Raw genomic sequence first — 71,824 nt, forward strand, 5'->3', positions numbered from 1 at the left:
AAAATTCGAAAATTGAAAGTTGAAAAATATAGGATTGAAAATATCAAAAATCCGAGAATTCAAAAAATTGAAACATTGGAATGTCGATAAATCGAGAAATCAAAATATTGAAAAAATGAAAAATCGGGAAACTGAAAAATCAAAAAATTCGATAAGACTTAAAATCGAAAAATCGACACATTTTTAATCGAAAAACCTAAAATTAAAAAAATCGAAGTATTGAGAAATACAAAAATTGATAAATCGAAAAAATGAAAAATTGAAATATTCCAAAACTGAAACATTGAAAAATTGAGAAATCGAGAAGTCGAGAAATCAAACATCGAAAGACGAAAAATTGAGAAATAACAAAATCGATTAATACAGAAATCGAGAAAATCGAAAAATTGAAGAATCAAAAAATCGAAAAATGGTAAAACTGAAAAATTGGAAAATTGAGAAATCGAAAATCTGAAAAACGAGAATTTAAAAAATTGAAAATTCGAAAATTGAAGAATCGATTAACTGAAAAGTTCCAAAATTGAAAGTTGAAAAATATAGGAATGAAAATATCAAAAATCCGAGAATTCAAAAACTTGAAACATTGGAATATCGACAAATCGAGAAATCAACTAAACTGAAAAATCGGAAAACTGAAAAATCAAAAAATTCGATAAGACTTAAAATTGAAAAATCGACACATTTAATTGAAAAACCTAAAATTAAAAAAATCGAAGTATTGAGAAATACAAAAATTGATAAATCGAAAAAATGAAAAATTGAAATATTCCAAAACTGAAACATTGAAAAATTGAGAAATCGAGAAGTCGAGAAATCAAACATCGAAAGACGAAAAATTGAGAAATAACAAAATCGATTAATACAGAAATCGAGAAAATCGAAAAATTGAAGAATCAAAAAATCGAAAAATGGTAAAACTGAAAAATTGGAAAATTGAGAAATCGAAAATCTGAAAAACGAGAATTTAAAAAATTGAAAATTCGAAAATTGAAGAATCGATTAACTGAAAAGTTCCAAAATTGAAAGTTGAAAAATATAGGAATGAAAATATCAAAAATCCGAGAATTCAAAAACTTGAAACATTGGAATATCGACAAATCGAGAAATCAACTAAACTGAAAAATCGGAAAACTGAAAAATCAAAAAATTCGATAAGACTTAAAATTGAAAAATCGACACATTTAATTGAAAAACCTAAAATTAAAAAAATCGAAGTATCGAAAAATTCAAAAATTGATAAATCGAAAAAATGAAAAATTGAAATATTCCAAAACTGAAACCTTGAAAAATTGAGAAATCGAGAAGTCGAGAAATCAAACATCGAAAGACGAAAAATTGAGAAATAACAAAATCGATTAATACAGAAATCGAGAAAATCGAAAAATTGAAGAATCAAAAAATCGAAAAATGGTAAAACTGGAAAATTGGAAAATTGAGAAATCTAAAAAATGAAAATCGAGAATTTAAAAAATTGAAAATTCGAAAATTGAAGAATCGATTAACTGAAAATTTCCAAAATTGAAAGTTGAAAAATATAGGATTGAAAATATCAAAAATCCGAGAATTCAAAAAACTGAAACACTGGAATGTCGATAAATCGAGAAATCAAATTATTGATAAACTGAAAAATCGGAAAACTAAAAAATCAAAAATTCTATAAGACTTAAAATCGAAAAATCGACACATTTTTAATCGAAAAACTTAAAATTAAAAAAATTGAAGTATTGAAAAATTCAAAAACTGATAAATCGAAAAAATGAAATATAGAAATATTCCAAAACTGAAACCTTGAAAAATTGAGAAATCGAGAAATCAAACATCGAAAGACGAACAATTAAGAAATAACAAAATCGATTAATACAGAAATCGAGAAAATCGAAAAATTGAAGAATCAAAAAATCGAAAAATGGTAAAACTGAAAAATTGGAAAATTGAGAAATCGAAAATCTGAAAATCGAGAATTAAAAAAATTGAAAATTCGAAAAATTGAAGAATCGATTAACTGAAAAGTTCCAAAATTGAAAGTTGAAAAATATAGGAATGAAAATATCAAAAATCCGAGAATTCAAAAAATTGAAAAACTGAAAAACCGAAAAACTGGAAAATCGAGAAATTGAAAACTTATGATAACCCTTACATATAAATTAAAATAAATATATGAATGTAATGTTAAAATAAATGTGAAAAGTTCTAAAAACTGTTCATTACGAAAACCTATTGAACCTGCAAAAACAAAACCACCCTTGCTAGGCAACCTTCAAAATTTAAAAACACTGTAGAATTTTCGTCCGAGAACTGTCTCATTCTATGACTGTCTCTTGAGTGAATCTTCGCAAATTTTCAGTCCAAAATTTTGAATATGTCAGACCTTCGCCGTAAATCCTCTTTCACCTTCTCCAAAGACGCCAAATTTAATTTCGTCCGGAAAATTTCGTCTGAACTTCTAGCACCTGCACCGAGGAAATCCCCAGCGGCCTTCTACTTTCACTCCATTAGTCCACGCACATCCAAGCGCTTCCAAATTCACGTAGACGAGACAAAATCTGGTGGAATTCTTATAGAGGAAGCTTCCCTCTCCGAGAAATCTGTACCAGATAAAGCCCACCTATCTCCCGTCCGCTCAATAGCCAAAGACTTACCATAGTGAGTAAACTACAACTAGAGCCTTCAAAATCTACTGACTCCTAGTTCCGAAATTTGTAGGTTAAGAGCACTAAAAGTTAAGAAACGAATGAAGCGGCCCGTCAAGGACGAACTGGATGCAATGCAGAATAGTTACCACAAGGCCCTGCACCAGGTCCGCCTGAATCGTATCTTTGCGAACCCAGTTCTGAGCAAGGCCAAATTCAAACCAGTGACGTTGACTCATGATGAAGAATTGCGCCTCAGCGTCTTATTGTTGAGTTAAATTCAGCCTAAATCTGAGTCCAGTGCTGCGTTTCGTCCGGCCATTAATCGAAGATTCACTCATTTCGGATCCGCAGCCAAAATTCATCTGTCATCGCATTCTCACATACATTTTCACTGTCAAATCGTAAAACGTCAAATCAGGTTTTGTGTCCAAATTCTGGACGTCAAACTCACAAATAAACATTACTACATCTGGCATTGCGAATTTAAATTTTGGACCAAACACTAGTAACTTTTTCTTTTTTTTCTTTGGTAAAAAATTTGGTCTGAAGTATTTACGGGAGCGGTGATGCTTGTCAGGTCATGGACGGTCACATTTCTTTGGTGATAATATTTATCACCTTTTGGAAAATCAAAAAACTGAAAATTCTAACACTTTAGAAATCGAAAAATTGAAACATTTCCAAAATTGAAATTTAAGATTTAAAAACTCGAAAAACTGAATTCTCAAAAAAATCGGTTAATCGAAAAATTGAAAACCGAAACGTCGAAAAATTGGAAAATCAAAAACCGAAAAATATGAAAATCCGAGAAACCGAAAAATTATAAAATCGAAACATCGTAAAATTTCGAAAAATTAGCAAATCAAAAAATCAATTATATTTTAAAAATTAAAAAATTGTGAAACCTAAAAGTCAAACCATCAAAAAATGGAAAAACCTAAAGTTTTAGAAAACGAAAAATTAAAATTAAAATGTTTAACAAATGAAAATTGGAAAATTTGTTAACTCGAGAAATCAGAGTCGAAAAATCGAAAAATTGAAATATTAAAAATTTTGAAAATCGGGAAATAGAAACACAAAAAAGTCGTAAAATCGAAAAATGTAAAATTTAATAATCAAAACACTGAAAAATCAATAAAAAAGGAATCGGAAAATTAAAAAGTCCCCAAACTGGATTCTCGAAAAATCGCTTAATCGGAAAATTTAAGAATCGAAACGTCAAAAAATTGGAAAATTGAAAACCGAAAAGTTGAAAATCCAAGAAACCTATAAATTGAAAATCGAGAGATCGAAAGATGAAAAAATCGAGAAATCGAGAAATCAAATATTTTAAAAATCAAAAAATTAAAAAACCGAAAAGTCAAAAATTTTTTCCAAAATTGTAATATTGAACAAATGAAAATTCGAAAATTTGTCAACTTGAGAATTTAAAAAGTCGAAAAATCATAAAATTTAAGAAATCGAAAACATGAGAAACCGAAAACTGATAACCAAAAATTTGAAAAATCGTACAATCAAAAATTTCAATTTGGAAACTTTCCGGTTTCCAAATTGAAATTGAAATACTGAACAACTGAAAATTCGAAAACTTGTTAACTCGAGAAACCAACAATTCAAAAAATCTTAAACTTGAAATACTAAAAATCTTGACAATCGGGAAGGATTTTTTTGCCGTAAATAAACCTATTATTATTAAGACGAAACACCAAAAAATCGTAAAACCATCGAAAATTAGAAAATTCGAAAATGAAAAACCGAACACTGAAACAATAATTGAAAAATTGAAAAACCAAAAAACTGAAAAATCAAAAAATAAAAAAGAAGAAATTGGAAATTGAAAAATCCCCAAACTGAATTCTTGAAAAATCGGTTAATCAGAAAGTTGAAAATCCCAAAAACTGAAAACTTGAAAATCGAGAAATCAAAAATTCAAGAGAAGTCTTAAAATCGAGAAATTGGAAAACCTCTGAACTGAATTCTCGAAAAATTGGGAAAAAATAAATTCGACACAGAAAAATTGGAAAATCGAAAATTATTATACAATCGAAACATCGAAAAATTGAAAAATCGAAAAATCAAACATTTGAAAAGTCAAAAAATTGAAGAAGCGAAAAGTGAAGACATCAAAAAATAGAAAAATCTAAAATTTTAGTACAAGGAAAATTAAAATATTGAAAAATTGAAAAATTCGAAAACTTGTTGACTCGAGAAATCAAAAAGTCGAAAAATCGGGAAATCGAAACACCAAAAAATCGTAAAACCATTGAAAAATTGGAAATTTCGAAAAACCGACATCGAAAAATTCAAACATCGAGAAATCGAAACATGAAAAGGATCGAAAATTCGAAAAATCGAGGACTTACAAAAATTCTAAAATTGGGAAGTCGAAACACCAAAAAATCGTAAAACTGAAAAATTGAAAAAAATTAAATTTAAGAAACCGTAAAAATTGAAATACCAAAAATCGAAAAATCGTAATCAAAAATTTGAAAAATTGTAAAATCTAAAAATGTAAAATAAAAAAAAAAGAAATCGGGAAATTGAAAAATCCCCAAACTGAATTCTCGAAAAATTGAAAACTCGAAACGTCGAAAAATTGGAAAATTGAAAACCGAAAAGTTGAAAATCCGAGAAACCGAAAAACTGAAAATCGAGAAATCGAAAATTGAAAAGACTGAGGAATCGAGAAACCAAAAAGTCTTAAAATAGAGAAATTGAAATACCTCAAAATTGAAAAATAAAAAAAAATGAGAAATTAAATAAAACGATAAATCGAGAAATTGAAAAATCCCTAAACTAAATTCTCTAAAAATGGGCAAGTCGAAAAATTGTAAAATCGAAACATCTAAAAATTTCGAAAAATTGGGAAATTGAAAAATCATAAAATTGAAATATCAAAAAATTGGAAAATCGAAGAGTCAAAACATCAAAAAATCGAAAATTCTAAAATTTAAATCAAAAATAAAAGAAAACGAGAAATCTGGACATTGAAAATTTCTCAAACTAAATTCTCGAAAAATCGGTTATTCGAAAAATTAAAAAATCCTAGAAACCGAAAAATTTTAAATCGAGAAAAAAAATGAATTATTTTAAATTTCAAACAATTGTAAAACCTAAAAGTCAAAACAGCAAAACATCGAAAAATCTAAAATTTAAGAAAACGAAAAATTAAAATATCGAAAAATTGAAAAATTCTCAAACTGAAAAATTTCCAAAATTGAAATGTTGAACAACTGAAAATTGGAAAACTTGTCAACTCTAGTCGTAAAATCGAAAAACTGAAAAATCAAAAATATAAAATATAAGAAATCAAAAAAATGCAAAACTTAAAACTGAAAAATGATAATAAAAAATTGGAAAAATCAAAAAATCAAAAAATGTAAGATCTAAAAACTCGTAAAATTGAAAAACTAACAAACTGGAAAATCAGAAACCGAAAAATTTAAAATCGAGAAATCAAAAATTCGAGAAGTCCTAAAAGCGAAAAATAGAAATAGCTCAAAATCGAAAACTTGAAAAAAATGGGAAATTAAAACAACGAGAAATCGAGAAACTCAAAAATCCCAAAAATTAATTATCGAAAAATTATAAAACCGAAACATCTAAAATTTTCCAAAAATTATAAAATCAAAATATCAAAAAATTGGAAAATCGAAAGATCTAATATTTTAAAAATCAAAAAATTGAAAAATCGGAAAATCGAAAAATATAAAATTTAAGAAAACGAAAAATTAAAAACCGAAAACATAAAAATCATAATAAAAAATTTGAAAAATCGTAAAATGTAAAATTTCAAAACTAAAAATTGAAAAACCAAAAAACAGAAAAATAAGAAAAAAAAGTGTAACCGGAAAATTGAAAAATTATAATCAAAATTTTGAAAAATCGAAAAATGCAAAATTTAAGAAATCGAAAAATTGAAAACCCGAAGATTGAAAAATCATAATCAAAATTTTGAAAAATCCAAGAATATAAAATTAAAAAACTAAACATTGAAGAATAAAAAAAAACTAGAAATCGGGAAATTGAAAAATCATGATCAAAATTTTGAAAAATCGTAAAATGCAAAATTTAAGAAATTGAAAAATTGAAAACCCAAAAACCGAAAAATCATAATCAAAATTTTGAAAAATCGAAAAATGTAAAATTTAAAAACTAAAAATTGAAAAATAAAAAAAAACGAGAAATCGAAAAATTAAAAAAATCCCCAAACTAATTCTCGAAAAATCGGTTAATCGAAACATCGAAAAATTGGAAAATTGAAAACCGAAAAATTGGAAAATCCGAGAAATCGAAAAATCCGAAAGATGAAAAGATCGAGGAATCGAGAAATCAAAAATTCGAGAAGGCTTAAAATAGAGAAGCTGAAATAGCTTAAAATCGAAAAAATAAAAAAAATGGGAAGTTAAAAAAACGAGAAACTGAGAAATTGAAAAATCACATACATATTTTAAAAATCAAAAAATTGAAAAACCGAAAAGTCAGAACATCAAAAAATCCAAAAATCTTAAATTTTAGAAAACGAAAAACCGAAAACAGAAAAATCATAATCAAAAATTTGCAAAATTGTAAAATCAAAAAATCAAAAACCGTAAAATCAAAAACACGAAAAATGTAAAATTTAAAAATTCAAACAACTGAGAAATCGAAAAAAACGAGGAAATATCGGAAAATTGAAAAATCTCCAAACTGAATTCTATAACGATCAGTTAATCGAAAAATTGTAAAATCAAATATTTTAAAAATCAAAAAATTGAAAAATTTATAATTTAAATATTGGAAATATTGACAGATACATCTAAGAACTAAAAGTCGAGAAATCGAAAACTGAAATATCGAAAAACTGAAAAATTACAAAACTGAAACACTGAAAAATCTGATAAAGTCTAAAAGAAATAGTAATATCCGTTAATTCAAAAATCAAGAAAATGGAAAAATGTAAAATCGAAAATCTGAAGAAGCGAAAGTTTGAAAAATCAAAAAATCGAAAAATAGCAAAACTGAAATATTGGAAAATTGAGAAAAGAAAATTTGAAAATAGAGAAATTTAAAAATTGAGAAACTGAAAAATGGAAAATTGAATGAATGAATTGAAAAATCCCAAAAATAAAATATCGAAAAATTGAGAAATCCAAAGTTGAGAAACCGAATTTCGAAGATTCAAAAAGCTGTAATATCGAAATATCAATAAATCGAGAAATCAAAATATTCAAAAACTGAAAAGTTGAAAAACCGTAAAATCGAAAAATCAAAATCCGAAAAGTCGAAAAATCAAAACACCAAATTTTTAAAAATGGAAAAATTAAAATACTTAATACTTACCGAAAACTTGCAACAACAAAAAAATGTCCAAAATGTTGAACAATTAAGAAATCGAAAACTTGTAAAATCGAGAATTCGAAAAGACGAAATTTTTTTCAAAAATCGAGAACCTGAAATATTAAAAAAATGTTAAATCGGGAGATTGAAACATCAAAATATCGTAAAATCGAAGAATTAAAATATCGAAAAATCTAAAATTTAAAAAATCGAAGAATTTAAAACTGTAAACGCTAAAATTAAAAAAAAAAACTCGAAATATTGTAGAATCTTCAAACTGAAATATCAGAAACTTGAGAATTCGAAATATTTGGTAAACAATTTTGATTTTTTTTCTAAAAATCTCGATGTCTAGAACACGGATTCATAAAACACAAGTTCAGCACTACGTTATTTTTTAAAATTTAAGCAACATTTATTCGCCAACATAGTAAAACTGTAGACTTTCTTTCATAACATGAAACTTAAAACATGTTTAAAACAGAAAACTTGTATAAGCCTCATTTTAACCATGTTTTAAGTTTCCTGTTGTGAAAAGATGGCTATGTATATAAAAAAAGGCAAAATATAAGCCCCACCCACCCACCCTATCCCAATTCTGGTGATTTTTTTCATTCGTCGTAAGCCGAGGGGCGGAGCTTAATTATAAAATCCTTATTTTTCTACGAGAAATTACCATGTGAAATATATTCTTAAGTAATCGTGTTATACAAAGAAAAATATTAACTAAAAAAAAAATCAAAAGAGAAGCTCCACCCATCCGTCTCGATCTCAATAGTGATGAATTTTTCATTTGTTGACAGACCGAGGGGCGGAGCGTAATTGCAAAATCGATATTTCCGTACACAAATTTACCATTTTAAAAATGTTTTAAGTTTCTTGTTCTGAAAAGACGACTGTATCTTAAGAAAAAGGGGCAAAATATAAGCCCCGCCCACCCGCCCAATCTCAATTGTGACGATTTTTTTTTAAATCGTCGATAGACAAAGGAGCGGAATGTAATGCAAAATCCTTATTTCCTTACAAAAATTGACCATTTTAAACGTGTTTTAGGTTTGTAAGAATACAAAAAATCATCACAATTGAGATGGGGTGGGAGGGCGGGGTTTATATTTTGGATTTTTTTTCTTAATATACTTAGTATTTTTTGAACAACCCGATACTCAAAAACATGTTTTTAAGTTCTTGTAAAGAAATCAGTATTTTGCAGTTAAGCTCCGCCCCCTTAGTTAGAGGCGAATAAAAAAAATCATCACAATTGAGATAGGGCGGGTGGGCGGGTTTATATTTTGCCTGTTTGTTTTAATATGTGTAGACTTTTTCACAATATGAAACTTAAAACGTGTCTGTGAAAAGATGGCAATCTATATTAAGAAATAAAAAGGCAAAAATAAGCCCCGCCCACCCGTCCTATCTCAATTCTAATTAATTTTTTTATTCGTTGTAAGCTGAGGGGCGGAGCTTAGTTGTAAATTCCTAATTGTTCTACTAGAAATTACCATGTGAAATTTGTTCTTAAGTAATCGTGTTAAACAAAGGAAACTAAATGGATTAATTAAAAAAGAAAACCAAAAGAGAAGCCCCACCCACCCGTCTCGATCTCAATCGTGATGAATTTTTCATTTGTTGACAGACCGAGGGGCGGAGTGTAATTGCAAAATCGATATTTCCGTATACAAATTTACCATTTTAAAAATGTTTTAAGTTTCTTGTTCTGAAAAGGCGACTGTATATTAAGAAAAAGGGGCAAAATATAAGCCCCGCGCACCCGCCCACTCAATTGTGACGATTTTTTTTAATCGTCGAGAGACAAAGGAGCGGAATGTAATGCAAAATCCTTATTTCCTAACAAAAATTTACAATTGTAAATGTGTTTTAGGTTTCCGAGAAAAAAAAAATCATCACAATTGAGACGGGGTGGGTGGGCGGGGTTTATATTTTGCCATTTTGTCTTAATATACTTTGTACTCTTTGAATAACACGATACTCAAAAATATGTTTTTAATTTTTTGTAAAGAAATAAGTATTTTGCAGTTAAGCTCCGCCCCTTTGGTTCACAGCGAATAAAAAAAAAATCATCACAATTGAGATGGGGGGGGTGGGCGGGCTTATATTTTGCCTGTGTTATTTTATATGTGTAGACTTTTTTCACAACATGAAACTTAAAACGTGTTTGTGGAAAGATGGCAATGTATATTAAGAAATAAAAAGGCAAAAATAAGCCCCGCCCACCCGCCCTATCTCAATTCTAATGAATTTCTTTATTCGTTGTCAGACCGAGAGGCGGAGCAAAATCGATATTTTCCTATCCAATTTACCATTTAAACATGTTTTAAGTTTCTTGTTGTGAAAAAATGACGACTACACATATTAAGAAAAAAAGGTTAGAGTCATTTCTAAAAAAATTCGAGCAAATGACATTGACATGAAAGTCATATTCCCACTGCTTTTCATTGATCTTTGAGAACCTGATTTGCTCATCTAGCTCAAAATTTTTTGGAAACGACTGTACTCTATGGGTAATAACAAGTCGAGAAAATATGAAGCCATAGCTTAAGTCCGGGAAATAAAATCCTTAAGTTGTTCAATAGTTAAATTATTCTATAACTGCCCCTTGAGCTCGATTCCCCGACTCCCCTCGATCCGACCCGTCAAAATTTCGCTTCCGCACGTCATCGCACGTCCATCTCGCATCCAAATTCACGTAAAAGTCAAAGTCGACGTAAACAAACCCACTGACAGTTCCCGAAAATCGTTTCGTGATGTTCGCCAACGCGTACCAGAGCGGCTTCATGTCGATCTTCTACAGCGTCGGCAGCAACCCTTTGCAGCTGTGGGACAAGCAAGTGAGTTTCGCCGGGTCTTGTCACTCGCCGGACGTTTATCATCCCAGTCGTGCCCATTACCATATTAATGCAGTCGGAGAGTTCTCAGGCGACGCACGTCCGCGACGCTCGGATCTCTCCCGAGATCCACCTGTGATGGATTCGCACTTTCTGTTCCAGGTGAAGAACGGCCACATCAGACGCGTCGTCGACGACGAGGTGCGCTCTCTGGTGCTGGAGATCTCCGGGACCAACGTAGCCACGACCTACATCACGTGCCCCATCAAGCCCAGGCTCTCGCTGGGGATCAAGCTGCCCTTTTTGGTCATGATCATCAAGAACATGAAGAAGTATTTCACGTTCGAGATACAGATTCTGGGTGAGTGGAGGGATAATTGTGGCGCTGGACTGGGACTAATGGTTTCGTTTTTTTTTGTTTAAGATGATAAAGATATGCATCGACGGTTCAGAGTTTCTAATTTTCAGTCAACGACCAAGGTGCGACCGTTTTGTACCACGATGCCCATCGGGCTGAGCACTGGGTGGAATCAGGTCCAGTTTAATTTGGCCGACTTCACTAAACGAGCTTACGGTAAACATGTTATTTTGACGCTAGAATAAGGTTTTTTTCGACGTTTTAAAGAGGTAATTGCGAAATCCGGGTTAAGGTAGTCCGTGAGGTCTACAAAAGATTTAACCGAGGTAGAATTCATGACTACAGAGTGGATTATATGCAATTTATTGTAATTGATTTTGTCACTCCTTATTTTGGTACTGACAAGTGAATTTCCAGTCCAAAATGCCAAAAATTTCTGCAAGTGTCCACGACTGGATAAAAAAGTTTCTCGATTTGCAATTTTTCGAGCTTTCAAATTTTAATTTTCGAATTTTTCATTTCTTCAAATTTTCGATTTGCAATTTTTCGTTTCGGATTTTTATTTTCTTTATTCTTACATTTTTGCAATTTGGAAATCTGAAGCCGCTGTCACGACATCTCGAATAAACACGAAAATGGATTCAAAATTTTCAAAAATTTTCCAAAAAAATAGTTAAAATGGGTTCAGTCGATCGAAAACTAGTGTCAAATTGTAGATAAATTTCCGCCAGTAACAAACCTGAAATTGCCGTTACAGTTTCTGTTCCAACAAACACGAAAAGTGAATTAAAAATGTTCAAAAATTTTGCAAAAATATGGTTAAAATTTGCTCAATCGACCGAAAATTGGTGTCAAATTGTGGATAATCTTCAACCAGTTACAAATCTGAAACAGTCGTCAGGATACCTGTTCCGAAAACACGAAAAGTGGATTAAACGGCTAAAATGGGTTCAATCTGCCGAAAATTGGTGTCAAATTGTAGAAACTCTTCCGTCAATTACAAATTCGAAATCGTCTTCACGACATTTAATCAAATAAAAGTAAAATTTGATTCCAACATTTTCAAAAATTTTTCAAAAAAATGGTTAAAAGTGGTTGAATCCAATTGGGGATAATTTTCTGCCAGTAACAAATCTGAAATCACCGTCACGATATCTGTTCCAATAAGCACGAAAACTGAATTCAAAATTTTCAAAATTTTTCCAAAAAAAGAAATGGTTACAATTTCATTAATCAACCGAAAATTGATGTCAAATTGTAGATAATCTTCCGCCAATTACAAATCCTAAATCGCTGTCACGATATCTGTTCCAATAAATACAAAAAATGAATTAACAATTTTCAAAAAATTTCCAAAAAATGGCTAAAATGGGTCCAATCGACCGAAAATTACTGTTAAATTATTGATAATTTTCTGCTGGTTACAAATATAAAATTACCTTCAGTATATCTATTGAAATAAAGGTAAAATATGATGATGAAATCTTAAAAAATTTTTCAAAAAATTGGCTAAAATTTGTGCCATCCACTAAAAACTGGTATCAAATTGTAGATAACCTTCCGCCAGTTACAAATCTGAGATCGCCATCAGGATATCTGTTCCAATAAATCCGAAAGGTAAACACAAATTTTCCAAAAATTTTCCAAAAACATGGCTAAATTGTGTTCAATCAACCGAAAATTGATGTCAAATTGTAGAAGCTTTTCCATCAATTACAAGTCCGAAATCGTCTAACACGACATCTATTCAAATAAAAGTAAAATTTGATCCCAAAATTTTCTAAAATTTTCCAAAAAAAGGGTTAAAATTTGAGCCATCCATTAAAAATTGATGCCAAATTGTATATAATCTTCAGCCAATTACAAATCTGATATCTCCGTCACAATATCTTCTCCAATAAATACGAAAAGTGAAATCAAAATTTCCAAAAATTTTCCAAAAAAATGCCTAAACTAGGGTTCAATCGACCGAAAATTAGTGTCGAATTGTAGAAACTCTTCCGTCAGTTACAAATCCGAAATTCTCCTCACCCAATCTATTCAAATAAAAGCAAAATTTGATTCCAAAATTTTCAAAAATTTTTCAAAAAAATGGTTAAAATGTGTTCAATCGACCTAAAATTAGTGTCAATTTGTGGATAATCTTCTGCAAGTTACAAATCCAGAATTGCCTTCACAACATATGTTGAAATAAAGATAATATTTGGTTCCAAAATTTTAAAAAATTTTCCAAAAAATGGTTAAAATTGGTTGAATCGACCGAAATTAGGTGTCAAATTTTAGAAACCTGCAACTAGTTAGAAGTCTGAAATCGCCGTCAGGATGTCCGTTCCAATAATCACGAAAAGTAAAATCAAAATTTCCAAAGATTTAAAAAAAAATGGCTAAATTTGGTTCAATTGCTAAAATTGTTGTCAAATTGTAAAAAATCTTACGTCAATTACAAATTCAAAGTCGTCTTCACGAGATTTGTTCAAATGAAAGTAAAATTTGATTTCAAAATTTTCAAAAATTTTTCAAAAAAATGGTTAAAATTGGCTCAATCGACCGAAAATTGGTATCAAATTGAACATAATCTTCCGCCAATTACAAATCCGAGGTCACCGTCACGATGTCTCTTTCAATAAACACGAAATGTCAAATCAAAATTTTCAAAAATTTTTCAAAAAAATGGCTAAACTAGGGTCCAATCGACCGAAAATTGGTGTCAAATTGTAGAAACTCTTCCGTCAATTACAAACCTGAAATTGTCTTCACGATGTCTATTCAAATAAAAGCAAAACTTAATTTCTAAATTTTCTAAATTTTTCAAAAAAATGGTTAAAATTTGTTCAATCGACCTACAATTAGTGTCAATTTGTGGATAATCTCAGCAAGTTACAAATCGAAAATTGCCTTCACAACATATGTTGAAATAAATAAAGGTAATATTTGGTTCCAAAATTTTCAAAAATTTTCCAAAAAAATGGTTAAAACTGGTGGAATCAACCGAAAGTTGGTGTCAAATTTTAGATAATCTTCGACTAGTTACAAGTCTGAAATCGCCGTCAGGATATCTATTCCAATAAACACGAAAAATGAATTCAAAATTTCCAAAAATAAAAAAAAATGTCTAAAATGTGTTCAATCGACCGAAAATTGTTATAAAATTGTAAAAACTCTTCCGTCAATTACAAATTCGAAATCTTTACGACATCTATTCAAATAAAAGCAAAATTTAATTCCAAAATTTTGTAAAATTTTTTAAAAAAATTGTTAAAATTTGTTTAATCGACCGAAAATTAGTGTCAAATTGTGGATAATCTTCCGCAAGTTACAAACCCAAAATTGCCTTCACAACATAAGTTGAAATAAAGGTAACATTTGATTCCAAAATTTTCCAAACTTTTCCAAAATTTTCCAAAAAAAAATGTTAAAGCTGGTTGAATCGACCGAAAGTTGGTGTCAAGTTTTAGATAATCTTCAACTAGTTACAAGTCTGAAATCGCCGTCATAATATCTGTCCCAATAAATACGAAAAGTGAATTCAAATTTTCCAAAAAAAAATGTTTAAAATGTGTTCAATGGAGCGAAAATTGGTATCCAATTGTAGAAACCCTTCCGTCAATTACAAATTCGAAATCGTCTTCACGACATCCATTTAAATAAAAGTAAAATTTGATTCCAAAAATGTTCTAAAATTTTGCAAAAAAAATAGTTAAAATTGGCTCAATCGCCGGAAATTGGTGTCAAATTGCAGATAATCTTTCGTCAGTTACAAATTCGAAATCACCTTCACGACATCTTAAAATAATACTAATACATATATGGTAATAAAATTTTCAAAAATTTTCTTAAAAAATGGCTAAAATGGGTTTAATTGACCGAGAATTAGTGTCAAATAGTGGATAATCTTCCTTCAATTACAAGTCCGAGGTCACCGTCACGACATCTGTATCAATAAACACGAAATGTGAAATCAAAATTTCCAAAAATTTTTCAAAAAAATGGCTAAATTGGGTTTAGTTAACCAAGAATTAGTGTCAAATTGTAGATAATCTTCCGCCAATTACAAATCCGAGATCACCGTCACGATATCTCTTTCAATAAACACGAAATGTGAAATCAAAATTTCCAAAAATGTTAAAAATGGCTAAACTAGTTTCAACCGACCGAAAATTGCTGTCAAATTGTGGACACTCTTCCTTCAGTTACAAATCCAAAATCGTCTTCACGACATCTATTCAAATAAAATAAAATTGAATTCCAAAATTTTCAAAAATTTTTCAAAAAAATTGTTAAAATTTATTCAATCGACCAAAATTTGGTGTCAAATTGCGAATAATCTTCAACTACTTTAGAAGTCCGAAATCGCCGTCAGGATATCTGTTCCAATAAACACGAAAAGTGAAATCAAAATTACCAAAAATGTTAAAAAAAATGGCTAAATTTGATTCAGTTGCGAAAATTGTTGTCAAATTGTAGAAACTTTTCCGTCAATTACAAATTGAAAGTCGTCTTCAGCACATTTGTTCAAATAAAAGTAAAATTTGATTCCAAAATTTTCTAAAAGTTTTCAAAGAAGTGATTAAAACTAACTCAATCGACCAAAAATTGGCGTCAAATTGTTGATAATCTTCCGTCGGGTACAAATTCGAAATCACCTTCATGGCATCTATTAAAATAAAGCTAATATATTGTTCCAAAATATTCAAAAATTTTCTAAAAAAATGGCTAAAATGGGTTTAATTAACCGAGAATTAGTGTCAAATTGTAAATAATCTTCCCCCAATTACAAATCCGAAATCACCGTCAAGATATCTGTTTCAATAAACACGAAATGTGAAATCAAAATTTCCAAAAATGTTTCAAAAAAATGGCTAAAATGGGTGCAATCGATCGAAAATTGGTGTCAAATTGTAGAAACTCTTCCGTCAATTACAAACCCGAAATTGTCTTCACGACATCTATTCAAATAAAAGCAAAATTTATTTTCAAAATTTTCTAAAATTTTTCAAAAAAATTGTTAAAATGTGTTCAATCGACCGAAAATTAGTGTGAAATTCTGGATAATCTTCCGCTAGTTACAAATCCAAAATTGCCGTCACGACATATGTTGAAATAAAAGTAATATTTGGTTTCAAAATTTTCAAAAAATTTCCAAAAAAATGGTTAAAATTGGTTGAATCGACCAAAAGTTGGTGTCAAATTTTAAATAATCTTCCACAAGTTACAAGTCTGAAATCGCCGTCAGGATATCTGTACCAATAAACATGAAATATGAAACCAAAATTTCCAAAAATTAAAGAAAAATGGCTAAAGTGTGTTCAATGGACCGAAAATTGTTATGAAATTGTAGAAACTCTTCCGTCAATTACAAATTCGAAGACGCCTTCAAGACATTTGTTCAAATGAAAGAAAAATTTAATTCCAATATTTTCTAAAATTTAAAAAAAAAATGGTTAAAATTGGCTCAATCGACCGAAAATTGGTGTCAAATGGTAGATAATCTTCCATCAGTTACAAATTCAAAGTCGTCTCCAAGACATTTGTTCAAATCAAAGTAAAATTTAATTCCAAAATTTCCAAAAATCTTCCAAAAAAACGGCTCAAATTTCTTCAATCAATCGAAAATTGGATTCAAATTATAGAAACTTTTCCGTCAATTACGTCCGAAATCGTCTAGCACGACATCTATTCAAATAAAAGCAAAATTTTATTCCAAAATTTTCTAAAATTTTTCAAAAAAATGGTTAAAATCGGCTCAATCCACTGAAAACTGGTATTAAAGGGTAGATCATCTGAAATCGCAGCCACGATATCTGTTCCAATAAATACGAAAAGTAAATGTAAAATTTTAACAAAATTTCCAAAATAAATTGTTACAATTGGTTCAATCAACCGAAAATTGGTGTCAAATTTTATACACTCTCCCGCAAATTACAAATCTGAAATCGCCGTCTAGGTATCTGTTCCACAAAAAGTGAATTAAAAATATTCAAAAATTTTCCAAAGAATGGTTAAAATTTGTTCAATCGCCTGAAAATTGGTATCAAATTGTAGATAATCTTCCCCCAATTACAATGCTGAAATCACCGTCACGATATCTGTTGCAATAAATACGAAAAGTGAAATCGAAATTTCCAAAAATTTTCCAAAAAAGTGGCTAAACTAGGTTTCAATCAATCGAGAAAATTGGTGTCAAATTGTAGAAACTCTTCCGTCAATTTGAAACCCGAAATTGTCTTCAAGACATCTATTAAAAAAAACAAAATTTAATTCCAAAATCTTTTAAAATTTTTCAAAAAAATGCTTAAAATTTGTTCAATCGACTGAAAATTGGTGTCAAATTGTGGATAATCTTCCTGTAAGTTATAAATCCGAAACTGCCTTCACGCCATATGTTGAAATAAAGGTAGTATTTGGTTCCAAAATTTTCAAAAATTTTCCAAAAAAATGTTTAGAATTTGTTTAATCGACCGAAAATATTTGTAAAATTATAGAACCGCTTTCGTCAATTACAAATCTGAAATCGACTTCACGACATCTAATCATATAAAAGTAGACTTAATTCCAAAATGTTCTAAAATGTTTCAAAAAATTGTTAAAATTGCCTCAAATGGCCGAAAATTGGTGTCAGATTGTAGATAATCGTACGCCAATTACAAATCCGTTGCCTTCACCACATATGTTGAATTAAAGGTAATATTTGGTTCCAAAATTTTCAAAAATTTTCAAAAAAGAAATGGTTAAAATTGGTTGAATCGACCGAAAGTTGTCAAAATTTAGATAATCTTTAACTAGTTACAAGTGTGAAATGGCCGTCAGGATATCAGTTCCAATAAACACGAAAAGTGAATTCAAAATTTCCAAAAATTTTCAAAAAATGGCTAAAATGTGTTCAATCGACCGAAAATTGTTGTCAAATTGTAGAAACTCTTACGTCAATTTCAAATTCGAAGTCGTCTTTGCGACATTTGGTCAAATGAAAGTAAAATTTGATTATAATGTTTTTGTAAAATTTTTCAAAAAAAATGGTTAAAATTAGCTCAATCGACCGAAAAATGGTGTCAAATTGTAGAAACTCTTCCCTCAATTACAAATCCGAAATTGTCTTCACGATATCTATTCAAATAAAAACAAAATTTAATTACAAAATTTTCTAAAATTTTTCAAAAAAATAGTTAAAATTTGTTCAATCCACCGAAAATTTGTCAAATTGTGGATAATCTTGCACAAAAAAATTGCCTTCACAACATACGTTGAAATAAAGGTAACATTTGGTTCCACAGTTTTAAAAAATTTTCCAAAAAAATGGTTAAAACTGGTTGAATCACCCGAAAATTGGTGTCAAATTGTAGATAATCTTCCGTTGGTTACAAATTCGAAGTCACTTTCATGACATCTATTAAAATAAATATATGGTTCCAAAATTTTCAAAAATTTTCTAAAAAAATGACTAAAATGAGTTAAATTGACAAAGAATTAGTGTCAAATTGTAGATAATCTTCCGCCAATCACCAATCCGAGATCACCGTCGCTATATTTGTTTCAATAAACACGAAAAGTGAAATCAAAATTTCCAAAAATTTTCCAAAAAATTGTGTTCAATCGACCGAAAATTGGTGTCAAATTGTAGAAACTCTCACGTCAATTACAAATTCGATATCGTCTTCACGACATTTGTTCATATATTCTTCAGGATATCTGTTCCAATAAATACGAAATGTGAATTCAACATTTTCAAAAATTTTCCAAAAAAATGATTAAAATTGGTTCAATCGATTGAAAATTGGTGTAAAATTTTAGATAACTTTCCGCCAATTACAAATCCAAAACTGCCGTCACGACATCTGTTCCAATAAATACGGAAAGTGAATTCAAAATTTTCAAAAATTTTCCAAAAAAAAGTTGTAAAAATTGGTTCAATCACCCAAATTTGGTGTCAAATTTGAGATAATCTTCCGCCAGTTACAAATCTGAAATCGTCGTTACGATATCTGTCCTAATAAACAAGAAAAATAAAATCAAAACTCCCAAAAACGTTCCCAAAAAATTTGAACGTTTAGGGAAGAAATTGAAAAAAAATTATAACTTCAATACAACAATTTAGCACTGGTAAATTCTATTCAGCTGGTAACAAATTGTTTTCAAACACTATCCAATGTTCAAGGTAAAATAGGTGAAAATGTTTTTCAAAAATTTAAGTGTGTTTTAGAAAAAATGTAAGCTTGTGAGTAAAATTTTCGGAAGAGAATTTGTAAATGCGGATAGTACTTCCTAGGATTCGACTGATTTTGGCAAATATCATATTCCTTAAGAAAATAAAGGGTGGGTGGGTGGGGCTAGTACTTGTAAAGATAAGACTGATTTTGGCAAATGATATACCCCTTAAGTAAATAGAGGGTGGGTGGGTGGGGCTTGTATTTGCTAAGATAAGACTGATTTGGCAAATGATATACCCTCTAAGAAAATAGAAGGGGGTGAGTGGGGCTAGTACTTGTAAAGATAAGATTGATTCTGACAAATGATGTCAATTCCTACAGGGTGTTTTATAGGCAAGCAGTAGCTTTACAACTTCCGTCTCAGAACCGATAAAATGTTTCTTTTATTAAATATTAGGTTCTACTGTTTTTCAAAAAAGAACTCAATTCCTATTTTACAGTAAATAAATTAAGTAATTAAAATGGAGAAAGGAGATGGGAGGTAATTTTTTCTAAATCCTAGTGATTTTCTAGTGACTACTTTTGACATTATTGAGTCTTTTCTTAGCAAATACAAGCCCCGCCCACCCACCCTCTGTTTTCTTAGAAAGTATATCATTTGCCAAAATCAGTCTTATGTTATCAAGTTCAAGCCCCGCCCACGCACCCTCTGTTTTCTTAGAAGGTATATCCTTTGCCAAAATCAGTCTAATCTTATCAAGTACAAATAGACAAATGGGCAAATAGACAAAAACAAGTAGGGCTCAAACAAAAAAAATCTAATATACATATTTATATAGGGTCACTAGAATAAATGGAAACTGTTAAATATCTTGAAACCAATTGTACAAATCAACTGAAATTAAACATAGCGGTACAAGAAGTTGTGCTCTAAAATTATTCGTCAAAAAAAATTTTACCATATGTAGATCCAGATCTAATAGAGAATTCAAAATTTGGTCTGTCGATGTTGAAAGATTGTTTTCAATGTTAAAACATGTGTTATGTCAGTGACAAGCGCGAATAATTTCTAAAGGAAAATTTTGAAAAAACATTTACTGACCAAAACTGTATGCATATTTGCGCATATTTCTTCGACACTTATTGCATACATTGTCGAAGCCTTAGTTATAGGTAATAAATATAATTATAGACATTTCTGTGTTTTTTGTTTATAGTTAATTGTTCTTACTTTCCGGGTCGCCGGAAGTAAATTGTTTATGCGCATAAACCTGTGCATGTTTCGAAGTTGTGTGCATATAAATCCGCTCTTTATTTATGACTATTAATTAAAAACAAGTCGATCTGTTAGATTTAGATGCTCATTTAAAAATCATCCTTATATAATTAATCACTTCTCCAGGCTCCACCTACCTAGAAACCACTCGAGTTCAAATTCACGCAAACGTCCGAATCCGCCGCATCTATTTCTCCGACGTCCTCTACAGCGACGACGAACTCCCCAACGAATACAAACTCTTCCTCCCAACTCCCGGCACCCAAACCGTCTCAAGACCATCCCAAGCCAAAAAAGAATCCATTCAAGGTAACATACCCTCCACGACCCACCCCTCTCATAACCCTTCCACCCGACAGAGAAACCAGAAGAAAAGAAACCCTCCGTATCCGAAACACCCGAAATCCCGCCATCCCAAGAAGAAACCCCATCTGCCGCGCCACCCAGCCCGGTCGGTATGCACATACCCGAGGGCGAGGACGCACCCACCACCACCCCCACGGAAGAACCCACCGAGTCGGAGATGGTAGCAGAACCACCCAGCGAACCCATAGAGGGAGAAACCACGGTTGAGCCCACCTCGGGTGACGTGACCACCGTGGAACCCACGACGACGGAGCTCACATCCGAGCCCATGGAAGGCGAGCCTCTGGTGGAGGGAGTCGAAGTTACCGGCGAACCGACGCCGGAGGGCGAAGCGCCGGGAGAACCGGCTCCGCAGGAAGGGGAGGCCGAAGCGCCGGCGGCGGCTGAAGAGGCGGTCGCTGAGGCACCGGTGGAGGAGGCGCCGACGCAGGAGGAAGCGCCGCCGCCGGAGGAGGCACCGCCGGAAGAGGCACCGCCTGCGGAGCCTGAGGCAGGAGTGACTGAAGAAGCGACGCCGAGTGAGAAGGTGGAAGAGGCAGCGCCTGCGCCACCGGAAGAGGCGGTGGCTGAGGAGCCGCCGTCGGAGGCGGCTGCCGAGGAGGCGGCTTAAGAATAGTTTACTGTTTTATGAATGCGGAGGATTTTTTGAATGTATTTTTTCATTAAAAATGCTTCCATCTTACTAATCAGATGTACACTATTTTTTCTTCCCTTGAAAGTGTCATTAACCAAATTAAAAAAAAATGGTCGAACCCAACCTCTATTTTCTTAAAAGGTATGTCATTTGCCAAAATGCTAGTATTTGCTAAGATAAGACTGATTTTGGCAAATGACATAATCATCTGAGAAAATAGGGGTGGGTGGGTGGGGCTAGTACTTGCTAAGATAAGACTAATTTTGGCAAAATAGGGGGCAAATCTAAAAAATATGAATGCAATGATAAATCACAAGTAACAACTCATCATATTTTACACATTTTGGGTAGAATTTATTCGTCAAAATTTTGAGATGACGTCATCAATTTCTTGAGGGGAATAAACAGATATATTTGGTTATATGCTTACAATAATTCTTAAACATCTGCAAGATTTCAAAGTATTCATTTTTGCAATTCCTAATTTATTCAATAAAATAAATTGATTGATTCATTAATTTTTTTGAGTCACTCTGTATAAACAAATCTAAAAAATATAATACATTGATAAATTACAGCCACATTTTAGATACGATTTATTCGGCAAAATTTTGAGCTGACGTCATCAATTTTTTGGAGGGGATAAGTAAATATATTTTGATTAAAAATTTGTCAGGCTTATCATAACTTTAAAATATTTGCAAGATTTCAAAGCATTCGGTTTTGCAGATTCAAAATTAAATTGCAAAATGTTGTTTTGTATCCATCGACCCACTACTTTCGCAGATTATCTGTCTAATAAAAATCCGGGACGGCAGACAGACGGACAGACAGACAGACAGATGGAAACGGGAGACCTATTCCTTCGTACTGTAGGAGTCATGAAACGTCGAGAAAACGTAAAAGTAGAGAGTTGGCCGACGGACTCGATTACAATACTTCCTTCATTTACGCTCGGGAAGTCAAAAATACTCCTAATAATTTTTTAAAAAACGAGACAAAAAGCCCCGACAAAAAGGTTGATCAAAGAAACGACAAAAAAGAACAAACAAAAAAACGGTAAACAAAAGGGCCATAAAAAGTCACAAAAAAGACAAGAAAAATTACAACAAAGAAAGAGTAAAACTGGTAACAAAAAAAGCGATAAAAATATAATTACGCTGATAACTTACACATGAAAATGTTGAAGGAGGTAAACAAAAAAAAAACTACAATTTTGCCATATATGCGACAACCCCCAACTGGAGACCCAAACTGTCTTTTTGTAAGATGATGAAACCGTCTCGAGCCCCAACTGTCTTTTTTAAGAAAGTCAAAAGTTCTTCGGGAGTCCCCAGTGTTTTTTTTTAAGAATGTCACACCCCGCCTCAACTGCTCCTACTGTCATTCTTTCTGTGTTTTTTTAAGAAGATGAAACCTTCTGGGGGTCCCAACTGACTTTTTAAGAAAGTGAAACCTTCTCGGGGCCCCAAACTGTCTTTTTTTAAGGAGATGATGAAACCTTCTCTGAGGCCGCGACTGTCTTGTTTTAAGAAGATGAAAACTTCTCGGGGTTCCAATCTGTTTTATTTTAAGAAAGGGAAACATTCTCCAGGACCCCAACCGTCTTTCTTTTAAGAAAATGAAACATTCTCTGGGGCCCCAACTGTCCCAACTGGCTTTTTTTAAGAATGTGAAGCCTTGGGTGCCCCCAACTGTCTTTTTTTTGAAAAATATGAAATCTCGAGAGCTTCAACTATCTTTTTTTTTAAGAAGATGAAACGTTATCGGAAGTCCCAACCGTCTTTTCTTTAAAGAAAGTGAAACCTTCTCGGGGACCCAACTGTGTATTTTTAAAGATGAAATCCCAATCTGTTTTATTTTAAGAAAATGAAACCTTCTCGGGGGTCCCAAATGGGTTTTTTTGTTTTTCTTTTTAGGAAAGTAAAACTTTCTCGGGGGTCCCAACTGTATTTTTTTAAGAAGATGAGACCTTAAGTCTAGACGTCCGTAACTGTCTTATTTTTAAGAATGTGAAACCTTCTCGAGGGTCCCAAACGTTTGTTTTTTAAGAAGATAAAACCTTCTTGGGGGTCCCAACTGGATTTATTTTTTAAATGTGATACATCTGATGCCCCAACTATCTTTTCTTTAAGAACATGAATCTTACTCGGACCTCGCAACTGTTTTTTTTTTAAGAAGATGAAACCTTCTCGGGGATCCCAATCTGTTTTTTTTTTTAAGAAAGTGAAACCTTCTCCAGGGCCCCAACTGTCTTTCTTTAAAAAAATGAAACCTTCTCGGGGGTCCCAACTGGCTTTTTTTAAGAAAATGAAACCTTCTCGGGGGTCCCAACTGGCTTTCTTTAAGAATGTGAAACCTTCTCGAGGGCCACAAACGTTTGTTTTTTAAGAAGATAAAACCTTCTTGGGGGTCCCACGTAGATTTTTTTTTAAATGTGATACATCGCCTGCCCTATCTTTTTTTTAAGAACATGAATCTTATTCGGATCTCCCAACTGTTTTTTTTTTTTTTTTTAAGAAGATGAGCCCTTCTCGGGGGCCCTAAATGTATTTTTTTAAGAAGATGAAACCTTAATTCTGAGGGTCCGTAACTGTCTTTTTTTTATGAAGATGAAACCTTCTCGAAGGCCCCAAACGTTTGTTTTTTAAGAAGATAAAACTATCTTTACTTTAAGAACATGAAACTTACTCGGAGGTACCAACTGTTTTTTTTTTTAAGAAGATGATGAAACCTTCTCAGGTTTTTTTTTTAGGAAAGTGAAACCTTCTTGGGGCCGCAAATGTCGTTTTTAGAGAAGATGAACCTTTCTCGGGGGCCCTAACTGTATTTTTTTAAGAAGATGAAACCTTAATTCTAAGGGTCCGTAACTGTCTTTTTTTTAAGAAGATGAAACTTTCTCGGGGGTCCCAACTGTCTTTCTTTTAACAAAATGAAACTTTCTCGGGGGTCCCAAACTGGCTTTTTTTAAGAATATGAAACCTTCTCGGGGGCCCCAACCGTCTTTTTTTTAAGAAGATAAAACCTTCTCGGGGGCCCCAACCGTCTTTTTTTTAAGAAGGTAGAACCTTCTCAGGGGTCGCAACTGGCTTTTTTAACAATGTGAAATCTCAGGGGCCCCAATTGTCTTTTTTTGAAAAATGTGAAATCTCGAGTGCTCCAACTATCTTTAACTATCTTTTTTTTAAGAACATGAAACGTTATCGGGGGCCCCAACAGTCTTTTTTTTAAGAAGATAAAACCTTCTCGGGGGTCCCAACTGGCTTTTTTTATGAAGATGAAACTTTCTCAGGGGTCCCAACTGTATTTCTTTTAACAAAATGAAACCTTCTCGGGGATCCCAACTGGCTTTTTTAAGAAGATAAAGCCTGCTCGGGGATCCCAAACTGGCTTTTTTAAGAATATGAAACCTTATCGGGGGCTCCAACCGTCTTATTTTTAAGAAGATAAAACCTTCTCGGGGGCCCCAACCGTCTTTTTTTAAGAAGGTAAAACCTTCTCAAGGGTGGCAACTGGCTTTTTTAAGAATGTGAAACCTTCTCGGGGGCTCCAAATGTTTTTTTTTAATAAGATAAAATCTTTTCTGGGGCCCCAACTGTCTTTTTTAAGAAGATGATGGAACTTTCTCGGGGGTCATAACTTTTTTTTTTTTAGGAAAGTGAAACCTTCTCGGGGGCCGCGAATATCGTTTTTTAAGAAGCTGAAACCTTAATTGTAGGGGACCGTAACTGTCTTTTTTTAAGAAGATGAAACCTTCTGGGGAGTCCCAACTGGCTTTTATTAAGAATGTGAAACATTTTCGAGGGCCCCAAACGTTTGTTGTTTAAGAAGATAAAACCTTCTCGGGGTCCCAACTGGCTTTTTTTTTAAATGTGATGCCTCGGGTGCCCCAACTATCTTTTCTTTAAAAACATGAAACTTACTCGGAGGTTCCAACTGTCTTTTTTTTAAGAAGATGAAACTTTCTCGGGGGTCCCAACTGTCTTTCTTTTAACAAAATGAAACCTTCTCAGGGGTCCCAACTGTCTTTTTTAAGAAGATAAAACCTTCTCGGGGGTCCCAAACTGGCTTTTTTTAAGAATATGAAACCTTCTCGGGGGCCCCAACCGTCTTTTTTTTAAGAAGATAATACCTTCTCGGGGGCCCGAACCGTCTTTTTTTTAAGAATGCGAAACCTTCTCGGGGGTCCCAACTGGCTTTTTTTAAGAATGTGAAACCTTCTCGAGGGCCCCAAACGTTTGTTTTTTAAGAAGATAAAACCTTCTCGGGGTCCCAGCTGGCTCTTTTTTTAAATGTGATGCCTCGGATGCCCCAACTATCTTTTCTTTAAGAACATGAAACTTACTCGGAGGTCCCAACTGTTTTTTTTTTAAGAAGATGAAACCTTCTCGGGGATCCCAATCTATTTTTTTTTTAAGAAAGTGAAACCTTCTCCAGGGCCACAACCGTCTTTCTTTTAAAAAAATGAAACTTTCTATGGGGCCCCAACTGTCCTTTTAAGAAAATGATGAAACCTTCTAGGGGGTCCTAACTGTTTTTTTTTTTAGGAAAGTGAAACCTTTTTGGGGCCGCGAATGTCGTTTTTTAAAAAGATGAACCCCTTCTCGGGGGCCATATCTGTATTTTTTTAAGAAGATGATACCTTAATTCTAGGGATCCGTAACTGTCTTTTTTTTAAGAAGATGAAACTTCCTCGGGAGTCCCAACTGTCTTTCTTTTAAGAAAATGAAACCTTCTCGGGGGTCCCAACTGGTTTTTTTTAAGAATGTGAAACCTTCTCTAGGGCCCCAATTGTCTTTTTTTAAGAAGATGATAAAACCTTCTCGGGGGTCATAACTTTTTTTTTAGGGAAGTGAAACCTTCTCGGGGGCCTCAACTGTATTTTTTTAAGAAGATGAAACCTTAATTCTAGGGGACTGTAACTGTCTATTTTTTAAGAAGATGAAACCTTCTCAGGGGTCCCAAATGTCTTTTTTTTAAGAAAATAAAACCTTCTCAGGGGTTCCAACTGGCTCTTTTTAAGAATGTGAAACCTTCTCGGGGGCCCCAACGGTCTTTTTTTTAAGAAGATAAAACTTTCTCGGGGGTCCCAACTGGCTTTTGTTTTAAATGTGATACATCGGGTGCCCCAACTATCTTTTCTTTAAGAACATGAAACTTACTCGGAGGTCCCAACTGGTTTTTTTTAGAAAATAAAACCTTCTCGGGGATCTGTTTTTTTTTTTTTTTTAAGAAAGTGAAACCTTCTCCAGGGCTCCAACCGTCTTTCTTTTAAAAAAATGAAACCTTCTATGGGGCCCCAACTGTCTTTTTTTAGAAGATGATGAAACCTTCTCGGGGGTCCTAACTGTTTTTTTTTTTTTAGGAAAGTGAAAACTTCTTGGGGCCGCGAATGTCATTTTTCAAGAAAATGAACCCTTCTCGTGGGCCCTAACTGTATTTTTCTAACAAGATAAAACCTCCTCGGGGCTTCTAACTGTTTTTTTTTTTTTACGAAAGTGAAAACTTCTTGGGGCCGCGAATGTCGTTTTTCAAGAAAATGAACCCTTCTCGGAGGCCCTAACTGTATTTTTTTAAGAAGATGAAACCTTAATTCTATGGGTCCGTAACTGTCTTTTTTTTAAGAAGATGAAACCTTCTCGGGAGCCCCCAACTGTTTTTTTTTTAACAAGATGAAACTTCCTCGGGGGTCCCAACTGTCTTTCTTTTAACAAAATGAAACCTTCTCGGGCGTCCCAGCTGGCTTTTTTAAGAATGTGAAACCTTCTCGGGGGCACCAACCGTCTTTTTTTTAAGAAGATAAAACCTTCTCGGGGACCCCCAACCGTCTTTTTTTTAAGAAGGTAAAACCTTCTCAGGGGTCGCAACTGGCTTTTTTTAAGAATGTGAAACCTTGTCGGGGGCTCCAAATGTTTTGTTTTTTAAGAAGATAAAACCTTCTCTGGGGCCCCAACTGTGTTTTTTTAAGAAGATGATGAAATCTTCTTGGGGGCCCAACTGTTTCTTTTTTAGGAAAGTGAAACCTTTTCGGGGGCCGCGAATGTCGTTTTTTAAGAAGATGAACTCTTTTCAGCGGCCTCAACTGTACTTTTTTAAGAAGATGAAACCTTAATTCTAGGGGACCGTAACTGTTTTTTTTTTAAGAAGATAAATCCTTCCAACTATCTTTTCTTTAAGAACATGAAACTTACTCGGAGGTCCCAACTGTTTTTTTTTTTTTAAGAAGATGAAACCTTCTCGGGGATCCCAATCCGTTTTTTTTTTTTTTTAAGAAAGTGAAACCTTCTCCAGGGCTCCAACCGTCTTTCTTTTAAAAAAATGAAACCTTCTATGGGGCCCCAACAGTCCTTTTTAAGAAGATGATGAAACCTTCTCGGGGGCCCTAACTGTTTTTTTTTTTTTAGATAAAAACTTCTCAGGGGTCCCAACTTAGTTTTTTTTAAGAATGTGAAACCTTCTCGGGGGCTCCAACCGTTTTTTTAAGAAGATAAAACCTTCTCGGATGTCCCAACTGACTTTTTTTTTTAAATGTGATACATCGGGTGCCCCAACTATCTTTTCTTTAAGAACCTTAAACTTACTCGGGGGTCCCAACTGTTTTTATTTAAGAAGATGCAACCTTCTCGGGGGTCCAAACTGTCTCGGGGACTCTTTGTGTCTTTGTTTTTAAAGAATGTGAAATTATCTCGAGGACCCCTTGTCTCTTTCTCTTTAAGAATGTGCAACAATTTTGAGGGCCCCAGATGCCTTTGTTTTTAAAGAATCTGAACCAATCACGAGGAACCTTTGTATCTTCGTTTTTAATTCGAAATTATTATTCGTCAAATGGATCCTATTATAATAAAAAAATAAGTCCTTAATTATTAAAAGACTAGGTTCAACGTGTACATTGACTGGAATAACTTGCATAAAACTCTAGAACTATTATACATCGTCTTTATCACATTTTTTTTTCACTGTCTAAGTTCTGTGCATCTACAGTATAAAGTTTAAATTGAAATCAGCTCTGGAACTGACATTTACTCAAAAATTCGACTGGCACCCAACGTATGTATGTTTCGACGTAGAACCACGTAATTAAAATTTTACAGTTCATAGCTTCAGATTTAATTGTTTGGAATGTACTCGTATTTAGCGGGTTTGACGTCAAACCTACCCACTACATCCGGATAAATTCAGCCAACATCACCAGCCATAACTAAAGGTTTAATAAGATTATCATTTTTAGAGACACGTTCTAGATGTCATTTTGAAATCAGTGACGCCAATAAAAGTGCGTTACTCATAGTCATCGTCAAATCAGAATATTCTCGATCAATCAATATTCAAGTGGTTTTTTTCCTATATTAATTGTAGTTATGCAACCAGTATTACACCAAAGAATATGACTTCCGTCGGAATTGCAAAAATTATAATTATATTGCTACAGGGTAAGAATAGAAGATAAATAAGGGACAACAAGGCCCGTAGTTCGGGCCCTGAGCCGTTTTACGTTTTTTAATTTGGCGCGCGTTACGTCAGCGTGTTTACTTTTCTAGGGATTTTACATAACCTTGTGTCATGTGAGCACACCTGACTGTCAGTGTCAAAGTACACAAGATGTACTTTATAAATAATCGTTCTCTCGTGGCGTTAGTTAATAATTAACGTAGAAAAATGTGTTTACGCAATCTAGCCTCTCACCACTCTTAGCGAAAATGTTGATCAGTTTTAGAATAAATTCGACTTGACAGAAGTGCGGTACGCAGGGGATGTCACAATGGTGGAATCGCCACCCCCAGAATTCATCAAAACCATCGAATGGGACATGATGGACAAGAGCAAGTTCTTCCCTTTATCAATGTTAAGCTCGTTTTCAGTTCGCTGCGCCCTGTACCCTCTAACCTTGATAAAAACAAGGTTACAGATTCAGAAACGTAATGACATTTACACTGGTAAGTGTCCATCCCTGCACTCGCTTCCCAATAAAATACAGTTTTTAAGGTATGTTTGATGCTTATGGAAAAATTTACAGATATGAAGGTTTAGCTGGGCTGTATCGGGGCTTTTGGGTGTCCTCGGTGCAAATAATAAGCGGTATGCACCATTTTGCGTGTCGATTTTGTGTGAACGTCCGTGTTTGCAGGGGTTTTCTACATCTCGGTGTACGAGGGCGTGCGCCACTGGCTGGCCCAGCGCAACATCGACTCCCGCGTGCGCGCCCTCATCGCCGGGGGCAGCGCCTCCATGGTCGGCCAGACCATCATAGTCCCATTCGACGTGCTCAGCCAGCACCTGATGATGATGGGGGTGCACGGCGGCGGCGACAAGCTCGCAGTCGGCACGCTCGGCCTGTCCATCAAGCCCGGCTCCAGCAAGCTGGCGGTGACCGTGGAGATCGCCCGCGAGATTTTCCGGCGCGACGGCGTCTCGGGCTTCTACCGGGGCTACATGGCCAGCCTCGCCGCGTACGTCCCGAATTCGGCCCTGTGGTGGGGATTTTATCATTTTTATCAAGGTTGTACTTGTTTGGCCACTTTATTTATTACTGAGCAAATATTGCAGACGAGCTTCACGCGATCATGCCGTCCTGGGTGTCGCACTTGTTTATTCAGACGATGGCGGGGACGCTGGGGGGCTTCACGACCACCATCATCACGAACCCGCTGGACGTGGTGAGGGCGCGCCTCCAGGTGCAGCGGCTGCAGTCGATGGGGAGTGCTTTTAGGGACTTGTGGGCTGAGGAAGGTGTCAGGATGTTTTCGAAGGGTTTAAGTGCCAGACTTATTCAATCTGCCACCTTTAGTTTTAGCATTATTCTCGGGTATGAAACGATTAAGCGGGTGTCTGTCAACGACGAGTATAAAAAATATGTACGTTGGTGATATAGTTGTGTAGTTGAAATTTTATTTCTTGTTAAATACGTCAGAGATTATTTTAGTTGATGTAAATGTTTAATTTATATATTTATATGTTTTAAAGTAAGTTGGATTTTATTAGTTGATTATGGGGGGCATTTGTGTTCGGAAGGGCGGTGCGCGGAACGCCCTGAGTACCTCTGGGAGTCCCTTGTATTTTTTATGCCAGAAACAAACGAAATGGGTCAATAAATACCAAAGAACTTTTAAGTTTATTTCATTCAAATCCTATAACAAACACACAGATTATTAAATGTGGTTACATCATAATAAAGTTGGCAACAAGAATAATTTTGCACCACAGTAATTAGGTTGGTAACGCAGTTCAAGGTCTTTCAACCAATTTGACAGTTTGAACGAGATCTGGTTGGTAACACTGGTAGCATTGCCAAAGAAAGCGACATACTTAGTCTTTGAGTATGGGTTAATAAGGATTTTGTTTAGAAGTCGAATTTCAGATAAATTGGAAAATGTTTAATTTTTCACCAAATTTTTCCGTAAGACCAAAATTTTCCGATTTATCTCACTTAAACGAACTCCGATTTGTTTGAAAATTCCTCTCTTCTCTAATTCGAACCTCCTGGACAAGAATCTGGTGTCAAAAAAATTGTAGGACGGCTCCTGATAATTAGCCCCGCCCACCCACCCTGTCTCCTTTTCAGTGATGGATTTTATCCGATCGGAATGAAATAAATGATCTTATACTGCACAGAAATTAAACTAGTGGTTAAAATGAGGAGAGGGGGGTGGTAGGTATTTGCTGTAGCCCCTAGAAATACATAGTACCGGCATCCATTGTTGTACGAGTGGACCAAATGCAGTTGGTAACGCAAAAAATTCCCCTGGTTTGGAACCAAATTGTGTCAGCAGAGAGTTGACAGCGCGTAAACAACTGTTGTCACGTGGTCTTTTTGTTTAAAGTCAATTAAATGTCAATTAATATAACTAATAATAATTATTAAATAAGATGTTATTGATTAAATTTTATATTTTATTCAAATTAAAAATCCATATTTTGTATATAAACTACAAACTTTAAATCCAACATAAAACCATTTTAAATTTCGCGGTCTGTCAAATGTGTTAATAAATTTTGTTTTTGTTAAGTTTCCGCCAGGTTTGCTGCACGGTGACGGTACATGTATTTCTAGGGGCTGTAGTATTTGCTAAGATAAGAATGATTTTGGCAAATAACATACCTTCCAAGAAAATAAAGGGCGGGTGGGTGGGGCTAGTACAAATTCAGTAAGACTGATTTTGGCAAATGACATATCTTCTAAGAAAATAGAGGGTGGGTGGGTGGGGCTAGGACTTTCTAAGATAAGACTGATTTTAAGAAAAAAAGTTACGATTAGCGCGTTTTTTTTACTTTTTCACATCTTAAATTCTAAAGTTGGTTTCCACTCGCGTTCGACAGAAGAACATAATAGCCCCGCCCATCCACCCTGTCTCCTTTTCAGTGATTGATTTTATCCAAATTGAATGAAATGAATGATCCTATACTGAACAGAAACAAAATAGTCGTTAGAATGAGAAAGAGGCGTGCTGGGCGGGGCTAGTACTTGCCAAGAGAAGACTGATTTTTGGCAAATAACATACCTTCCAAGAAAATACAGGGCGGGTGGGCGGGGCTAGTATTTGATAAAATAAGACTGATTTTGGCAAATCACATACCTTCCAAGAACATAGAGGGCGGGTGGGCGGGGCTAGTATTTGACAAGAAATATTGATGTTGGTAAATGACATACCTTCCAAGACAACAGAGAGCGGGTGGGTGGGGCTAGTATTTGAGTGGATAAGATTGATTTTAGCATTTTTGTCATTTTCGATCATTTTTCAGTTGCTTCCGAAAATTAGTTGAAGACATTTTCTTCTAGATTTCGATATCCAGAAGTCATTTTCGACTTCGTTTCTTTTGAAATTCCCACCGTTTTTGCAAAATCGCTAATTGAAATACAGCAATTTTTACAGTTCCGTCAAAATAGCTCGCTGTAAAAATTTTGAAAATAAAAAACAAAATTATTATTAGGTATGTTTTGTTTCACAAAACACAATTGTTTCAGTAATGTGCTTTATAGTTTTTATATATTATTTACTGAAATGTTTAAAATTTGCATATTTGGAACAATAGAGGAGTCAAAACAGGTCAGGTTACGTAAGGTCAAGTCAGGTCAGGTGCATGAAATAAGCAATAAATTCTATAGCAAGTAGTATAAGAAAAAAAATACAATCAGCGCTTTTTTCTACTTTTTTCACATCCTGGATTCTATTATGTATTATTAGTTTCCACTCCCATTGGACAGAAGAACATAATTAGCCCCGCCCACCCGCCCTGTCTCCTTTTTAGTGATTGATTTGATCCAAATTGAATGAAATGAATGATCTTATACTGAACAGAAACAAAATTAGTCGTTAGAGTGAGAATTGGGCGTGCTGGGCGGGGCTAGTACTTGCTAAGATAAATCTGATTTTGGCAAATGACATACTCTCTAAGAAAATAGAGGGCGGATGGGTGGGGCTAGTACTTTGTATGGTAAGGCTGATTTTACCAAAAAGTTACGATTAGTGCTTTTTTTTAATTTTCACATCTTAGATCCTAAAGTTGGTTTCCATTCCCACTCGACAGAAGAACATAATTAGCCCCACCCACCCACCCTGTCTCCTTTTCAATGATTGATTTTCTTCAAATTGAATGAAATGATTGATTTTATACTGAACAGAAACAAAATAGTCATTAGAATGAGAAGGAGGCGTGCTGGGCGGGGCTAGTACTTAGTAAGGTAAGACTGATTTTGGCAAATGATATACTCTGTAAGAAAATAGAGGGTGGGTGGGCGGGGCTAGTATTTGATAAGATAAGACTGATTTTGGCACTTTTGATATTTTCGACCAATTTTCAACTATCTCCAAAAATTAGTTGTAGACATTTTCTTGTAGATTTCGTTATCTCTCAGAAGTCGACTTTTCGTTCCTCGATTTGAAATTTTTTTATTTGCAGTGTTTCTTAATTTTTGAGTTTTTTAATTATTCATTTTTTCAATTTTACGCTTTTTGGGTTATTGATTTTTAGTTTTTCAATTTGTAGATTTTTCGATGTGTCGATTTTTAATTTTTTTATTTTTCGACGTTCCAATGTTTTCAGTGTTTCGATTTTACAATTTTTTATTTTCTTAATTTTTAATTTTTGCAATTTGATTGCCCAATTTCCCGATATTTCAGTTTTTATTTTTTTAGATTTGCAAGTTTTTCTAGTTATTAATTTAAACATTTTTAATTTTGCAAGTTTTAATAATTTTTTTTAGATATTTAAATTTTTCCTTTTTATCAATTTTTAGATTTTACAGATCTGTGATTTGCGTTTCCCGAATTCTCAGTTTTTGTTTTCTTCAATTTGTCGATATGCAATTTTTGTGGCGTTCAATTTTCCACGCTTCGATTTTCCAATTTTTCGTTTTCTTATTTTTTTTTTATTTTGATTGCTCAATTTCTGGATTTTTCGATTCATATTTTTTTATGAACTCAAAATGTTTAAATTTTTCGATTTTGAAATTTTTATTTGTCATAATGTTTTATTTAATCATTACATTTTTCGATTTTACAATTTATTTTCTTAATTTTTAATTTTTGCATTTTGATTGCCCAATTTCCCAATTTTTCAGTTTTTCTTTTTTTAGATTTGCAAGTTTCTCTAGTTATTAATTTAAACATTTTTAATTTTGCGAGTTTTAATTATTTTTTGTTTTCCAATTTATAATTATTTCTTTTTTCCATATTAAAAAATTTAGATGTTATTTTTTTGGATATTTAAATTTTTCCTTTTTATCAATTTTTAGATTTTACAGATCTGTGATTTCCGTTTTCCCGATTTCTCAGTTTTTCGTTTCTTCAATTTGTTGATATGCAATTTTTGTGGCGTTCAATTTTCCACGCTTCGATTTTCCAATTTTTCGTTTTCGTAATTTTTTTAATTTCGATCGCTCAATTTCTGGATTTTTCGATTCATATTGTTTTTATGAATTCAAAATGTTTCAATTTTTCGATTTTGAAATTTTCGTTTGTCCCAATGTTTTATTTAATCATTACATTTTTCGATATTACAATTTTTCAATATTGTATTATTTTTTTGATTTTCAACTTTAATTTTTTTTATTTTGTTTGCCCAATTTTTCCACTTATCAGCTTAAAAATTTTTAATTTCTCGATTTATTTTCCCAATTTTCAATTATACCATTTTTCGATTTTACAACTTTTGGATATTTTATTGGTGAATGCCACTGGACAAATTTCAAACAATTCTGTCATTTTATTGGTTAACAATTTTCGAGTTGCATTGTCAAAATAATTTGCCGTTTTATCGGCTGTGGAAGGAACTATATCAAAAACAACTTCAAAGTCTTAATATACGAAAAATTTTTGGAAAATGTGTTCCCATTTTTCTTGGTTTCAAACGGAATAATGTGATTCACAATATACCAAAAATTCTCTAGAAAACTGTCTTCCTTCCGTTTGAGTAAGGACTGTTTCAACACGTTTTTTGGAAATTTGTTTCCCATTTTATTCCATTACTTCAAGATTTTATTATAAAAAATGACTTCAGATTTGTATCAACGAGGAATTCCCTATGTGATTGTCCCTTTTACCACTAAAATAGAGCTCACCCTCACTTTTTTTGAAAATTTTTGGAAAAAATCCCTTTTTTGAATTTTCTAGGCAATAGAGAAGAGCTAAAATAATTCCAAATTCGTAATCTATAGAGAATAATACTTTGTAATCCAGCACTTCCTTCCCTTCGAACTAAACTCATTTTCAAATTTTGTTAATATTTTTCCATTTTATCGACTTCTTGACCAACTATATCAAAAACAATTTCAGACTCTTCATGTAGGAAAATTTCTTTCAAAAATTTTTCGAAAATGTGTTCCTATCCTTCTCGGTTTCAAACGGAATAGCAAAAGTAATTTCAGATTCACAATACGCAAAAAATTCTCTATAAAATCGTTTTTTTCCGTTTGAGTAGGGTCTGTTTTAGAGAGTTTTTTGGAAAATTTTTGGGAACTATTTTCCTATTTTACTCCATTACTTCAAGAATTATTGTAAACATTACTTCACAATCGCAATTAGCGACGACTTCTCTACGTGGTGGTCCCTTTTTCAACTGGAATAAACCAATTTTTTTTTTTTTGAAAATTTTTGGAAACTTGAATTTTGAAGAAAATACAGCTAAAACGATTCTAGATTTGTAATCTGTGGAAAAAACTTTGTAATCCAGCCCTTTCTTCCCTTTGAGTGAAACTCATTTTCACATTTTTTGGAAATTTTTTGAAAATATTTTTCCATTTTATCGACTACGTAGCGAACTACATCAAAAATAATTTCAGATTTACTATTGGAAAATTTCATTGAAAAATTTTTGGAAAACGTATTCTCATTTTTTCGGTTTCAAGGGGGAATAGCAAAAGTACTGTCAAATTCACAATACACAAAAAATCCATTCTCCATAAAACCATTTTTTCCCTGTTTGAAGCAGGGGCTGTTTTAGAATGTTTTTTGGAAAATTTTTGGAAATTAATTTCGTATTTTATTCGGTCACTTCAAGAATTATTGTAAGAACGACTTCACAGTCGCAATTAATGACGAATTTTCTACGTGGTAGTCCCTTTTACCACTGAAATAGACCCTACATAAATTTTTTTGAAAATTTTTGGAGGAATTGGAGTAATCTGTTGAGAATACTTTGTAATGAAAATGTAATCCAGCATTTATTTCCCTTCGAGTAAAATCTATTTTAACATTTTTTTAGAAATTTTGAGCAGAGGATGTTTCAACACGTAAAAAAATTCCTTTTTTGATGTTTTTAAGAAACAAAGCTAAAATGATTCTAAATTCGTCATCTATAGAAAATAGTTATTTTGTAATCTAGCACTTTCTACCCATCGAGTGAAACTCATTTTCACATTTTTTGGAAAATTTTTTCAAAATATTTTTCCGTTTTATCAGCTACGTAACAAACTATGTGTATCAAAAACAACTTCAGACGCTTAATATACGAAAAATTCTTGAGTAGATCGCCATCTTTCTCTCTGATAAGCTTATCATATCTTTCCAAATTTTCGGAAAATGTGTCAAAATTTTTGGAAAATGTGTCCCCATTTTGCTCGGTTTCAAACGGCGTAACAAAAATAATTCCCGACTCACAATATACAACAAATTCTTTATAAAATCTTCTTTTTCCCGTTTGAGCAGGGGCTGTCTTAACACGTTTTTTGGAAAAATGTTTGAAATTACTTTCCTATTTTACTCGATCACTTCAAGAATTCTTACAAAAACGACTTTACATTCGCAATTAACGACAAATTCTCTATGTGGTGATCCTTTTTCCACTAGAATAGAGTACGTCTTAATTTTTTTTTTTTTAATTTTGGGGAAAAAAATCCCTTTTTTGAATTTTGTAAGAAATAGTGCTAAAATGATTCTAAATTCGTCATCTGTGGAGAATAGTTATTTTGTAATCTAGCACTTTCTTTCCATCGAGTGAAACTCATTTTCACATTTTTTGGAAATTTTTTTCAAAATATTTTTCCGTTTTATCAGCTACGTAACAGACTATGTGTATGAAAAACAACATCAGACTCTTAATATACGAAAAATTCTTGAGTAGATCGCCATCTTTCTCTCTGATAAACTTTATCATATCTTTCCAAATTTTTGGAAAATGTTTCAAAATTTTTGGAAAATGTGTCCCCATTTTGCTTGGTTTCAAACGGCATAACAAAAATAATTCCAGACTCACAATATACAACAAATTCTTTATAAAACCGTCTTTCTCCCGTTTGAGCGGGGCTGTCTTAACACGTTTTTTGGAAAATTTTTTGAAATTACTTTCCTATTTTACTCGATCACTTCAAGAATTTTTACAAAAATGACTTCACATTCGCAATTAACGACAAATTCTCTATGTGGTGGTCTTTTTTCTACTAAAATAGTCCGCCTTAATTTTTTTTTTTTGAAAATTTTGTGGAAAAAATTCCTTTTTTGATGTTTTTAAGAAACAAAGCTAAGTGATTCTAAATTCGTCATCTATAGAAAATAGTTATTTTGTAATCTAGCACTTTCTTCCCATCGAGTGAAACTCATTTTCACATTTTTTGGAATTTTTTTTTCAAAATATTTTTCCGCTTTATCAGCTATGTAAGGAACTATCAAAAACAACTTTAGAGTCTTATTATACGAAAAATTCTTGACCAGATCGCTATCTTTCTCTCCAGTATCGAGCTCCTTTTAGCATATTTTTGAAAAATTTTTGGAAAATGTGTTCCCATTTTTCTCGGTTTCAAACGGCATAGCAAAAGTAATTCCAGATTCACAATATAAGTACAACAAATTCTCTATTAAATCGTTTTTTTTTTGTTTGAGCAAGGGCCGTTTTGACGTTTTTTTGAAAATTTTTGGAAATTATTTTCCTGTTTTACTCAGCTACTTCAAGAATTATGGTAAAAATGACTTGACATTCGCAACTAACGACAAATTCTGTATGTGGTGGTCTTTTTTCCACTAGAATAGAGTCCAACTTAACCTTTTTTTTGGAAAATTTTGCGGAAAACATTCCTTTTTTTAATTTTTTAAGAAATAGTGCTAAAATGATTCTAAATTCGTCATCTGTGGAGAATAGTTATTTTGTAATCTAGCACTTCTTCCCTCCGAGTGAAACTCATTGTCACTCTTTTTTTGGATTTTTTTTTCAAAATATTGTTCCGTTTTATCGGCTACAACGGCATAGCAAAAATAATTCCAGATTCACAATATAAGTACAATAAATTCTTTATTAAATCGTTTTTTTTTCGTTTGAGCAAGGGCCGTTCTAACACGTTTTTTTTTTAGAAAAATTTTGGAAATTATTTTGTTTTACTCAGCTACTTCAGGAATTATGGTAAAAATGACTTCACATTCGCAACCAAAGACAAATTCTGTATGTGGTGGTCTTTTTTCCACTAGAATAGAGTCCAACTTAACTTTTTTTTGCAAAATTTTGTGGAAAAAAATCCTTTTTTGAATTTTTTAAGAAATAGTGCTAAAATGATTCTAAATTCGTCATCTGTGGAGAATAGTATTTTGCAATCAAACACTTTCTTCCCTTAGAGTGAAACTCATTTTCACTCTTTTTTTTGGAAATTTTTCCGTTTTTTTCGGCTACAACGGCATAACAAAAATAATTCCAGATTCACAATATAAGTACAACAAATTCTCTATAAAATCGTCTTTTTTCATTTTGAGCAAGGGCCGTTTAACTCGTTCTTTTAGAAAATTTTTGGAAATTATTTTCCTGTTTTCCTCGGCTACTTCAAGAATTATGGTAAAAATGACTTCACATTCGCACTAACGAAAAATTCTGTATGTGGTGGTCTTATTTCCACTAGAATAGAGTCCAACTTAACTTTTTTTTGGAAAATTTTGTGGAAAAGTTCCTTTTTTGAATTTTTTAAGAAATAGTGCTAAAATGATTCTAAATTCGTCATCTGTGGAGAATAGTTATTTTGTAATCTAGCACTTTCTTTCCTTCGAGTGAAACTCATTTTCACATTTTTTGGAAATTTTTTTCAAAATATTTTTCCGTTTTTTCGGCTACAACGGCGTAACAAAAATAATTCCAGATTCACAAATATAAGTACAACAAATTCTCTATAAAACCGTCTTTTTTCCGTTTGAGCAAGGGCCGTTTTAACACGTTTTTTTAGAAAATTTTTGGAAATTATTTTCTTGTTTTACTCGGCTACTTCAAGAATTATGGTAAAAATGACTTCACATTCGCAACTAACGGCAAATTCTGTATGTGGTGGTCTTTTTTTCCACTAGAATAGAGTCCAACTTAACTTTTTTTTGGAAAACTTTGTGGAAAAAATTCCTTTTTTGAATTTTTTAAGAAATAGTGTTAAAATGATTATAAATTCGTCATCTGTGGAGAATAGTGATTTTGTAATCTAGCACTTTCTTCTCCTCGAGTGAAACTCATTTTCACATTTGTTGGAATTTTTTTTCATTTTAAAATTTTTCAATTTTTCAATTTTTTATTTTTTCAATTTTTATAACATTCCAGTTTAGTTTTCGCTTCTACAATTTTATATTTTCATTTTTTTGATCTTTCGTTCCTCGATTTGAAATTTTTTTATTTGCAATGTTTGTTAATTTTTGAATTCTTTAGTTATTCATGTTTTCAATTTTACACTTTTTGGGTTATTGATTTTTAGTTTTTCAATGTGTCGATTTTTAATTTTTTTATTTTTCGACGTTCCAATATTAGAATTTTTGTTTTATAATTTTCGCAGTTCCCAATTTTTAAATTTTTCGATTTTCATCTATAAAATTTTTCAATGTTTCGATTTTACAATTTATTTTCTTAATTTTTAATTTTTGCATTTTGATTGCCCAATTTCCCGATTTTTCAGTTTTTCTTTTTATAGATTTGCAAGTTTCTCTAGTTATAAACTTAAACATTTTTAATTTTGCGAGTTTTTTTTATTTTTTTGTTTTCCAATTTATAATTATTTCTTTTTTCCATATTAAAAAATTTAGATGTTATTTTTTTTAGATATTTAAATTTTTCCTTTTTATCAATTTTTAGATTTTACAGATCTGTGATTTGCGTTTCCCGATTTCTCAGTTTTTCGTTTCTTCAATTTGTCGATATGCAATTCTTGTGGTGTTCAATTTTCCACGCTTCGATTTTCCAATTTTTCGTTTTCTTAATTTTTTTTATTTTGATTGCTCAATTTCTGGATTTTTCGAATCATATTTTTTTTATGAATTCAAAATGTTCAAATTTTTCGATTTTGAAATTTTTATTTGTCCCAATGTTTTATTTAATCATTACATTTTTCGATTTTACAATTTTTAGATATTGTATTATTTTGAGATTTTCAACTTTAATTTTTTTATTTTGTTTGCCCAATTTTTCCACTCATCAGCTTAAAAATTTTGAATTTCCCGATTTATTTTACAATTTTCAATTATGCCATTTTTCGATTTTACAACTTTTGGATATTTTATTGGTGAATGCCATTGGACAAATTTAAACAATTCTGCCATTTTATTGGTTAAGAATTTTCGAGTTGGATTGTCAAAATGATTTTCCATTTTATCGGCTGCGTGAGGAACTATATCAAAAACAACTTTAAAGTCTTAATATACGAAACATTTTTGGAAAATGTGTTCCCATTTTTCTTGGTTTCAAACGGAATAGTAAAAGTGATTTCAGATTAACAATATACCAAATATTCTCTAGAAAACTGTCTTCTTTTCGTGTGAGTAAGGACTGTTTCAACACGTTTTTTGGAAAATTTTTGGAAATTTGTTTCCCATTTTACTCCATTACGTCAAGATTTTATTATAAAAAATGAGTTCAGATTTGTATCAACGAGAAATTCCCTATGTGATTGTCCCTTTTACCACTAATATAGAGCTCACTTTAACTTTTTTTGAAAATTTTTGGAAAACAATCCTTTTTTTTAATTTTTCAGGAAATAGAGAAGAGCTAAAATGATCCCAGAGATCTGTAGAGAATACTTTGTAATCCAGCACTTCCTTCCCTTCGAGTGAAACCCATTTTCACATTTTTTGGAAAATTTTTTCAAAATATTTTTCCGTTTTTTCCGCTACAACTACATAGCAAAAATAATTCCAAATTCACAATATAAGTACAACAAATCCTCCATAAAATCGTCTTTTTTCATTTTGAGCAAGGGCCGTTTTAACATGTTTTTTTTTTAAATTATTTTCCTATTTTACTCGATCACTTCAGGAATTATTGTAAAAATGACTTCAAATTTGTATTAACGAGAAATTCCCCACGTGATAGTCCCTTTTACCACTGGAATTGAACCTACCTTAATTTTTTTTTTAATTTTTGGAAAAATCTTTTGAATTTTGGAGGAAATAGAGTAATCTGTTAAGAATACTTTGTTATCCAAAATGTAGTCCACCATTGGCTTACCTTCGAGTAAAACCCATTTTAACAGTTTTTAGAATTTTTTTTGAAAATATTTTTGGATTTTTTCGCCTAGGCAAGGATCTGTATCAAAAATAGATTCAGATTCTTAGTTTACGAATAATTTTGGAAAATGGATTCCCATCTTTCTGCGTTAGTTCAAACGACACGACAAAAATTGCTTCAGATTCACAATATATAAAAAAAAAATCTCTGTAAAACCTGTTTTAACACGTTTTTTGAAAATGTTTGTAAATTATTTTCCTATTTTACTCCTTTGCTTTAAGAATTGTTGTAAAAATTTACTTAAGATTTGTATCAATGAGGAATTCCCTATGTGATAGGCTCTTTTACCACTGGAATTGAGCCCATCTTAACTTTTTTTTGAAAAATTTTTGGAAAATGTGTTCCTATTTTTCTCGGTTTCAAATGGAACAGCAAAAGCAATTTCAGATTCCAAAATACAAAAAATTCTTCCTCCCGTTTGAGCAGAGACTGTTTTAACACGTTTTTTGGAAAATTTTTGAAAATTATTTTCCCATTTTACTCCTTTGCTTCAAGAATTATTGTAAAAATTTACTTAAGATTTGGATCAATGAGGAATTCCCAATGTGGTAGGCTCTTTTACCACTGGAATTTAGCTCATCTTAACTTTTTTTTGAAAAATTTTTGGAAAATGTGTTCCTATTTTTCTCGGTTTCAAATGGAATAGCAAAAGCAATTTCAGATTCCAAAATACAAAAAATTCTTCCTCCCGTTTGATGAGAGACTGTTTTAACACGTTTTTGGAAAATTTTTGGAAATTATTTTCCTATTTTACTCCTTTGCTTCAAGAATTATTGTAAAAATTTACTTAAGATTCGGATCAATGAGGAATTCCCTACCACTGGAATTGAGCCCATCTTAACTTTTTTTTGAAAAATGTGTTCCTATTTTTCTCGGTTTCAAACGACATAGCAAAAATAATTCCAGATTCACAATATACAAAAAATTCTCTATAAAACCGTCTTTTTCCCGTTTTTGAGCAGGAACTGTTTTAACGCGTTTATTTAGAAAATTTTTGGAAATTATTTTCCTGTTTTACTTGGCTACTTCAAGAATTATGGTAAAAATGACTTCACATTCGCAACTAACGACAAATTCTGTATGTGGTGGTCTTTTTTACACTAGAATAGAGCCCAAATTTACTTTTTTTTGGAAAATTTTGTAGAAAAAATACCTTTGTTTGAATTTTTTAAGAAATAGTGCCACAGTTATTCTAAATTCGCCATCTGTGGAGAACAGTTCTTTTATGATCTAGCACTTTCTTCCCTTCTAGTGACACTCATTTTCACTCGTTTTTGAAAATTTTTTTCTAAATGTTTTTCCGTTTTTTCGGCCACAACAGCATAGCAAAAATAATAATTCACAATATAAGTACAACAAATTCTCTATAAAATCGTCTTTTTTCCGTTTGAGAAAGGGCCCTTTTAACATGTTTTTTTGGAAAATTTTTGCAAAATAATTTTCCTATTTTACTCGGTTACTTCAAGAATTATTGTAAAAACGCCTTCACATTCGCAACTAACGACAAATTCTGTATGTGGTGGTCTTTTTTCCACTAGAATAGAATCCATCTTATTTTTTTTTTTGTGGAAAAAAATCCCTTTTTTGTATTTTGTAAGAAATAGTCTTAAATGATTGTAAATTCGTCATCTGTGGAGAATAGTATTTTGCAATCAAGCACTTTCTTCCCTTATAGTGAAACTCCTTTTCACTTTTTTTGGATACTTTTTTCAAAATATTTTTCCGTTTTTTCGGTTACAACGCATAGCAAAAATAATTCGAGATTCACAATATAAGTACAACAAATTCTCTATTAAATCAACTTTTTTCCGTTTGAACAAGGGCCGTTTTTACACGTTTTTTGGAAATTATTTTCCTGTTTTACTCGGCTACCTCAAGAATTATGGTAAAAATGACTTCATCTTCGCAACTAACGACAAATTCTGTATGTGGTGGTCTTTTTTCCACTAGAATAGAGTCCAAATTTACTTTTTTTTGGAAAATTTTGTTGAAAAAATTCCTTTTTTGAATTTTTTAAGAAATAGTGCTAAAATGATTCGAAATTCGTCATCTGCGGAGAATAGTTATTTTGTAATCTAGCACTTTCTTCCCTTCGAGTGAAACCCATTTTCACATTTTTTGGAATTTTTTTTCAAAATATTTTTCCGTTTTTTCGGCTACAACGGCATAGCAAAAATAATTCCAGATTCACAATATAAGTACAACAAATTCTCTATTAAATCGTTTTTTTTTTCGTTTGAGCAAGGGCCGTTTTAACACGTTTTTTTAGAAAAATTTTGGAAATTATTTTCCTGTTTTACTCAGCTACTTCAGGAATTATGGTAAAAATGGCTTCACATTCGCAACTAACGACAAATTCTGTATGTGGTGGTCTTTTTTCCACTAGAACAGAGTGCAACTTAACTTTTTTTTGGAAAAGTTTGTGGAAAAAATTCCTTTTTTGAATTTTTTAAGAAATAGTGCTAAAATGATTCTAAATTCGTCATCTGTGGAGAATAGTTTTTTGTAATCTAGCACCTTCTTCCCTTCTAGTGAAACTCATTTTCACATTTTTTGGAAATTTTTTTCAAAATATTTTTCCGTTTTTTCGGCTACAACGGCGTAGCAAAAATAATTCCAGATTCACAATATAAGTACAACAAATTCTCTATTAAATCGTTTTTTTTTTTCGTTTGAGCAAGGGCCGTTTTAACACGTTTTTTTAGAAAAATTTTGGAAATTATTTTCCTGTTTTACTCAGCTACTTCAGGAATTATGGTAAAAATGGCTTCACATTCGCAACTAACGACAAATTCTGTATGTGGTGGTCTTTTTTCCACTAGAACAGAGTGCAACTTAACTTTTTTTTGGAAAAGTTTGTGGAAAAAATTCCTTTTTTGAATTTTTTAAGAAATAGTGCTAAAATGATTCTAAATTCGTCATCTGTGGAGAATAGTTTTTTGTAATCTAGCACCTTCTTCCCTTCTAGTGAAACTCATTTTCACATTTTTTGGAAATTTTTTTCAAAATATTTTTCCGTTTTTTCGGCTACAACGGCATAGCAAAAATAATTCCAGATTCACAATATAAGTACAACAAATTCTCTATAAAATCGTCTTTTTTCCGTTTGAGCAAGGCCCGTTTTAACACGTTTTTTTAGAAAAATTTTGGAAATTATTTTCCTGTTTTACTCAGCTACTTCAGGAATTATGGTAAAAATGGCTTCACATTCGCAACTAACGACAAATTCTGTATGTGGTGGTCTTTTTTCCACTAGAACAGAGTGCAACTTAACTTTTTTTTGGAAAAGTTTGTGGAAAAAATTCCTTTTTTGAATTTTTTAAGAAATAGTGCTAAAATGATTCTAAATTCGTCATCTGTGGAGAATAGTTTTTTGTAATCTAGCACCTTCTTCCCTTCTAGTGAAACTCATTTTCACATTTTTTGGAAATTTTTTTCAAAATATTTTTCCGTTTTTTCGGCTACAACGGCATAGCAAAAATAATTCCAGATTCACAATATAAGTACAACAAATTCTCTATAAAATCGTCTTTTTTCCGTTTGAGCAAGGCCCGTTTTAACACGTTTTTTTAGAAAAATTTTGGAAATTATTTTCCTGTTTTACTCAGCTACTTCAGGAATTATGGTAAAAATGGCTTCACATTCGCAACTAACGACAAATTCTGTATGTGGTGGTCTTTTTTCCACTAGAACAGAGTGCAACTTAACTTTTTTTTGGAAAAGTTTGTGGAAAAAATTCCTTTTTTGAATTTTTTAAGAAATAGTGCTAAAATGATTCTAAATTCGTCATCTGTGGAGAATAGTTTTTTGTAATCTAGCACCTTCTTCCCTTCTAGTGAAACTCATTTTCACATTTTTTGGAAATTTTTTTCAAAATATTTTTCCGTTTTTTCGGCTACAACGGCATAGCAAAAATAATTCCAGATTCACAATATAAGTACAACAAATTCTCTATAAACTCGTCTTTTTTCCGTTTGAGCAAGGCCCGTTTTAACACGTTTTTTGTAAAATTTTTGGAAATTATTTTCCTGTTTTACTAGGCTACTTCAAGAATTATGGTAAAAATGACTTCACATTCGCAACTAACGACACATTCTGCATGTGGTGGTCTTTTTTCCACTAGAATAGAGTCCAAATTTATTTTTTTTTTTGGAAAACTGTGGAAAAAATTCCTTTTTTGAATTGTTTAAGAAATAGTGCTAAAATGATTCTAAATTCGTCATCTGTGGAGAATAGATATTTTGTAATCTAGCACTTTCTTCCCTTCTGGTGAAACTCATTTTCACATTTTTTGGAAATTTGTTTCAAATATTTTTCCGTTTTTTCGGCTACAATGACATAGCAAAAATAATTCCAGATTCACAATAAAGTACAACAAATTCTCTATTAAATCGTCTTTTTTCCGTTTGAGCAAGAGCCGTTTTAACACGTTTTTTTGCAAAATTTTTGGAAATTATTTTCCGATTTTTTTCGCTTACTAAATAAATAATTGTTGTAAAAATGGCTTCAGATTTTTAATTAACCAGGATTTTTTCTGCGGTGACCTTTTTTCCACTAGAACAGACTCCATCACTTTTTTTTGAAAATTTTTTTGGATTTTTTTTGTTCGGGTCTTCCGAAAATTCCATAATTATATTACTTGACTGGACGTAAAGTCCCTGAATAGAATTTCATCTAGTAGCTCCACTTGACAGTTGCTTATAGCGCCCTCTCGGTTTTATTAGATGATCTATTGTCTAATTACTTACTACGTCACAATTACTAATTGGATTGGGTGTTTTGGAATAAAACTCGAGTCTCATATAATTAGATTTTATTTAAAAGAAACCATAAACAACTATACTAGAACATCAGCAAGGATTTCTAACAATATTGCAAATATACATTTAAAATGCAACAGTTGAATAGATGCGCCCCATTACAAAAACAATTCCTTAGAAGCTCGTGCTCTCGGTAAAAATCTGAATAAAAAAATAGGGGGTGCGGGTCGGAATAATTTTTGTAACCGCAGCACTCCTACTACGTGGAGCAAGTTGTAGTAATCTACTAGGCCCTTCCTATTTGATCAAGGTGTTTATCACAACAATCAGCTAGAGGCACAAGTGTTGGTGAACAATAATCAACACATCTAAATTCAAGTGTCGGGTGGTTTAAACTTCAACTACACCACAATGGATTGCATGGCACAAGTTATAGTCTTTTTATAGAATTTTGTTCGTAACTAGATCTAACTTTAATATAATGGTGGATTGTCTATAGATTACTCTCAAAGTGCAACAAGACTATATAGGTATCTAAAAATATATCCTCTCGGTTTTCAAAGTAGCAACTCAGCCGTTCACGATAAAAAATAAAATAATAAAAAAATGTACAGCTCGACTACCCTACGAAGCTAAAATTATCGAGCACCACAAACGTATAATACAAAACTTATTAAAGTACAATAAAATCTTTCTTTATTGCACGCCTATTACAATTTTGTACTTAACGACACAACATACTTAGACATAGTTAAACGTAATATTAGAGGTCATAACAAATAAAATATCTTAAAAAGTAGTGTTAAAAAGCTTGCCACTGTTAATTCACGTTTCTATTGGTACGCCTCATCTACCAATCAAATCAACAGCCTCTCTCCCCAAAGCCACAAACCTCCCACGTACCTCTTACTGTTTGTACCCCTGCATAAGCTCGTTGAAGTTGACCAGACCATTAAAATCGATGTTACATTCGTCCAGCTGGTCCAGATAGTCCATCGCCGGCCCTCCAGTCGTCGTTGTGGTAGCAACTGAGCCGGCATAACTGCACAAAGACACAACCAGACATCACATTACTGCAACACAGACCAACCAAAAGCATTGCTTATGAATGACAATGTGACAACCACTACTAGATGTTGCGAATGTGTCTGGTTACGTCTGTTTGCAGAATGCGACTACCAACACTCAACAACATGGCAAAGGCACGCTCATACGGCCGTATGGGCGAGCCTTAACGACAGTTTTACCAAATCAATGATGAAAAAAAAAATACAGGATGAATCATGGAGCAAAGACTTGACTTTGTCACGTTATCTGCATTGTTCTCGTTTATCATTCCTAGATTGGATTAGCTAAGTTTAATGGTTGGCATTCAGTACTTTGAATCAAAGTCAAGTACAACAGGTGATCTCGAAAACCGTCAAAAGTACAAAAACTTAAGATGATGAAACTGCATTTACAATATTCTTTAATTATCATTATTAATCACAGTTATTTTCGGTGGCGCCATCTATACCACAATAGAAGAAATGGAAACGTCATTTTCAGTAACTACAGATACAGTGCAAATATTATGAGAACTACACGCTGACTATATATTCGAAGCAGAAAATTTGCTTAATACATATTTCATGAAAGAAGTATAATCGTCTTTTCATTGCCCAAGTCATGTTTATAGATGTCCGATAACGTATGTATATATACATTATATAAGTAAACATAATACACTTCAAACACGTTTATCTATTTTACGAGGACATTATTAACTCAGACCATTGTGACCGCGATTAGCTGCAGTTTCGACTGATTTTGCAGGACGTCGTAATTCAAACAAAATTTACAGTTTCCTTTGTATTCACGGATCCTACTAGAGTGGAAATACGTTGAGATTTTGATAATTTTCGAAATATTGTACCAAATCTGTATTCTGCTAAAAAAAGATCACCAAAATACATGGTGGTTAAATACAAATAGTCCACTTGGAGTCCTTTTTTCTTTTTTTAATTGACTACGAAAATTCACAAAAATTGTCCTAGCGCAAAACTGGTTCGAAGATTCTACTAAATTTCATTTGCGTCACCGAAGTCCATCATCAGTTTCATTTCTTCGAAACTCGTGTAATTTTTAGAACTGACAACCTGGGTAAATTACTTTCTTGTGACGTCACAAAACATTTCAATATTTTGCGTATTTAGGGTGATTTATTTGCGACTATACTGAGTGTTCCGTATATATTTTTAAGTATTCCTATTAGGCTCTTCCTAGGCTTTATAAATATCATTTAAAAAAAATTAACATAGAGTGTTTACAAAAAAATAAACTTAACAATTTTCAAAAACAGCCTGTATTTTATTTTCGCGCTGTACTCTATTTTTTGTTTTCTTTCTTTCAATATGCCAGTGTGTTCTTTAAAAAACTTAAAAAACTCTCCATAAAAAACAAAAAACTGTTTATTAATAAAAACTAAAATTAAGCCCCACCCACCCGCCCCGATCTCAAGGGGCGGAGTTTAATTGTAACATCAATATTTCTCTAGGCAATTTTGCCGTTCTAAAAACGTATTTCATATGGTAATTTCTTGTCAAGAAATGAGGATTTTGAAACTAAACTCCGCCCCTCAGCTCACGATGAATAAAACATTCATCACAATCGAGAAGGGGTGGATGGGCGGGGCTTATATATTGTCCATTTTTTCTTAACGAAAACTCTCCGGTGCGACGTTGCCACGTTATTCCAATTTTCTTGAAATGTTTTGCCACTGTGAGTTCACAAAAACAATCGCCATTACGTCATTTTTAAGATCTGTACACGCTTTGTCATTGTATCAATTAAATAACATTTCAAAATACAGGGTGTTTATAAATTTTCAAATATCGATAATTCAGTTTTTTGAAACAGAACAGTCTATATTTTATTACTGCACTGTACTCTATTTTTTGTATTTTTTCTTTCAATATGTCAGTGTGTTCTTTAAAAAACTAAAAAAAAATCATAATAAACAACAAAAATCTATATTAAAAAAAAACAAACAAAAATTAAGCCCCACCCACCCGCTCCGATTTCAATTGTGATGAGTTTTTCATTCCTAATTAGACGAGGGGCGGAGTGTAATTGTAACATCAATATTTCTCTAGGCAATTCTGCCCTTCTAAAAACATATTTTACATGGTAATTTCTTGTCGAGAAATGAGGATTTTGCAACTAACTCCGCCCTTCAGCTCACGATGAATAAAACATTCATCAGAATTGAGAAGGGGTGGGTGGGCGGGGCTTATATTTTGTCCATTTTTTCTTAATATGGGAAGTCTTCTTTTCCCAACAAGAAACTGAAAAATTGTTTAACTATCCTATTGTTGAAAGAAAACTATATATATTAAAAAAAAAACAAACAAAAATTAAGACCCACCCACCCGCTCCGATCTCTATTGTGATGAATTTTTCATTCCTAATCAGATCGAAGGGCGGAGTTTAATTGTAACACCAATGTTTCTCTAAAGAATTCTACCCTTTTAAAAACAGGAGTATTTCTACGGTAATTTCTTGTCGAGAAATGAGGATTTTGCAAACTAAACTCCGCCCTTCTGGTCACGACGAATAAAATATTCATCACAATAGAGAAGGGGTGGATGGGCGGGGCTTATATTTTGTCCATTTTTTCTTAAGTTACCAAGCCTTCTTTTCCCGACAAGAAACTGAAAACATGTTTAACTTTCCTGTTGTTGAAAGAAAAAAAAAAGTCAAAGACCAAATTTGCACGGATCTTTAAGGCCTATACTCTAAAATTATTTATATTTTAATTATACAGAAAGTTCTGTTTTTACCACAAATTATTTTTTTTTTTTAATGAAACACCCTACATATTTTTACATATTCTCACAAGCCACTTCCTAGGCTTTACAATTACGCTTTATTTTTGAAATTCCGATGCGACGTTGCCAGTGTCAGTTCACAAAAAAATCGCCATAACGTCATTTTTACGATCTGGACACGCTTTGTCATTGTATCAATTACATAAAATTGTAAAATACAGGGTGTTTACAAATTTTCAGATATCGATAATTCGTTTTCTTAATAGAATACCCTGTATTTTATTACAATATTTTACCAATTTTTTGTTCTCGTTTTTTCAATAAGTAGGTGTGTCCCAAAAAGAAAAACAAAAAAAAATCTCGATAACCATCAACTTTAAATATAGAAAATTAGAAAATACTATGCAGTTATAAAACACAGGATGTTCTATCTGAAAAAACTGAAATATCGAAATTTAAAAATTGTTACAATTAATTTTTTTATGACCACTGGGTATATTTTCTGTAACCTAAATTTCAATAATAAACTACGGTTATAAAATTCAAGAAGAGGTCAAGCAGAATATATAGGGTGAGTCACTAAGCGCGCGTCCTCGATTTCTCATTAATTACTAGAGATAGAAAAAAAAACAAAGACAAAATTTGTACAGTTCTTTAAAGACTATACTCCAAAATTATTTATAACTACACAGGGAGTTCTGTTTTAACACAAATTAGTTTTTTTACATACTCGTATTAGCCTCTTCCTAGGCTTTATAACTACACTTTATTTTTGACAGTCCGATGCGACGTTGCCACGTTATCCAATTTTCTTGAAATGTTTTGCCATTCTCAGGAGTTCACAAAAAATCCCCATAACGTCATTTTTAAGATCTGTACGCGCTTTGTCATTGTATCAATTACACCAAACTTTAAAATACAGGGTGTTTATAAAAAATAAATGTTACAATTTTTCAAGTATTGATTCAGCTTTTTTTAATAGAATATTTTACTACATTTCACTCAATTTTTTTGTTTTTGTTATTTCAATAAGTCGGTGTCCCATAAAAAAATATCTGTATTTTATTACAACCTGTTGCTCAATTTTTTCTTTTCGTTCTTTCAATAAATCGCTAACAAACTAAAGAATCTCAATAACTCCCAACTTTTAAATATAGAAATTACCAGAAAAAAATACAGGATGTTCTACTTGAAAAAACTGAAATATCGAAATTTAAGTAGAATGAAACATAAAAAATAAACACCCAATCAGATTTAGGAATTTGACTCGTTACTATGGAAATTTGCAATTTGACACCTTTTAAATTTAACAAGTTTTTAAAGATTAATAGAGGCAAAATTAGTCTTATCTTAGCAAGTACTAGCCCCGCCCACCCGCCCTCTACTTTATCAGAGGATATGTTATCTGCCAAAATAACTCTTATCTTAGCAAGAAACACCCTATATACTTTTATATACTTTAATTGACCTCTTCTTAGACTTTACAACCAGTTTATTTTTGAAATTTCGATGCGACGTTGCCACGTCCATTTTTTTTTAATTTTTAGCAACGGAGGGGTTGACTAAAATAATTACAGCAGGGTTATTTTCAAAAACTGTGTTGCAACATTTTGTTTTTTGTTCTTTTTATTTTTTGCTGAGGACAAAAAAATAGAATTAAGATGTAGTAATAAAATACTCGTTTCATTTAAAAAATCTGAAACATCGATATTTGAAAATTGTAAAGTTGTATAGGGTGTTTCATTAAAAAAAAAAATAAGTTGTGTTACTTAAAAACAAAACACTCTGTACATACAGTTAAAAATAATTTTAGTACCGAGTGATTTTACAATTTTTCACTGTTGACGTAAGCACGATGGCTAACTAGAGCAGAAATTAAAAAATCACCCCATATCCAGTCCTGAACTGTAAAACTTTGTTCTAATTTTTTTCCATTTCTCATAATTAATGAGATATTGAAGAGCGCATGTTTAGCGAGAAGTTAGTTACAACAATAAAAAATATCGAACTTCGTTTGTTTTAAAATTAATTTTTCCATTTTTTTGTTATTTTCCATGAAAAAACCTTTTCGGCGCAGTCGTTTTTTATTTCTTTCTCTCGCCTTTTTGAGATCTTTTTTTTTTTTAATTCGTTCAAAGAAAACCACACTGAGAAGAAATCATTTCGTTGAACTTCAACTATTTTATTTTGATTTTAATACAAACGTTAGTTTATGAAACTTGAACACTCTAAAAATACATATAAATTTATACAACAAAAACAGATATGATATTACAAAGTCAGCGTAAAATTTCGGTACGTCTGTAATATTTCAATAAAGCTTTGATTCGCCTAGTCTAGTACGTTGCAAGCACGCAACACTTAAAACATGAAAACACCAACTACTCGGGACTACTTCTACAATAAGGATAAAATAAGACAAAGAAACTCAAAAACTCGCTTATAATTTTTTTTATATAAATGTAACAAACTCACAGAAATGTAAAAATTGCATCATCATTTTAATACTAACATTTTACTCGCTCTCTACTCATTGCAACGTAAATATCACACGAATTTAAAAATATTCATCAAAAGTACCCTGTCGAATCGACCGAAAATGTAAAGACATCAAAAATCGATATAAAAGACATGAATTATGCAAATACGGTGTAAATGTTTTCATAAAAAATTATTTGATGTATATAAAATCATCTCTAACCTAAGTAAATTTTCAAATATCACTAATACATAAGCACACAGTTTCATATCGGGGTCAAATGAAACTATGCAAACATATAAAAAATGCAAAAACATCCTTTGTAGATTTAAAGGTCAAGCATATTCTGAAAACTGAGACACGAAGGGAACATTACTACGACTAGCGATGAATGAATGGGTTACCTGCTAGCGACTGACGGCGTGTCTCTGGAGGGGTCGGGCGATTGGAGGTACGAATGTTGGGGGGTGTTGGGGTAGCTCGCACCGCTCAAGCCCGGAACGTGGGTCACCAGAACCGGCTTGACGTAGCCGTTGTTGGTCGAGGGCTGGTTGTCTGCCAAAAAACACACCCATAAACATCCATTTTCACAATACTCAAAACAATCAAAAATACCTTGGAACGGAGTGTAATATTTCCCAAACGGTATATCCTTGGAGATATCTGGGTACAAATAAACTAGATGGTTCAAATCAGCTACTCTATCCGCCAGCGATCGTATAGCGAAGTCCTTCGACGTGAAAGGCTGCAAGCTGAACACCTCCCCCGTGTCTGAAATCCACGCGATCGTGATGCCCCCTAGTTCGCTGTCCGAGAACCTCAGCAAGAACGTGCCGCACGGACACGACGCCAGCATTTCTTCGGCTTGTTTCTTCTTCACGAAACCGAGGATGGCCCTAGATAGGTTCAATGTAATCGTGCGTTTAGGTGTTAAGCGAGTGCTACGTACCCGTCGACCCAAGGGCCGCGTAAGTGCTCTCTCGTCAGCTTCATGATCGCGTAGAACCACTCCCAGAACGTGAAGTTCCTTTCGCTTAGAGGCTCTTTGCAGAACTGGGCCCAGCTCAGCATCTGGTTGCTTCCTTCGGTGTAATTGCCGCGGAAGGCTTTATCGGCTAAAAATCGCAGGTTTTCGTCGGTGAGGGAGCGGCCCGTCGCCGCCCGGAATTTCAGGGATAATGTTTCGGCCACGGTCGTCCACGAAACCTGGAAGAAAATGTTTTGTTTTAAAATTGATTGTTCAATCCATTGGGGTTTTTCGTTTTATTTGTACTGCAGGCTGGTGGTTTTTAAAATTTTTTGTTCAAATTTTGCTTGATAGTCGCCAAATGCTGGACATGAAGAAACTTGGGTTTTTTTTTTTTTTTTTTGGAAGAGTTTAAAAGAATCTTGGCACCCCTGTGTTCTATTTTTGTTTTTTGAAAGAATCTTGAGGATTAATGTTTCCTTTTGAATTTTTTTTAAAGATTATTTCTTAAGGTCTTCTGTGTTTGTTTTTTCCTAATTTAAAAAATCTAGGTGTCCCTAGCGTTTTTTTAAGAGTTTTTCGATCCTTGGTATTTTATTTTTGACAGCATTTAAAAGAATCTTTTGACATTTTTCGGAAGAGTCGAAAATAATTTTGGAGGCCTCTGGTGTTAACTTTATTAAAAAATCTTGAGTATAATTGTTTTTTTGAAAAAAAAAAAAATGTTGAAACATTTCCGAAGCCTCTGGTATATTTCTAAAAAAATTTTGGAAGCTCTTTGTAGTTGCCTAGTTTTTGAAAAAAAAATGAAAAAATCTTGACGTCTTTTTTTTTTAATTTAAGAGTTTAAAAGAATCTCGGGACCCTTGATGTTTTATTTTTTGAAAAAATTTTGGGGGTTCCAGATGTCTTGTTTATGGGAAAATTTTAAAGTATCTTAATGTTCCTAGTATTTAGATTTTTGAAAAAAATTCACAAAATCTTGGGTGGCCCTGGCGTTTTTAAAGAATTTGGAAAACATTTTTAATGTTTTTTTCTGCAAGAGTTTAAGATTTAGAATCTTGAAAGTTCTTTGTGTTTAGAGTTTGAAAAAATCTTGGGTGTTCGTTTTTTTGAAAGAATTTTTTAGAGATATCATTATGAAAGAATCTTTCGTTTAGTGTACGAAAAAAATTTTGATTTCCGATTTTTTGAAGAGTTTAAAAGAATCTTGAGGGCCGGGGTATTCTATTTTAAAAAGAATTTGAAAGAACCTCAGCACCCTGATGTTTTACTTTTTGAGAGAATTTAGGGGGTTCTAGATGTCTTGTTTTTGGGAAAATTTTAAAGATTCTTAAAGTTCCTAGTATTTATATTTTCAAAAAATTTCACAAATCAGGGGTGGGCCTGGTATTTTTAAAGGGTTTCAAGGAACTTGAGACCTTTGGTGTTTTATTTTTTAAATAATTTGGGAAAAATGTTTTAGGGTTTTTCTTTTGCAAAAGTTTAAAATTTAGAATCTTGGATACCTCTGGTGTAGAATCTTGAAAGTTCTTTGTGTTTAGTGTTTGAAAAAATCTTGGGTGTTCTGGGTGTTTGTTTTTTTGAAAGAATTTTTTAGAGATATCATTATGAAAGAATCTTTCGTTTAGTGTACGAAAAAAATTTTGATTTCCGATTTTTTGAAGAGTTTAAAAGAATCTTGAGGGCCGGGGTATTCTATTTTAAAAAGAATTTGAAAGAACCTCAGCACCCTGATGTTTTACTTTTTGAGAGAATTTAGGGGGTTCTAGATGTCTTGTTTTTGGGAAAATTTTAAAGATTCTTAAAGTTCCTAGTATTTATATTTTCAAAAAATTTCACAAATCAGGGGTGGGCCTGGTATTTTTAAAGGGTTTCAAGGAACTTGAGACCTTTGGTGTTTTATTTTTTAAATAATTTGGGAAAAATGTTTTAGGGTTTTTCTTTTGCAAAAGTTTAAAATTTAGAATCTTGGATACCTCTGGTGTAGAAACTTGAAAGTTCTTTGTGTTTAGTGTTGGAAAAAATCTTGGGTGTTCTGGGTGTTTGTTTTTTTGAAAGAATTTTTTAGAGATATCATTATGAAAGAATCTTTCGTTTAGTGTATGAAAAAAATTTTGATTTCCGTTTTTTTGAAGAGTTTAAAAGAATCTTGAGGGCCGGGGTATTCTATTTTAAAAAGAATTTGAAAGAACCTCAGGACCCTGATGTTTTATTTTTTGAGAGAATTTTGGGGGTCCTAGATGTCTTGTTTTTGGGAAAATTTTAAAGATTCTTAAAGTTCCTAGTATTTATATTTTCAAAAAATTTCACAAATCTGGGGCGAGCCTGGTATTTTTAAAGAGTCAAGGAACTTGAGACCTTTGGCGTTTTATTTTTTAAATAATTTGGAAAAATGTTTTAGGATTTTTCTTTTGCAAAAGTTTAAAATTTAGAATCTTGGATACCTCTGGTGTAGAATCTTGGAAGTCCTTTGTGTTTAGTGTTTGAAAAAGAAATCTTGGGTGTTCTGGGTGTTTTTTTTTTAATCTTTTAATGTCTTTTTTGCACGAGTTTTAAAAATCTTAAAACCCTCTGGTGTTATTTTTTGAAAGAATCTTGGAGGTTTTTCGCGTTTAGTTTATGAAAAAAATTTAAAAAATCTTGATTTCCGTTTTTTGAAAAGTTTAAAAGAATCTTGGGGCCCGGGGTACTCTATTTAAAGAAATATAATGAACTAATCTTGGGGTCCCTGATGTTTTATTTTTTAAAAGAATTTGGGGGTTCTAGATATCTTGTTTTTGGAAAAATTAAAGAGTTTAAAAGATCTTCAGACCCTTGGTGTTTTATTTTTTAAAGATTTGTGTTTTTTGCAAGAGTTTAAAATTTAGAATCCTGGCTATCTCTGGTGTAGAATCTTGGAAGTTCTTTGTGTTCGGTGTTTGGGAAAAAAAAATTGGGTGTTTCTGGTTTTTTTTTTTTTGAAAGCATCTTTTGGTGTTTTTCTGGAAAAGTTTAAAAGAATCTTGCAGACCTCTGGTGTTATCTTTATAAAAGAATCTTCGCGGTTTTTAGCGTTTAGTTTATGAAATAAAAATTTTTTAAATATAATTTGAAAAAAATCTTGGGGTCCCCGACATTTTATTTTTTGAAAGAATTTTTTGGGGGTTCCAGATGTCTTCTTTTTTTGGTAAAATTTGAAAGATTCTTAAAGTTCCTAGTAGATTTTTGAAAAAATTTCACAAAATCTTAGGTGGCCCTGGAGTTTTTCAAGTGTTCCAAGGATCTTAATATATTTGGTGCCTTAATTTTGAAAGAATTTGGAAGAATCTTTTTTACAAAAGTTTAAAAGAATCTTAGAGCCTTCTGGTGTTATCTTTATAAAAGAATCTTGGCGGTTTTTCGCGTTTAGTTTATGAAATAAAAACTTTTTTAAATAGAATTTGAAAAAATCTTGGGGTCCTTGACATTTTATTTTTTGAAAGAATTTTGGGGGTTCCAGATTTCTTTTTTTTTTTGGGAAAATTTGAAAGATTCTTAAAGTTTGTAGTAAATTCTTGAAAAAATTTCACAAAATCTTAGGTGGCCCTGGGGTTTTTCAAGTGTTCAAAGAATCTTAATATCTTTGGTGCCTTAATTTTCAAAGAATTTGGAAGAATATTTTAGTCTTTTGTACAAAAGGTTAAAAGAATCTAGGAGGCCTCTGGTGTTATCTTTATAAAAGGATCTTGGAGGTTTTTCGCGTTTAGTTTATGAAATAAAAGCTTTTTTGAATAGAATTTGAAAAAATCTTGGGGTCCCTGACATTTTATTTTTTGAAAGAATTTTGGGGGTTCCAGATGTCTTTTTTTTTGGGAAAATTTGAAAGATTCTTCAAGTTCCTAGTACATTCTTAAAAAATTTCACAAAATCTTAGGTGGCCCTGGGGTTTTTCAAGTGTTCAAAGGATCTTAATATCTTTGGTGCCTTAATTTTGAAAGAATGTGGAAGAATCTTTTAGAGTTTTTTGTACAAAAGTTTAAAAAAATCTTGGAGGCCTCTTGTGTTATCTTTATAAAAGAATCTTGGAGGTTTTTCGCGTTTTTAAATAGAATTTGAAAAAATCTTGGGGTCCCTGACATTTTTTGAAAGAATTTTGGGGTTTCCAGATGTCTTGGGGGGGCGGGGGGCGGGGGGGGGGCACTTGAAAGATTCTTAAGGTTCCTAGAAAATTCTTGAAAAAATTTCACAAAATTTTAGGTGGCCCTGGGGGGTTTTTCAAGTGTTCAAAGAATCTTAATACCTTTGGTGCCTTAATTTTCAAAGAATTTGGAAGAATCTTTTAGAGTCTTTTGTACAAAAGGTTAAAAGAATCTTGGAGGCCTCTGGTGTTATCTTTATAAAAGAATCTTGGTGGTTTTTCGCGTTTAGTATATGAAATAAAAACTTTTTTAAATAGAATTTGAAAAAATCTTGGGGTCCCTGACATTTTATTTTTTGAAAGAATTTTGGGTGTTCCAGATGTCTTTTTTTTTGGGAAAATTTGAAAGATTCTTCAAGTTCCTAGTAGATTCTTAAAAAATTTCACAAAATCTTAGGTGGTCCTGGGGTTTTCCAAGTGTTCAAATGATCTTAATATCTTTGGTGCCTTAATGTTGAAAGAATGTGGAAGAATCTTTAAGAGTTTTTTGTACAAAAGTTTAAAAGAATCTTGGAGGCCTCTGGTGTTATCTTTATAAAAGAATCTTGGCGGTTTTTCGCGTTTAGTTTATGAAATAAAATTTGAAAAAATCTTGGAGTCCCTGACATTTTATTTTTTGAAAGAATCTTGGAGGTTGCAGATGTCTTCTTTTTTTTTTTGGAAAATTTGGAAGATATATTTTATATTTTTTTGCAAGAAATTAAAATCTAGAATCTTGGATGCATCTCGTGTAAAATTTTGGAAGTTCTTTGTGTTTAGTGTTTGGAAAAAATTTTGGGTGTTACTGGTGTTTTTTTTTTGAAGAATATTTTAGTGTCTTTTTGCAAGAGTTTAAAAGAATCTTGGAGTCCTCTGGTGTTATCTTTATGAAAGAATCTTTGAGGTTTTCCGCCTTTAGTTTATGAAAAAAATTGAAAAAAAAATTGATTGTTTTTTTGAAAAGTTTAGAAGAATCTTGGCCGCCGAGGTATTCTATTTTAAAAAGAAATCGAAAGAATCTCGAGGTACCGCATGTTTATTTTTGAAAGAATTTTGGGGGTTCCAGGTGTGTTGGTTTTGGGAAAATTTTAAAGGTTCTTAAAGTTCCTAGTATTTAGATTTTCGAAACAATTTGAAAAAATCTTGGATGGCCCTGGTATTTTCAAAAAGTTTAAAGGATCTTGATAATTTTTAAGGAATTTGGAAAAAAAAATTAGTGTCTTTTTTGCAAAATTTTAAAATTTAGAATCTTGGATACCTGTGGCGTAGAATCTTGGAAGGTCTGTGTTCAGTGCTTCAAAAAAAATGTTGGATTTTCCTGTTTTTTTTTTTTTTAAATTGTTGAAAGAATCTTTAAATGTATTTTTTTGCAAGAGTTTAAAAGAACCTTTGGAGGCCTCTGATGTTATCGTTATGAAAGAATCTTGGAGGTTTTTCGCGTTTAATTTATGAAAAAAAAATCAAAAAAATCTTGATTTCCGTTTTTTTTTTTGAAGATTTTAAAAGAATTTTGGGAGCCCTGGTATTCAATTTTAAAAAGAATTTCAAAGAATCTCAGGGTGCTTGATGTTTTATTGTTGTTATTGATGTTTTCTATTTCAAAATCTTGGGTGGCCCAGGTGTTTTTTAAAAAATTAAAAGATATTAAGACTCTTGGTGTTTTATTTTTTAAAGAATTTGGAAAATTTTTTTAGTTATCTTTTTTTGAAAGAGTTTAAAATTTGGAATGTTACATGCCTTTGGTGTTATTTTTATGAAAGAATATTGGAAGTTCTTGGTGTTTAGTATTCTATTTTAAAAAGAATTTGAATTTTTGAAAGAATTTGTAAGAATCTTTTAGTGTCTTTTTTTACAAAATTTTAAAAGAATCTTGGATGTCTCTGGAAAAAGATCTTGAGAGAATTTGGAAGAATCTTTTAGTGTCTTTGTTGCAAGAGTTTGAAATTTAGAATCTTGAATGCCTCTGGTGTTATCTTTATGAAAAAAGCTTGGAAGTTCTTTTGTCTTTAGTACTTGAAAAAAATCATGGGGATTCCTAGTGTTTTTTCTTTTTTGAAAGAATCTTTTAGTGTCTTTTTTCCAATAGTTTAAAAGAATTTTGGTATTCTATTTTAAAAAGAATTTGAAAGAATCTCGGGGTCCCTGATGTTTTATTCTTAAAATAATTTTGGAGGTTCAAGAAATTTTGTTCTTGGGAAAATTTAAAGACTCCTAAAGTCCTTAGTATTTAGTCTTTCCATAAAATCCGAGAAAATCTTGGGTGACCTTGGGATTTTTTTTAAGTGTTCAAAGGATTTTGGAAGAATCTTTTATTATCTTTATGACAGAATCTTGGTAGTTGAAAAATTCTTGGATACGTCTAGTGGTTTTTTGAAAATTTTAAAAAGATCATGGGGTCCTCGGGGTTTTATAGTGTCTTTTTTACAAGAGTTTAAAAGAACCTTAGAAATCTCTGATATCTTTATAAAAGAATCTTGGAAGTTTTTCGTGTTTAATGTTTGGAAAAAGTGTCCGATGTTTTTTTTTTTTTTGGAGAGTTTAAAAGAATCTTGAGGTAAGAATTTTGAGAGTTCAAAGTGTCTAGTGGTTGAAAAAATCTTGGGTATCTCCAAAAATTTTAAAAAATATTTTTGACTCATTTTCCTGCTTCTAAAAACGAACACCGTTTAGTGTCCCCGAGATTATTTCTATATTACTTCTAATAATAATAATCGAACAAATCAAGCTGTAGTAAACACACTATTTTATCCCTGAGATTTTTTTACCATGAGCCAAGCAACCAAAATATAACTAATTAAAGGTTATGTAGACCCGACTTACGTCAAATTGAGGGCAGTAGTGCCACCTGGCGTTTGACAGGCAACGCCAACTCTAAATTTATTTTACTAGTTATTTCGGTAGTGTTTCAAAAACGAAAAAATTTAAATAAACAAAATTCCAAAACCTGCACCCAATATTTCAACTCCGACACGTTTATTTATTTACACTCATTACGTTTAAACCTGCTTTCGCTCATTCCCATCACCATCACAATTCCTCCCACTCACCTTATCCGGAACCGAGAACGGTATCCTCCCCGCGTCGCTGAACGCGTTATCCCACGTGACCGTCGCCCACGCGTGCGGCTCCTGGTTCCCGTGCACGATCACCACAACGGGAAGACTCAGCGTCCAAACCTGGAACATCAGCTCGCCGCCCCCGACGCTGAACTGCGACTGGAACAGCAGCGAGAACTTCTCGTCCATCACGCTCTCCGTCCCCTTCTTCTCCGCCCGCTTGATCTTCTTCAACTGCATGTTCCTGAAGCTCACCGACAACTGTCTCGTGGCCTGCTGGTACTCCATCGTGCCCGTGTTGTTCAGGATCTCGCCGCTGCACTCCCCGCTCTTGGCCAGCTTGTCGTTCTTGAGCAGCATATTCGCCTGCGACTCGGAGATGATCGTGACCTTGACCTGCGGCGGCGACATGTGCACGTTCAGCTTGCCGCCGACGAGCAGGCGCACCGTCGCCGTGAAGCGCGTGTTCGTCTTCATCACCTGCGGCGGCTGCTTCTCGATGATGAACGTCGAGGTGACGAGCGACGAGAGGAGCTGGGTGACGTCGGCAAGGACTTGGGGAAGCAGGTCGGCGACGCCGGGGGGATCGAGCGAGAGCTTCTGTCGCAGTCGGTCGACCTCCTTGACCTGCTGCCGGTTCAGCCAGATCAGCTCGGCGAGGCTCTCGCACCAGTCTTGGATCGTGTCGAGGTTGCTGTTGAAGTTGGCGCCGTTGCCGGCGAGCTGCTGCTCGCGCTTCCAGCGGATGAGCTCTTCGTCGAGGATGCTCGACTGGAGCTGGTTGAGCAGCTGAATGGTCTCTTTGAATTTGTCGACGATGGCGAGGCGGAGTTGCATGAGGCCGGCCACCTGGAGGCAAAAGTTTAGATTATGGGGGGTGTGGGGGGGACTGAAGCGTCCACCCGAGTCACAGGCAGTGAAATTTTTAAATGTCTAGTTAGAAACTATGATCACAACACATCTACAAAAACATCCCCGAGAAGATAGTGTGAAAATGTTGTTTTTAAAGTTTCGAGTTTACACATAAGATAATTAAAAAATAAAATAGTAATACTTGAAAAGAGCGCTAGAAAACTAAAGAAGGTCAACACATATCGCATACAGGGTCTATTAAAAAAAAAATATATGGACTTCCCCAATAAAATGAATTTGATCATTAGCTTTACATGCATTCTAGTGTAATATAAGTATTTTTTCGGAGATGACGTCATCAACTCCTGGAGAGAATAAATAAATAGATTTAAATTAATTGTCTCTAAAACTTAACTGCAGGAAGTTTGTTACGTGACCCCTAAAATAGACCACAAAATTGGTCCAAATTTAATAATTTTAGGATAATAATGTGTTAGAGCCTCTGGCGGGGACCTGTTTCACCCCTCCCCACCCGTAAGGGTGGGAGCCAGAGCCACCCCCACCTTGGAACACAGGGTAGCATTCATTCTTAATTCTTAACTCATTCATACACATTCAATTCTCAATTCTCAATTCGTACCTAACAGTCATCTCTCTCGACCGCACGGTCATATACTATTCTATTCTTATTATTCTTATTTATCATAACACTTGTCACTAGCAATATACATTTATCTTACTGTTCGCTGGTCTTATTCATTTATACAAACTTCGACATGGTCCTTCGAGCCGGATTAGCGACAGAATAACAGTGGTAGTGATAAGTGTAATTCTCAACATATCATTCGTCGGCTGGAATTCAGCAAAGTATTTATCAAAACATCACCTAGAAATCATCCGCGCAGTGTTCAACTATCGGTGACGACCGCGAGTGCTGTGCAAAATCCTCAAGTATCATTCAGCGTCAGCCAAGATAATTCTATCCAGGAATCCAGGATTCCAGGTAAGCTTTAATTCTGTTTGGTTGGTGTAATACATTTATTCTCGTACTCAAGATGGTGGTAATCCAAGACAATACTTTTGTTAAATTTTCAATTCTTCTCAGCGAAATAGATTCACATTCTAATTTTATATCAAATGTTGCAAATCATCAAAAAAGAGGCCACTTAAAGCGTCGATATGAAGACGTACAGCGAATTTATTCAGAATTACAAATGCTTGTAGTTCAGCATAAATCCGAAACAATGGTAGTCCCGAATGACACGAGTAACACGGAAACGATCAAACCTATAATTTATAATATCAGAGACGTGCTAAATAATATCCCAATTATATAATGTTCTCATTGAAAAAACTAATCCATTGTGTACTTTCTCGAATTCATGTAAGATAAATACTAACGTACCAATCACGGATCTGGAAAAAACTTGTCAAAATTTAAAGCCTTTAAAGGTACACAAATTAAGAAATGGAGAACCCATCAAAATTCACAAAACCCATTTCAATGCTCTACGTGAATTGAGGTTCACTATTGGTAAAAAATCCCCTCCGAATTCCATTGATTCACAAACTTCTATTATAATATCGAATTGTTCCACATTTCCAAATTCAACACCCAATGAAGATAAAAATCATCCTGTTAATGATTGTTACAACTCCGAGGGCATATCTCTAATTAATTCAGATAAAACGTCTAATGCAGAGTCATCTACCGCACTAGACAAAGTAAAAAGTCCTCCAGTTAATTCGAAAAACTGTGACTCATTGTTAGTCTGTAACCAATTTAAATGTAGATCGCAATATTTATGTAAATCCGTAGACTCGAATATTAAAGACAATACGTCAAACGTAGCAATACTCGACAAGAAAAAACATTCCGAAAATGTCATACCCAAAATAATAAGTCATTTCAGTAAAAACCCACCGGTGCTTCAAAATACCGCGCTGGGGTTGATTCTTAGCGGCAATTTTGCGTATTTAAAAAGCAATACTTCCCATCATCACAAAATTACTTCAGCCCAAATTAATTCTCGGTTTTTGGAAGTTGAAACCGTCAAAACCGGAAGCAGGTCATTAAGAAAAGGTTTTAAAAGCGATCTTTGTGCAACCCCTTTTCAATCCACCACAGGCCATTCACCCCATGGCCATTTCATGGTCAAACACCCCTTTTCGGAAAATCAGCCGCAATTAGAGAATTTTGCACAAATGCACCCAAAGTGGCTATTATCATTCGAGAGGAAGTTGGGGCGTTCCACAGTCCCTTATTTCAAAAATTTACCTAAATTAGGAAATTCCCGAGAACTGGCTCTCCAACTGTTATTGTTAGCAGAGGGACGTGATCATAAACGTAACGAGGGTTTTATTGTCTCTCAAAGGAAGTACCTAGACCTTGTGCAGCTGAAGGTACTTAACGAAAATTCCTCAAATAATTCCGTTTACCTGTCACACAATTGTATTTTAAATCCCCACGTTTCTTCCAATAAACTTTGCGAGGTTGTTGACCGTTCAAATCTTAGTTCAAAGAGTTTAAATATGAATCTCCGGAGTTATAACGATATTACTGATAAAAACCATCTTGAGGGCGAGGGCGTGTATGCGCTCACTGTCAGGGTTAAAGCCGTCCTGAATTCGCGCCTTTCGAAGCCTCTGTCCAGCGACCGCAATAATTTGGTCGCATTTATACCTGGCCAATGCCTCTTTCGGCCAGCCATCAACTGGTCCCTCAGGAAAAAACCACGCCGTCGTTCCCATCAACAGGCCATCCCTTGGCACCTCATCCACGCTTACCATCAACACTTCTGGAAGTCGTGGTACCTCGAATATTTGACCACACTGAAAGGCAGGTTAGGGTGGCAAAGGCCATCTTCCAACGTTCCAGGAATGGCAAGATGGGTCCTCGTGAAGGAGGAGAAATTTCCGCGTCTACAGTGGCGGTTAGGACGCGGCCCTCCAACATCATTTTGGAAAGGAAGTGGTGGTGTGTGTAGTGTCGGTGAAGTGCAAAAGATAATTTCGCAATCGCATGCATTATCATTCTATTTAACCATATTGCATACATCTTGTCAATTTGTTATATACATCTCATTGTTGATTTATTTTACTATGTTCTATGTATTCATATTTGTACCATTGTTATATCCATTCGCCATATTATTCACTCCTCGTATTATTCATTGATTCGGTACGTTATAATTGTTGTAAATTTACTTTTAGGTCTATTGTAAATATTGTGTATTCACTGATATTGTACACATGTAATTTGTCTTAGATATCTTTTTTTTTAGTTTAATGCGTTTCTTCATGTTCATTGCTTTCTGTAACAATATCCATCCCATTCATGTAATTTCATTTGTATTTATCATATAGTTTATCCATATAGTTTATTTTTGGTCTTAAAACAATGTAATTGTTTCAAGGCGGGGGGTTATGTTAGAGCCTCTGGCGGGGACCTGTTTCACCCCTCCCCACCCGTAAGGGTGGGAGCCAGAGCCACCCCCACCTTGGAACACAGGGTAGCATTCATTCTTAATTCTTAACTCATTCATACACATTCAATTCTCAATTCTCAATTCGTACCTAACAGTCATCTCTCTCGACCGCACGGTCATATACTATTCTATTCTTATTATTCTTATTTATCATAACACTTGTCACTAGCAATATACATTTATCTTACTGTTCGCTGGTCTTATTCATTTATACAAACTTCGACATAATGTTTGCTTGACAGTATTTTGAGAAGACGTCATCAATTTCTTCGGAGGAATGAATAAACAAATTTTGGTTATACTTTTCTCTCCTCCACAGTAATCTAATAATAATTCGATAAAATCTAAAAATTATCCAGAGTTTCAACCTAATGGGTTTAGTAATTTCGACAGTAACTAACTACTAAAAAGTGTTCAAATATCACTTTGTCGTATTTTTAGCACTTTTTCTATTTGCAAATCCAGTTTTTCCGAAAAATTATAAAATTTGATTTAATTACTTAGATATAACTATAAAAATATAGATAATATTAGTCATAATTTGACGACAATCAGTCCAGTAATTTCGGAGATCACAAAAATCGACACAGACGATAAACAGACGTAAACGGGAGACCACTTTTTTCGTACTCTAGTGGTCATGAAACGTCGTGAAAATGCACGAAAACTAAAAATTAGAAATTATAAAAAAATTCGCAGAATTACTTTAAATTTTGAAAAAACAAGTCATAAATTACAATCGTCGGAGTGATTTTTTTCTTCGATTAATATTGTTTTTAAAGATAAGACTAATCATCCATTTACTGCATTTCCAAAAATTCAGAGAAAAGATAAGTCGTTTCTAGGCCAATTGATAAAATATGTTTTTCATCTCTGCAAACAACCTGTATAAACAATTCTAAAAACAAAAATATATTATTGAAGCACATTGATATAATTTTTTAAGTTTTGTTGAAGGGACGAATATTTAAATTTTTTTTGGTTTTATTAATACCCAGTATCATTCTACAGAATAATATATAATTAACCCCGCCCACCCACCCCGTCTCCGTTTCAGTAATTGATTTATTTGCTCTGAGTGAAAGATGGAACTATACTCAACAGAAATAAAATTAGTCCTTAGAATGAGAAACGGGCGGGTGGGTGGGGCTAGTACTTGCTAAGATAAGACTGAAATATACATTTAAAGTAGGCAACCAACGAGAAAAAGGATTAATATCAGTGTACATGTTTAACTGAAATTATAAATACTGCTTGCCGATAAGATTTTGTAGAAAAAAGTTAAACTTGGCCCCGCCCACCCACCCGTTCTCTTATTTTTTTTTTCTTCTGAAATGAAAAATAAACCTTATAGCACACAGTAGAGCAAAAAAGTTACGATCAGCGATTTTTCCCCATTTCCATTCCATAGAAGAAAATATAATTAACCCCGCCCACCCACCCCGCCTTTATTTCAGTGATTGATGTGATTTGCTCAAAGTGAAAGGTGGATCTTAACTGAACAGAAATAAAATTAGTAGTAAGAATGAGAAGAGGGCGGGTGGGCGGGGCCAGTACTTGCTAAGATAAGACTGAAATATATATTCAAAGTAGGCAACCAACGAGAAAAAGTATTAATATCAGTGTATATGTTTGGCTTAAATTAAAAACGTTAAACTCGGCCCCGCCCACCCACCCGGTTATTTTTTCTTCTCAAGTAAGAAATAAATTTTATAGCAAATGGAACAACCAACAATAAATTACGATTCGTATTTTTTTTTTACTTATTTACGGCCTAAATTCTATTATTATTAACAGAAGAAAAAGTATAATTAACCCCGCCCACCCACCACGCCTTTATTTCAGTGATTGATGTGATTTGCTAAAAGTGAAAGGTGGATCTTAACTGAACAGACATAAAATTAGTCGTAAGAATGAGAAGAGGGCGGGTGGGCGGGGCTAGTACTTGCCTAGATAAGACTGAATTATATATTCAAAATAGGCAACCAACGAGAAAAAGTACTAATATCAGTGTATATGTTTACCTTAAATTAAAAACGTTAAACTCGGCCCCGCCCACCCACCTGTTTTTTTTTTTTCTTCTGAAGTAAGAAACAAATTTTATAGCTAATGGAACAACAAAAAATTTCGATTCGTACTTTTTTTTTTTACTTATTTACGGCCTAAATTCTATTAGTTCCCACTTCCATTCCACAGAAGAAAAAGTATAATTAACCCCGCCCACCCACCACGCCTCCATTTCAGTAATTGATGTTATTTGCTCTGAGTGAAAGGTGGAATTATACTGAACAGAAATAAAATTAGTCCTTTGAATAAAAAACGGGCGGGTGGGTGGGGCTACTACTTGCTAAGATAAGACTGAAATATACATTTAAAGTAGGTAACCAATGGAAAAAAGTATTAATATCAGTGTACATGTTTAACTTAAATTAAAAATACTGCTTGCCTTAAAAAACTGTGTAGAAAAAAATTAAACTTGGCCCCGCCCACCCACCCGTTCTTTCATTTGATTTTCTTCTGAAATGAGAAATAAACCTTATTGCACATAGTAGAGCAAGAAAAGTTACGATCAGCGTTTTTTTTCCCCATTTGCATTCCATGGAAGAAAATATAATTAACCACGCCCACCCACCCCGCTTCCATTTCAGTGATTAATATTATTTGCTTTAAGTGAAAGGTGGATCTTAACTGAACAGAAATAAAATTAGTCCTTAGAATAAGAAAAGGGCGGGTGGGCGGGGCTAGTACTTGCTAAGATAAGACTGAAATATATAGTCAAAGTAGGCAAACAACGAGAAAAAGTATTAATATCAGTGTATATGTTTACCTTAAATTAAAAACGTTAAAGTCGGCCCCGCCCACCCACCCGGTTTTTTTTTCTTCTGAAGTAAGAAACAAATTTTATAGCAAATGGAACGACAACAAAAAATTTCGATTCGTACTTTTTTTTTACTTATTTACGGCCTAAATTCTATTAGTTCCCACTACCATTCTACAGAAGAAAAAGTATAATTAACCCCGCCCACCCACCACGCCTTTATTTCAGTGATTGATGTCATTTGCTCAAAGTGAAAAGTGGATTTTAACTGAACAGAAATAAAATTAGTCGTTAGAATGAGAAGAGGGTGGCTGGGCGGGGCTAGTACTTGCCAAGATAAGAGTGAATTATATATTCAAAGTAGGCAACCAACGAGAAAAAGTATTAATATCAGTGTATATGTTTACCTTAAATTAAAAACGTTAAACTCGACCCCGCCCACCCACCTGTTTTTTTTTTTTTTCTTCTGAAGTAAGAAACAAATTTTATAGCTAATGGAACAACAACAAAAAATTTCGATTCGTACTTTTTTTTTACTTATTTACGGCCTAAATTCTATTAGTTCCCACTTCCATTCCACAGAAGAAAAAGTATAATTAACCCCGCCCACCCACCACGCCTCCATTTCAGTAATTGATGTTATTTGCTCTGAGTGAAAGGTGGAATTATACTGAACAGAAATAAAATTAGTCCTTAGAATAAACAACGGGCGGGTGGGTGGGGCTACTACTTGCTAAGATAAGACTGAAATATACATTTAAAGTAGGTAACCAATGGAAAAAAGTATTAATATCAGTGTACATGTTTAACTTAAATTAAAAATACTGCTTGCCTTAAAAAACTGTGTAGAAAAAAATTAAACTTGGCCCCGCCCACCCACCCGTTCTTTCATTTGATTTTCTTCTGAAATGAGAAATAAACCTTATTGCACATAGTAGAGCAAGAAAAGTTACGATCAGCGTTTTTTTTCCCCATTTGCATTCCATGGAAGAAAATATAATTAACCACGCCCACCCACCCCGCCACCATTTCAGTGATTAATATTATTTGCTCTAAGTGAAAGGTGGATCTTAACTGAACAGAAATAAAATTAGTCCTTAGAATGAGAAAAGGGCGGGTGGGCGGGGCTAGTACTTGCTAAGATAAGACTGAAATATATAGTCAAAGTAGGCAAACAACGAGAAAAAGTATTAATATCAGTGTATATGTTTACCTTAATTTTTTTTTTCTTCTGAACTAAGAAATAAATTTTACAGCAAATGGAACAACAAAAAATTACGATTCGTATTTTTTTTACTTATTTACGGCCTAAATTCTATTAGTTCCCACTTCCATTCTACAGAAGAAAAAGTATAATTAACCCCGCCCACCCACCACCCCTCTATTTCAGTGATTGAAGTTATTTGCTCTTAGTGAAAGGTGGATCTTAACTGAACAGAAATCAAATTAGTCGTAAGAATGAGAAGAGGGCGAATGGGCGGGGCTAGTACTTGCTAAGATAAGACTGAAATATATATTCAAAGTTGGCAACCAACGAGAAAAAGTATTAATAGCAGTGTATATGTTTACCGTAAATTAAAAACGTTAAACTCGGCCCCGCCCACCCACCCGGTTTTTTTCTTCTGAAGTAAGAAATAAATTTTATAGCAAATGGAACGACAAGAAAAAATTATGATTCGTATTTTTTTTTTTACTTGTTTAAAGCCTAAATTCTAGTAGTTCCCACTTCCATTCTACAGAAGAAAAAGTATAATTAACCCCGCCCACCCACCACGCCTCTATTTCAGTGATTGATGTTATTTGTTCTTAGTGAAAGGTGGATCTTAACTGAACAGAAATAAAATTAGTCGTAGGAATGAGAAGAGGGGGGTGGGCGGGGCTAGTACTTGCCAAGATAAGACTGAAATATACATTCAAAGTAGGCAACCAACGAGAAAAAGTATTAGTATCAGTGTATATGTTTACCTTAAATTAAAAACGTTAAACTCGGCCCCGCCCACCCACCCGGTTTTTTTTTCTTCTGAAGTAAGAAATAAATTTTATAGCAAATGGAACAACAACAAAAAATTACGATTCGTATTTTTTTTTTTACTTATTTAAAGCCTAAATTCTATTAGTTCCCACTTCCATTCTACAGAAGAAAAAGTATAATTAACCCCGCCCACCCACCACGCCTTTATTTCAGTGATTGATGTCATTTGCTCAAAGTGAAAGGTGGTGGATCTTAACTGAACAGAAATAAAATTAGTCGTAAGAACACGAAGGGGGCGGGTGGGCGGGGCTAGTACTTGGCAAGATAAGACTGAAATATACATTCAAAGTAGGCAACCAATGAGAAAAAGTATTAATATCAGTGTATATGTTTAGCTTAAATTAAAAACGTTAAACTCGGCCCCGCCCACCCACCCGGTTTTTTTTTCTTCTGAAGTAAGAAATAAATTTTATAGCAAATGGAACAACAACAAAAAATTACGATTCGTATTTTTTTTTACTTATTTACGGCCTAAATTCTATTAGTTTCCACTTCCACTCCACAGAAGAAAAAGTATAATTAACCCCGCCCACCCACCACGCCTTTATTTCAGTGATTGATGTGATTTGCTCAAAGTGAAAGGTGGATCTTAACTGAACAGAAATAAAATTAGTTGTAAGAATGAGAAGAGGGCGGGTGGGCGGGGCTAGTACTTGCCAAGATAAGAGTGAATTATATATTCAAAGTAGGCAACGAACGAGAAAACTTATTAATATCAGTGTATATGTTTAGCTTAAATTAAAAACGTTAAACTCGGCCCCGCCCACCCACCCGGTTTTTTTTTTCTTCTGAAGTAAGAAATAAATTTAATAGCAAATGGAACAATAACAAGAAATTACGATTCGTATTTTTTTTTTTTAGTTATTTATGGCCTAAATTCTATTAGTTCCCACTTCAATTCTACAGAAGAAAAAGTATAATTAACCCCGCCCACCCACCACGTCTCTATTTCAGTGATTGATGTCATTTGCTCAAAGTGAAAGGTGGATCTTTACTGAACAGACATAAAATTAGTCGTAAGAATGAGAAGAGGGCGGGTGGGCGGGGCTAGTACTTGCCTAGATAAGACTGAATTATATATTCAAAGTAGGCAACCAACGAGAAAAAGTACTAATATCAGTGTATATGATTACCTTAAATTAAAAACGTTAAACTCGGCCCCGCCCACCCACCCGGTTTTTTTTCTTCTGAAGTATGAAATAAATTTTATAGCAAATGGAACAACAATAAATTACGATTCGTATTTTTTTTTACTTATTTACGGCCTAAATTCTATTAGTTCCCACTTCCATTCCACGGAAGAAAAAGTATAAATAACCCCGCCCACCCACCACGCCTTTATTTCAGTGATTGATGTCATTTGCTCAAAGTGAAAGGTGGATATTAACTGAACAGAAATAAAATTAGTCGTAAGAATGAGAAGAGGGCGGGTGGGCGGGGCTAGTACTTGCCAAGATAACACTGAATTATATATTCAAAGTAGGCAACCAACGAGAAAAAGTATTAATATCAGGGTAGCTTAGCTTAAATTAAAAACGTTAAACTCGACCCCGCCCACCCACCCGGTTTTTTTTCTTCTGAAGTAAGAAATAAATTTTATAGCAAATGGAACAACAACAAAAAATTACGATTCGTATTTTTTTTTTTTTTACTTATTTACGGCCTAAATTCTATTAGTTCCCACTTCCATTCCACAGAAGAAATAGTTTAATTAACCCCCCCCACCCACCACGCCTTTATTTCAGTGATTGATGTCATTTGCTCAAAGTGAAAGGTGGTTCTTAACTGAACAGAAATAAAATTAGTCGTAAGAATGAGAAGAGGGCGGGTGGGCGGGGCTAGTACTTGCCAAGATGAGACTGAAATATATATTTAAACTAGGTAACCAACGGGGAAAAAGTATTGATATCA

At 33.1% G+C, this 71,824-nt stretch overlaps 4 protein-coding genes across 6 annotated transcripts in view; 3 read left to right on the plus strand and 1 right to left on the minus strand.

Moving 5' to 3' along the window:
* Positions 1-2,281: 2,281 nt before the first annotated feature.
* On the plus strand, positions 2,282-3,101 carry LOC135133747 (uncharacterized). Its single transcript, XM_064062239.1, has 2 exons — positions 2,282-2,643; positions 2,689-3,101. The coding sequence occupies exons 1-2, from the start codon at positions 2,360-2,362 to the stop codon at positions 2,906-2,908; spliced, it is 504 nt and encodes a 167-aa protein (XP_063918309.1). The 5' UTR covers positions 2,282-2,359; the 3' UTR covers positions 2,909-3,101.
* Positions 3,102-10,627: 7,526 nt separating this feature from the next.
* LOC135133684 (fibrous sheath CABYR-binding protein-like) lies at positions 10,628-21,604 on the plus strand. The gene is made up of 5 exons (XM_064062158.1): positions 10,628-10,798; positions 10,958-11,156; positions 11,220-11,369; positions 20,700-20,882; positions 20,933-21,604. The coding sequence occupies exons 1-5, from the start codon at positions 10,715-10,717 to the stop codon at positions 21,547-21,549; spliced, it is 1,233 nt and encodes a 410-aa protein (XP_063918228.1). The 5' UTR covers positions 10,628-10,714; the 3' UTR covers positions 21,550-21,604.
* A 7,536-nt stretch (positions 21,605-29,140) lies between these two features.
* Positions 29,141-30,680, plus strand: LOC135133449 (solute carrier family 25 member 44). Of its 2 annotated transcripts, none has more exons than XM_064061842.1 (4): positions 29,141-29,507; positions 29,557-29,649; positions 29,699-30,070; positions 30,118-30,680. In XM_064061842.1, exons 1-4 carry the CDS (start codon positions 29,333-29,335, stop codon positions 30,435-30,437), a joined length of 960 nt encoding a protein of 319 aa, XP_063917912.1. In that variant the 5' UTR covers positions 29,141-29,332; the 3' UTR covers positions 30,438-30,680. The 2 variants fall into 2 exon arrangements, with proteins under 2 accessions (XP_063917912.1, XP_063917913.1); XM_064061843.1 differs by having other exon boundaries at positions 29,418-29,507; positions 29,549-29,649.
* A 15,630-nt stretch (positions 30,681-46,310) lies between these two features.
* Positions 46,311-71,824, minus strand: part of LOC135133707 (signal transducer and activator of transcription 5B-like) — a 29,276-nt gene continuing 3,762 nt past the window's right edge. Inside the window, exons 6-10 of one of the 2 annotated variants that reach the window (XM_064062191.1) lie at positions 60,715-61,572; positions 53,512-53,768; positions 53,178-53,458; positions 52,967-53,117; positions 46,311-47,316 (exon numbers count right to left, since the gene is read on the minus strand). In XM_064062191.1, coding sequence (XP_063918261.1) covers positions 47,181-47,316; positions 52,967-53,117; positions 53,178-53,458; positions 53,512-53,768; positions 60,715-61,572 — 1,683 coding nt within the window. In that variant the 3' untranslated portion in view covers positions 46,311-47,180. Of the gene's footprint in view, positions 47,317-52,231; positions 52,916-52,966; positions 53,118-53,177; positions 53,459-53,511; positions 53,769-60,714; positions 61,573-71,824 lie in introns of those variants that run through there. The other variant, XM_064062190.1, reaches the window with a different exon arrangement.

Source organism: Zophobas morio, unplaced genomic scaffold, assembly GCF_036711695.1.
Source record: "Zophobas morio isolate AGI-343-1 ecotype UQ-CSIRO unplaced genomic scaffold, CSIRO_AGI_Zmor_V1 ptg000022l, whole genome shotgun sequence".
Taxonomy (NCBI): Eukaryota; Metazoa; Arthropoda; class Insecta; order Coleoptera; family Tenebrionidae; genus Zophobas; species Zophobas morio.

Excerpts from the sequence above, each read along its gene's own strand:
- LOC135133747 (XM_064062239.1), top strand. The coding sequence starts at position 2,360 with ATGTCAGACCTTCGCCGTAAATCCTCTTTCACCTTCTCCAAAGACGCC. Across the intron at positions 2,644-2,688 it reads ATAGCCAAAGACTTACCATA|TTCCGAAATTTGTAGGTTAA; the intron begins GTGAGTAAACTA and ends ACTGACTCCTAG.
- LOC135133684 (XM_064062158.1), top strand. The coding sequence starts at position 10,715 with ATGTTCGCCAACGCGTACCAGAGCGGCTTCATGTCGATCTTCTACAGC. Across the intron at positions 10,799-10,957 it reads TGCAGCTGTGGGACAAGCAA|GTGAAGAACGGCCACATCAG; the intron begins GTGAGTTTCGCC and ends TTTCTGTTCCAG. Across the intron at positions 11,370-20,699 it reads CTTCACTAAACGAGCTTACG|GCTCCACCTACCTAGAAACC; the intron begins GTAAACATGTTA and ends TCACTTCTCCAG.
- LOC135133449 (XM_064061842.1), top strand. The coding sequence starts at position 29,333 with ATGGTGGAATCGCCACCCCCAGAATTCATCAAAACCATCGAATGGGAC. Across the intron at positions 29,508-29,556 it reads ACGTAATGACATTTACACTG|GTATGTTTGATGCTTATGGA; the intron begins GTAAGTGTCCAT and ends ACAGTTTTTAAG. Across the intron at positions 29,650-29,698 it reads CTCGGTGCAAATAATAAGCG|GGGTTTTCTACATCTCGGTG; the intron begins GTATGCACCATT and ends CCGTGTTTGCAG.